The 70,762-nt window shown below is 48.9% G+C and overlaps 2 protein-coding genes and 1 pseudogene across 2 annotated transcripts; 2 read left to right on the top strand and 1 right to left on the bottom strand.

The window, feature by feature from the left end:
* The first annotated feature begins 37,438 nt into the window (after positions 1–37,438).
* On the top strand, positions 37,439–62,841 carry LOC114680980 (integral membrane protein DGCR2/IDD-like). The gene is given in 10 exon segments (XM_037202018.1): positions 37,439–37,463; positions 40,106–40,381; positions 40,384–40,408; positions 42,580–42,656; positions 43,000–43,152; positions 43,155–43,175; positions 50,824–51,027; positions 58,087–58,239; positions 59,088–59,324; positions 60,457–62,841. Coding segments are annotated over 10 exon segments (1,428 nt in total). The 3' UTR covers positions 60,714–62,841.
* Positions 62,842–64,895: 2,054 nt separating this feature from the next.
* On the top strand, positions 64,896–67,503 carry LOC114680979 (annotated as a pseudogene).
* A 905-nt stretch (positions 67,504–68,408) lies between these two features.
* On the bottom strand, positions 68,409–69,207 carry LOC119087279 (protein FAM246A-like). Its single transcript, XM_037202017.1, has 2 exons — positions 69,140–69,207; positions 68,409–69,081 (listed from the first exon to the last, which is right to left on the bottom strand). Exons 1-2 carry the CDS (start codon positions 69,205–69,207, stop codon positions 68,409–68,411), a joined length of 741 nt encoding a protein of 246 aa, XP_037057912.1.
* Positions 69,208–70,762: the final 1,555 nt, after the last annotated feature.

The raw sequence follows: 70,762 nt of genomic DNA, 5'->3' as shown, positions 1-70,762 counted from the left end.
TGGTTCATCTTTAGCAGTGGTTTTCAACCTGTGGGTCATGACCCATAGGGTCACATCAGAGATCCTGCATATCAGATATTTACATTGTGATTCACAACAGTAGCAAAATTGCAGTTATGAAGTAACAACAAAATAATTCTATGGTGGGGGTCGGCGCAACAGGAGACCTGTTAAAGGGTCGTGGCATGAGGAAGGCTGAGACCTACTATTCTTCAGGGTCCATGAACTCGCCTGCTGTGGGTAGTTGCCCTGGGTAGTAAGCTCAGTTTATAGAACTAGGCATCAATTCCTTCAGTCCAGCTAAACAGCCTTTGGTTACCTCCAGGATGCAAGTGCCACCACTATTGCACCCTTGGGACTCACTTGCCATGCTGGTCACTCCTGTGTCCCACAGGCTTCGCAGCTGGGTAGGTCTGTTGACTGCTTTTTCTCCTTGGCAGCTTGCCTAGCTCCTTTGAAATAGTGTGGTGCTAGTCCCAGGGAGGAGGCTGCCAGGTCAGTTCCAGCTCCGTCTCTCTACTGCATGGGTCCAGAATGTATGGTGTCTTCAGCAGTTGGGTCTTACCTTCAAGTTCGGGGGGGGGGGGGTAGCCAAGAGCAACAGCAGTAGCCTGAGTTGTTTAGAAGTCTCTTCAACTCCCCTGACCAACAGTACCATGCCTGGTACTAAGGTTTTTGCTAGTCTGTGGCTCTTGGGAGAAGCATTATCCTCTAAGTAGTATAAACTCATTTGATTTATAGAATATACACACACATATTATTTTAAGTAAGCACGATAGATAGATAGATAGATAGATAGATAGATAGATAGAGTCTCTCTATAGCCCTGGCTGTCTTGGAACTCATGTGTAGACCAGCCTGGCCTCAAACGTACAGAGATCTATTCCTTGCCTTTGCCTCCCAGTGCTGGATTAAAGGAGTTTGCCACTATATCTAGCTTATCCTTAGTGTTCTTTATTTCCCTCCCTCTCCTTCCCCAGATAAGGCCCCTCCCGTTTTTCCCATTTTCCCTTCATGGTACCTGGGTGTTACTATTCCTTTCCCACCCCACCCAATCCCATCCCTTTCTTCTTTCTGTAGTTACTCAGGTTATATACATCTACATTTAAAGATTCAAAGCTAGGATCCATAAATAAGAGGAAACAGAGCTGCTTAAACTCTACACAATGCCAGGATTGTTAGCAGTGACAGGCTTTACTAGTTGAAACATTCATGGTTTCTCTGTACCTGGAAGGCACAATGATTGCTCTTCCAGAGACCTGGGCCAGGTGTGTGCAGGATCTGTCTAACTTCAGTTCTAGGACATATGACACCCTCACACAGGCATACATACAGACTAAATACCAAGGAAATAAAAAAAAACAAATTATGTATTTTTAAGAAGAAGCCCATTTATTAAAAAAAAAAAAAAAGAAGGAAATCAGTTATGGAAAAATGCACAAATGAAAAAAAATTTAAAAAAATGCACAAATGGCTATTTATATTTTACATAGAGACAGTAGTTCCTTTAGCCAGATTGCCGTGTAGCTGCCTTGCGGGGGGGGGGGGGGGGAGGGGATGGGGTTCTTGTAGCCGCTGTATAGGAACATGAGGTGGGTGAGGAAGGGGCACAGCCGGCTGCCGGGCCTCATGTTTGGTGGAGCGTGCTCCCTGGGTATTAGCTGTGCTGAGAGGCAAGAAGTGAGGGCCTCTTGCCAATGTGGATCCTTCCTGGAGCTGGACTTGGGGACAGAGTTGACTCAACATGAGCTTTTCCTGGGCAGCTTGTTGTCTGTCGTCTTCAGCTATGGGGCTGCTTCCTGTTGGCAGGACAAGGTGGGTTAGCTGACTTGAGAGTGTGCCCAGGCAGATCCAGCTTGCTCTTGTTCCCTGGAGAACCTGCTTTAGGAGTTCATAGCTACTTTTTGTGTGTGGGGTGAACAGTGGGAAGGAATCGACCTTAGCTGTCATTCCTCAGGCCCCACCATCTGATGGTGGTGTGTGTGTGTGTGTGTGTGTGTGTGTGTGTGTGTGTGTGTGTTTTCCTATGTGTATCTGTGTTTATGGGCACACGTGCACGTGTGTGCATTGTAGACTAGAGATCAACTCTGAGTATTCCTCAATTCATTCTCCATCTTAGGTTTTGAGCAAGGTCTCTCGCTGTCTTTGGAGCTTGTGGATTTGGCTAGATTGGTTGGCTAGCAAGTCCCACAGATTTTCCTGTCTTCTCCTCTCTAGTGCTAGCACTAGGCACACGCTGCCACACCAGTCTTTAAATAGGTGTGGGACCAAGTCAGGCTTCAGGTTTGCACCAAAAGCTGTTTTTCCCCCAAACTGGTTTTCTGTTTTGTTTTTGTTCTTTTAACTGGCCTGGGATTTGATCCATTAGGCCAGCCAGGATTACCTGCTCTGCACTGAGGTTACCAGCCTGCACTACCAGAGCTGTTTTTATTGTGTGTGTGTCTGTACACAGGTATCCGTGGAGACTAGAAGAGGGTGTCACTTAGATTTTAATTAGAAGCAGAAACAGGACACTCAGGACCAGCATGTTGGGGACATGCTTTGCCTCCTGCTTCCAATTCCAAAATCCAGGGAGAGTTCTGGGTAGTTGAGGAACACGCGCAGAGTCTTGTTGAGACCCTTCAGTGTCTGTGGTTTCCAGGGTGCGGGCACTTTACAGCTCTTTGGCCTGGGTGGCCTGCTCAGGGCAGTCAGTGGCTTCTGCTGTGACCTCACCACACTGTCTTTGTCATCAAAGGGACGCCTGTGTTGCATGCATTTCCAGAAGCTTGGGAGGCTTGCCTACATTTTAACCTTGCTGTCACCTTTGGTGTGTTCTTTGTGGATTCTAAGCCATGTGGTTATATTAACTCTTAAGACATTTTCATGAAAGTAAAGGGTCATCTGGGCTGTGGTGGCGTTGGCCTTTAATCCCAGCATTTGGAGGCAGAAGCAGGTGGATCTCTGAGAGTTTCGAGGCTAGCCTGGCTACCAAGTGAGTTCCAGAACAGCTAGGGCTACACAGAGAAACCCTTTCTCAGCGGGGAGGTGGGTTGGGGGAGACAAACAGACAAAAAGGGTCAGAAAGAGGTACTTTACTCAACACCCAGAAGAGTCAGGCAGGCTCATGAGTTCCAGGCTAGCCTAGGCTACATAGTGAGTGAGACTGTCCTGAAAACAAGGTGAGGGCCTGAGTTGGCTCAATTGATGAGATGTTTGCTAAGCAAAGTTTGAGGACCTGCGTTTGATCCCTAGCAACCAGATGAAAGACAGGAGCAGCAGCATGGGCCTCTGAAAAGAGAAGAAAGGGGATCCTGAGTTCACTTGCCTGCTCATCTTTGCTGAATTGATGAGCTTCGGGTCCATAAGAGTCCCTGTCTCAAAGGGGAAAAAGGTGAGAACAGCGGAGCAAAACACCCAACAAACACTGGTTGTGACCTTTGCGTGAGTCTTTATGCACACACACACACACACACACACAACACACAGTGTTGGGGTGTGTCTAAAAAAATAGTATGTGAGTGTGTGGAGCTTAGCTTTTGGGAGTCAGTTCTCTCCCGTCTGCCTTGTTTTGTTTTTGAGACAGGGTCTCACTGTGCAGCCTAGGAGACCTGGAACTCACTATGTAGTGGGTCTTGTGCTGGATATGTGCTCTACCTTGTTTTTGAGGGAGGGCCTCTCTTCTAGAGTTCTTGTGTGATCCAGTTCTCCTGTCTCTGCCTCCCATCTTGCCCTAGCATGCTGGGGTTACATATGCAGGCCTCTCTATGCAGCTGTTTTCACATGTGTTCCAGGGGCCAAGCTCCTGATATCAGGCTTGTGTCCCAAGAGTTTTGTTGTTTTATTTTTTCCTTGCTGAACCATGCCTAAGAAAGGTATTTTAAAAGGAAATAGGTCTAGTAACTAAAGGTAAAACACTGTTAAAAACAAAAAGTAACTATAAAGATGATTAGAACACAAAAATGACATAAAATTGTAGCTGAATGCTGTTACATGTTTCTCCTTCCAGTGCAGTGTGAGGTGGGTTAGTCCTGTTTTACAGACAGACAGCCGGAGTCTAGGAGGTGGAGGACTTGTTCAAGGTTACAGAGCTCCACAGCTGCAGTTTATAAAGTCGAGCTTAGCACTGGGAGTCTGGGCAGCTTGACCGTAACACTGTGCAGTGTTAGTGGGTGTCTCAGAGTTCTGTTGCTGTGAAGAGACACTATGACCGCAGCAGCTCTTAAAAAGGAAAACATTGAGTTGGAGCTGGCTTACAGTTCAGAGGTTATAAATGCCACTCTCATGGTGGGAGCATGGCGGCATGCAGGCAGACATAGTGCTGGAGAAGGAGCTGAGGCTTGGCCTCTGGGTCCGAAGGCAGCAGGAAGTGACAGTGAGCCACTAGCCTGGCTTGAGCTTCTGAAATCTCAAAGCCCGCCCCAGTGACACTCTTCTACTCCAACAAGGAGTTCCTACTAATAATGTCACTCCTTATGGCCTATGGGGGCGATTTTATTCAGACCACCACAGTGGGTTTGTTTCCCTCTGTTTCTTGTCTTCTACCTTTTTACTTTGAGTCTCAGCTCCCATTTATTTTTTCCCCTAACTGTGGCCACCATCACCACAATCCTATCTTGCTGTCCTTACTGTTGTTCTTTTGCTACTGTGCCCAGCACTACCAGCAGGAACTGAGCACATCCTCTCACTTGTCTTGCAGCTGTCTTGGGCCTCACTGCTAGTGTCATTGTCTCTAAGCCTCCACACCATGTTTGAGCAGCCCACACTCTGCTAAGCACTTGGGGTGCACAGCCTGGATAACCGTAAATGATAACATTCCTTTTCAGATGGAGTTTCTGGTGTGTTGAATCTTGTGCTTGATTTAAGATTCCAAAGGAGTATATGAAATGATGCTTTTAGGCTGTATTACCTTTGAACCTCCCAGAGATATCGGAGCTCTGTGGTGATTGAAGTGCATGATAGTGTTCAGATGTGGGGCGGGGCGGGGTGTGGTGGGGAGATGGGGTAAAGCTGCCCATTGCTGCTTGGCCTTAGATCTTTTTGCATGCCTCAGAACTCTACTCCATCTTTGCTTCAGAATTGCCTTGTTTAATATTGCCTTAGGTGGGCTGGAGTGTAGCTCAGACATGTAGAGCACTACATGTATAGAGTCTAACATATATAAGACCCTGACTTCTACCTCTACTACCAGGGAGGAGGGAAAATTTCGTTGGAGGTTAGCCTGGCTACAAAGCCAGACACCTCAACAAAAATTTACCTATAGGACTTTAAAATCTTCCTATATTTTGCATGTGCAGGTAACTTCTCTGCCATTCCATTTGGAAAATTGATCCTCAAGAGGGATGTGGAAACCTCATCCTTTTTCTCTAAATACGGATAGTACTTAAGAAGTACTTTAGACAGTTGCTTTTTCTCTTGGACCACCAACCAGCTCCCAAATCATGATATAGAGACTTATTGTTAGTTATAAATGCTCGGTCTAGCTTAGGCTCATTTCTGGCTAGCTCTTTAACTTAAATTAACCTGTTTCTCTTTTATTTTTCTCTGTTTTTGCCTGGGGATTTTTTATCGTCTTTCTTCTGTATATCTTACTTTCCTGCTGTCTCTGTGTCTGTCTGTCTGGCAGCTGCCTGGCTTCTGGCCCCAATCATGTCCCTCTTTCTCCTCGTTCTCTTCTTCCCTTCTCTCTCATTCTTTTTTTTAAAGATTTATTTATTTATTATATATACAGTGTTCTGCTTGCATGTATGTCTGCAGGCCAGAAGAGGGCACCAGATCTCATTACAGATGGTTGTGAGCCACCATGTGGTTGCTGGGAATTGAACTCAGGACCTCTGGAAGAACAGCCAGTGCTCTTAACCACTGAACCATCTCTACAGCCTCTCTCTCATTCTTTTCAAGCCTAGATTCTCCTCCTATTCTCTCTTCCTGCCAGCCCCACCTTGTCCCCTCCTGCCTAGCTATTGACCCGATCAGCTCTTTATTAGACCAATCAGGTACCTTAGACAGGCAGGGTAAAACAAATGTAACACATCTTTACATAGTAAATATTCCACAGCATAAAACAAATGTAACACATCTTCACATAGTAAATATTCTGCCGCATAAACAAATGAAACACATCTTTACATAATTAAACAAATGCAGCATGAATAAATGTAACACACCTTCACATAGTTAAATATTCTGCAGCATGAATAAATGTAACACATCTTGTCCACAGCAGCAAATATATATTCCACAACAAATAATCCACAGAAATTCCACAGCAGCAAAGTTTAGTTTTCTTTTTAATTTTATTACATTATGTGTGTGTGTGCATGCATGCTTACAACTGTTTGGAGTGAAAGTTAGTTCTCACCTTCCACTATATGGGTCTTAGGAATTGAAGTCAGGTCCTCGGGCTTAGTATAAAGTACCTTTACCCACTGAGCCACTTTGCCAGTCCTAAGGTTAAGTTTTCTTGAGATAGTCTCATGTAGCCTCAAACTCAACTGTGTAGCTGTGGTGGTCTGAATGAGAGTGGCCCCCATAGGCTCATATGTTTGCATGCTTGGTCCCTAGTTGCTAGAACTGTTTTGGAAGGATTAGGAGGTGTGGCCTTGTTGAAGGAGGTGTGTTACTGGGCGTGGGCTTTGAGTTTCAAAAGCCTGTGCTACCGCCTCCTATGTGGTCTCAACATGTAAACTCTCAGCTACAGCTGCAGCACCATGCCTGCCTGCTGCCAATGCTCCCCGCCATGGTGGTCAAGAGCAACTCAAGCTGTAATCCCCCAATAAATGCTTGTGTAAGTTGCCTTGGTCGTGGTGTCTCTTCACTAAGACACCTGACCAGATGGCCGCCGAGTTGACGGAGCTTCGGGTTCAGTTAGGTGCTGGCAGCCCTAAACAGTGGAGACCCAGGGTGTGCTGTGCTCTGCGAATCCCTGGACTTAACTCCCTTCTGCTTATGGGACCTTCTCAGAGCATCTGCCTCTTCAGGGTCATTGCTAGCAACAGAACACTTGAAGTGTCAGTAACAAGCACTACTTGAGGGGTTCTTCTGGGGCTCATGACTGCCAGGAGCAGGACCTAATAGGTACGGTCATTGTCACATAGTCTGGAGCAGAGGCCTGTCTTTTGAGGGGTGTCTGGTGCCTCTCTCTGTACTGATCTCTGCATACACCGTTCCGAGAAGAGGAATCTTACTGTACACATTCTCAGTCCCGCTCGTTGCACAGTGTATTAGCAGTCATTCTCCAGATACCGAGGGTTGCCACAGTATCTGTGACCCTGTCAGGATCTGTAAGGGAAATTACGTGCTTCGTAATACTGCCATGTTTGTCTGCCCCTCTCATCTCACCACGTGGAAACACATTAGTGTTTCCAGAGCCTACATGAGATGATGCCATTCATTACTCTCGAAGCTGATGAGCTGAATGCTGGGTGTCTCTCTTCTCAGATACATCACATAAAATTTTACCGTCTTAATCATTTCACTTTTGGTGTGGTGAGGATTAAACTTGGGGAAAACATTCTGGGAAATACTCTGCTCTGAGCTATATTTCCAGTCCTTCACTATTTTTTTTTTTTTGCATGTGTATATGTGACAATGTGTGCAGTTTATGTGAGAATGGGCATTATGTGGAGGTCAGAGGACCACCTAGGTGTCATTCTGTCCTAGCCTTTCACCTTGTTTGAGACAGAGTCTCTTGGTTGTGTGTGCTTACATGAGGCGGGCCGGCCTGAGAACTCACAGGGATGCTCATGTCTCTGTCTGCCTCCCATTTTGCTGTAGGAGCACACGGATTACAGAAGCACGATACTACATGCAACTTTTATATGGGTTCTAGGGATTCAAACTCAGGTCCCCCCATGCTTTTAGGGCAAGTGGTTTACACACTAAGCCATATCTCTAGCCCCTTAACTGTTTTAAGCATGTGATTGAACGGCAGAAAGTACATTCATATTATTTTATAACTGTCACTACTACACATTCCTGGAACTTTCCACCATACCAGATAGAAACTATACCAGTTAAGTAATAATTTCTCCTTCTCTCTTAGCCCCTGGCAGCCACTAACCAGCTCTGTCTCTATGGATCTGTCTATTCTGGACATTTTATGTAATAGGAATTATACTGCATAGCCTTTTGTGGATTTTTTTTGACTTACCATATTTTCAGGTTCATCCACATTATAGCACATATAAGTTATTATCACCAAGTAATATTCTGCTGTATGAATATACCACATTTTTTAAAATCTATCCTTCAGCTAGTAAATGTGAGTTGCTTCTGTCTTCAGCTGTTATAAATAAGTGCTGATGTGGACGTTGGTGCCCAACTACCTGTTAGTCTCTGCTTCCAGTTTCTCTTGAGTATATGTCTGTGAGTGAAATTGCTAGTTGATAGGCTAATTCTATGTCTCTGCCGATGCTGAGTCGTCTCACACTACTCTGAGTAGTGCGCTAAGGCTCCGTTCCCTACACCCTCCCAGGACATTTCCACCTTAAGAAGCAGCAGTTCTCAGGACAGGAGGTGCTAGCTCATTGTGGTTTTGACTTGTGTGTCTCTTGATGACTGGTGTTGCTCATTTTTTCATGTGTTTGTTGATTGTATTTCTTTAGAGAAATATCTACGTTATTTTTTTTAGTTTTGAATTGAGCAGTTGTTTTTACATTGTTGTAGGAATTCTTTATATATTCTGACTATTAGCGCCTTATCAGATACTAAATTTAATATATTTTGTTCCATCCAGTGGGTTATTTTTCTAAGTCCTTGACAGTATCATGAGACTACAAACATTTTTCTCATGAAGTCACCGTTGTGTTTTTTCTTTTGCTGGTTTTGCTGTTGGTTTTGCATCCAGGAAAAGGTTTCCAAGACTGACATTAGGAAGTACCCCCTGTTTCCTAGGTGTTTTATAGTTTTAGCTCTTACAGTAGAAGTCTTTGATATACTTTGAGTTAATTTTTATATTTGTATTAAATGAGGGCCAGCTTCCTTTTCAGATAACTGTATAGTCATCCTTAAGTACCAGTTGCTGAAAAGACTGTCATTTCCTGGGTAATAATGTAGTAATCGACTTTGTGTTGTGGTGACAAAACACCCAAGAAAATCAACTTCAAGGAAAAAAGGTTTACTTTTTTAGTAAAAGGAGGTGTCGTGGTTTGAATGAGAATGGTCCCCATCATAAACTCATATTGGAATGCTTGGTCTCTAGTTGGTGGAACTGTTTGGAAAGGATTAGGGAGTGTGGCCTTGGAGGAGGTGTGTCACTGCGGGTAGCCTTTGAGGTTTCAAAAGCCCACACCATTCCCAATTAGCTGTCGGTGTTTCATGGTTATGGACAGGTTTGCAAGCTCTCAGCTGCTGCTCCAGTGCCGTGCCTGCTGCCTGCTGCCATGCTCCCCAGCATGCTGGGCGTGAACTCCAACCCTCCGGAACTGTAAGCCCCAACAGTGCTTTCTTCTGTACATTGCCTTGGTCGTGGTGTCTCTTCACACCAACAGAAAAGAGAACTAAGAAAGGGGAAAGCGCAGGTTTCCTCCAGAGGTCCAGTCTAAGATAGCGGCTCTGCCGCTTTGGATTAGGAGCAAGGCAAGATACCGTGCAAGAACTAGATGAGGTAGAGGAGGACATTCACACTGGGTGCAGGAAGCAGAGAGACAGGAAGGCCATGTGGAGAAGAGACATCCTTCCAGTCAATTATTTACTCTCACTAGTCCCGCCTAATAGCCCACTGAGCCATGAGCTCATCAGTGGATTAACCGGTCATGAGGTCAGAAACCTTATGATTTCATCCTCAGCTGTATCAACTGAGGACTCAACCTGTAACATGTGCTTTTTTGGGACACACTTCATAGCCACGTACAACAGATGTAAGTGGAATTGCTGGGTTATATTGAAAACCTGTTTAGTATTTTGAGCATGTGCTTGGGTTCTTTTTTTTTTTTTTTTTTTTTTTTTTTTTTTTTTTTTTTTTTTTTGAGCCATTGTATTTTATTTCCAATAACAAGAAAGCCAACTAGAATACCATCCCACTATGGGGGACGTGCCTAAATGACACTGAGTTGGGAGTCCATACATCTTCACTTGGCAACAACTGGTAAGATCATTCATGCTATAGAGAACCACCGGAGGGCCAAACTGCATGTCAGGGGTTATTTGACTTGCTGATGAAGTTCTGTGCTTTTCCCAAACTCTTTTCATGTCTCAAAAGTACCAATTATCCACCTGCAGTGTGCAAACCCAGCGTTCTAGGGTCATATTTCATTTCTTAAAACTGCCACCAAAAGGGCGACATCAAGCGCTGGCAAGAGTCTCTAAAGTGGGTAAACGCTGGTCCCAAATGGGAATCAGAGTTTTAAAAAGCACAGGACTTGACTGGAGACTTTTCTCCCTTCTCAAATCAGGGTGTTTATTTCAGCGCGAGTTTGTAGAAGGAATGGAAAACAATTGAGCATGTTCATTAGCAGGGAGATGTATTGTTTAACAGGGTAAGTTTCAAATATGTGGAAAGGTGTCTAAATGTTTCCAAGCTATATTTTTGGATAGAAATGTGACTTAATGGTACCAGAGCCCTGGCTCTTTGTGAAGCCCCTACCCCCCAACACACACAACAGGGCCAAACCTGTTAAGATTTTTTGCTTGAACACCTCAAGCAGGTTCAGGGGGTGAGGTCTCAGAGAATCAGGATAAACAGGGTCTAGACAGTCTCTGTGGAAGGTGGAGAGTCTCTGTCTTGGGAGCAGTTGATGAGAACGGCAGCCTTCGCCTTGAATTTTGATGTCTTCCCAAGAAAATACCTGCATTTATTTATTCCCGATGCAATGAAAATGTAATCAAGTGATCCCACAGTTTATATTTCACAAACCACAAGTAAGGGAGAGAAGAGCCACATAGCACTAAGGCCAAACACCCATATCAACTTTCTATGGGATGTTGAAACCATTTTCTATACAATAGGAACGGCGTAGGGACGCATCTTCATGCGTGAGTGGCCAGCAGGTCTCTGTAGATCACAGAGCAGCAGAGCATCCTGGATTCACACAGGAGCTGGCATGCGTCAGCCTCTTACCTGGCTCTTATCTAAAGGCCAGGTGTAGCAGGAATCTTAAAAGTTCTTATTAATAAAATCAAACCCGAGCCGAGTTATTGGGATCCATGCTGGTAGATCAGAGAGACAGGACAAGCCACAGCTATCTCACCTCACCAGATCCTCAACTGGTCTTGTCTCCTCAGACTGGAGGCTTCTGAGTCCTCATCCCAATGGCTTTCAGCTGAATTGCTGCTCAAAAGCCTGAATGCTTAACCAGCCAAAATCTTCTAGTTTCTGGTCACGCCTTATATATCTTCCTGCTTTCTACCACCACTCCCTGGGATTAAAGGCTGGCTTTCTGGGATTAAAGGCGTGTGTCACCATGCTTGGCTATTTCCAATGTGGCCTTGAACTCACAGAGATCCAGAGGGATTTCTATCTCTGGAATGCTAGGATTAAAGGTGTGAGTGCCACCATTTTCTAGCCTTTGTATCTAGTGGCTGTCTGTTCTCTGACCCCAGATAAATTTATTAGAATACACAATACCACCACATTTCCTCTCTTTTTGTCTAAAATTAAAGAAAGCTTATAACTAATACAAGAAAAACTATCTTCAATAAGTATATGCAATATACAGTCAAGATTACATTAACAATGTCTAGTCCATTAACATTTGACAGATCCAGACAAAAAAACTCCATTATATATATTAACAATGTCCAGTCCAGTAACATCTGATAAACTCAGACCAAAAAATTTTCATTACTTATCTTATTTAAAGAAAGTAGTTCCTTTTTAAAAGTAGATTCCATAATCTCCCTTTTTATCTTATCATATCCATATTTTCTCTTTTTATAATAGATTCATTAGTCTACCTTTTGTCATTTTTATATCTTCCCCTTTTTCTTCAGTGTAGATTCAGTGATCTACCTATTTATCCTATTATTTCTTTATCTTTTTTCTCAGAGTAGATTCAATGATCACTCATATCTATATTCTCTTTTTCTTTTTGCTTTCTAGGGGTGAAGATATCTTTAGGGAATCTTGAAAAGAAAATTTTTGGGTTAATCATCAAGTCCTTTTTCATTTGTCCAGTCTCTGCATAATAGGAAAGTTCAGGGCTTGTTTCAAGTCCTTGTTTGAGTAGTCTGTCAGGCTGGATCATCTCAACTAGTCTTCTCGAAATTGTTCTGACCAGTTTGTAGTCCAAAGTCGATTTTTCCATGGTGTTAATCGGCTTAATGGCTTTATCATAGTCCATGTGGAATCATCGTTGTAGGATCCTGTCATCTTTTTGAAGATTTCAAAGTCACTGTTAGGCATGGTCATGGTTTCCTGCAGACTTTTTTTTTTTTTTTTTTTTTTTTTTTTTTTTTTTTTTTTTTTGTGCCTCCTCTGTGGTTTGGAGCAATCACAGTCTGATAAATGTCTGTCTCTCGGAACCATGAACATTCTTCCCTATAACAGAAAATCTTCACAACAATTTCTCCTCACCATTTGTCTTGCCAAACTTTTCCAAACTGACCTTTGCCGATGCTTTCTTGTAACACGATGGTCCTGGCAATTCTTCTCTGAACCAGCAGCAGTAAACCCTTCGTACCAGGTAGCAGCATCACCGCAGTCACCAACACGATGAGAAGGAGCTGGCAACATGGAGCAACTGCTTCCATGGTCCCACCACTGTTTGTGGCTAAGTCCGGGCCAAAGCTTCTCCCAAGCCTCCTAGGCTCAAACTCGGGATCCTCCTGCCTCTGTCTCCTTCAGCAAATCCTATCGGCGTGCGCCACCACAACCGGCACTTTTTCGTGAATTCGTACCACAAACGTTGGGCGCCAGATGTTGCATGAATCTTAAAAGTTGTTATTAATAAAATCAAACCTGAGGCCAGTTATTGGGGTGAATACTGGAAGGTCAGAGAGACAGAATAAGCCACAGCTATCTCACCTTGCCAATTCCTTAGCTGGTCTTGTCTCCTCAGACTGGAGGCCTCTGAGTCCTCATCCCAATGGCTCTCAGCTGAACTGCTGCTCGAAAGCCTGAAGCTTAACTAGCCAAATGCCTAACCAGCCAAAATGCCCGTGCTTGGGTTCTTGTGGAGCTTTTTTCAGCTTTAATAAACCACATAGAAACTACTGATAGATATAACCCACATAGCAAAACCTGTTGAGCTCCCCAGTGATTTTAGCACATGAAGAGGCCTTGGGTTAAAATGTGGTAAGGGCGTGGGGTGGGGTCTGAGGACTGCTGGTGCACCGGAGCGTCTTGTTTTGGTGCTGTGGCCACACGTTTGTGTAAGGTGGTGATAGAGTGACAACAACATTGTCCTTGGCTAGGAAGAGCTGAGCTGCCTCCCTCATGCCCAGCAAGGAGGCTGCCAGGATGCTGGCAGACCCAGCTGCAAAGCAGCGTGGCTCTTTTAGTAACTTCTTGTATGGCAGGAATTCCTACTAGTTGCTTTTTGGAAGGGCCGAAAGGATCTTCAGAAAGAAGGCAAAGGAAATGTTGATGTGCCGCTAACATATAGCTAAGCCCGACAGAATCACCGTCCAGCACACTGCAGATGATACAGAACCTGTAAGTACCAGAGTTCACCTGCATGGTTCAGCGGCCCACCCTCCTGGCCAAGAACAGACACTTACATTGTTGGAAGGTAGGGTCCCAGTGTTAGTGAGGTACTCCCCTGTTGAAGTGCTCCCAGCACAACCCCTGCTCTGGGGGGAGGCCAGGCAGGCAAAGAACCTTCCTTCTTGACACTTGGTCCACGTACCTGCTCACTGAAATAAGGTTAGACTAAGCAATCCAGCAGCCTTGCTGGGGAGGTAAGGGAAGAGTTCCAAGAAGAGGGGTGTGTGTCTTGAAACCTGAGATCCCAGTACCCCAGAGTAGGGAGGTCAGGTGTATTCAGGATGAAGAAAGACAAAGAAAGCACTCTGCTGAAAGCCTTCTGCTCAGCACAGCCTTTTTTTAAAAAGAAAGTTTAAAGGTCAGTTTTAGCCAGCTCTGTCTGGTTACAAGGAATAACTGGGAGGAAGAAGCTCTCTTCTCTGAACTGAGGAAGGAAGCACAGGTGCTCATGGAGCTGGGGTGTTAAGGGTCCCTGCCTATCCTGGTTTTCACCCTGCCTCACGGACACACACAGCTTGAAGGATCATGCTTCAGCATCAGCCCCCAGTATCTTACAGTCTCTGATTACCCGTCCTGGGACAGACGGCTTGAACGGTCTACACAGGCACTTTTCAACTAGAGAGCCTGTTGGAGCCTCAGGACCCTTGGCTAGAAGGAGTTTACACACACCCCACCCCACAAATAAAGCCGGCGTGTGTGGAAATGAGGGGCTGTTTGCCAGAGCAGGCCTGCTGATCTCAAAATGTTTGCTTTTGAAGGAAGTAATAGGGCTGTTGGGAAAGAAAACCTCAGTGAATGACCATTTCCTAAAGGAATTTGAGGCAGTAGTACACTGAAACTTCTCCGTTGGTTGGTTGGTTGGTTGGTTGGTTGGTTGGTTGGTTGGTTGGTTGGTTGGTTGATTTTTGAGACAGAGTTTCTCTGTGTGGACATGACTGGCCTGGAACTCAAGAGATCCAGGCTGCCTCTGCCTCCCAAGTGCTTGGATTAAAGGTGTGCGCTACTACCGCCTGGCTGCATTGTGGCTTTTTTCTATAGAGTGAATAGTGTTAAAATACTCTTTGCTAATGTTTTTGTCTTTTCTCAGTATAGTTTATAAATTAGTTTTTAGCCAAACTGGAAGACCTAGAATGGCTTGGGAAGAATGGTATGTTTCAGGGACTTGACTTAATGCTTAGGGGTGGAGGCCAGAAGAGACTAATCCCCATCGTTAATTCCTCGTTAGATAAATAGTCTTCAGCAATGAGTCAGCCCTGGGACTGTAATTATGAAGCCTGGTTCTTGTTCTGGAGCTGCAGTAATAACTAAGCCAAGCCTCACTTGTCCAGGTGAGGAAGCAGGTCATGGAGGAAATGATTAATCTTGACTGACCTCACTTGAGAACATTAAGTGACTGATTATGTACACTGAAATCTGTTTCATGGCAGTTTTTAAAACAGCCTTATAATAAACTACACATATTTAAAATGTAAGAGTTGGGAGATCATCGTCCCATCCCCGTCCCCTGGGGTCTCATGATGTACTTGTTACTCTTTGGTTGTTTTCTGTTCCTCTAGACACTGGAACTCACTCTGTAGACCAAGCTGAGCTGTCCTATTTCAGATTTGCTTGCTGCAGCCTCCCAAGTGCTGGGATTAAAGGCTGCCCCACCACTGCTGACTTGCTACTCCTAAAGATTTCTCTCTCACTGGACTCAGACTTAGAAGTAGATACTCACCAGCTGAAGAGATGGCTCAGAGCTTAAGAACATGTACTGGTTTTTTTTTTTTTGTTGTTGTTGTTGTTGTTTTTCGAGACAGGGTTTGTTTGTGTAGCTTTGTGCCTGTCCTGGAACTCGCTTTGGAGACCAGGCTGGCCTCGAACTCACAGAGATCCGCCTGCCTCTGCCTCCCGAGTGCTGGGATTAAAGGTGTGCGCCACCACCGCCCTACTCACATGTACTGTTCTTGAAAAGGACCTGAGTTCAATTCCCAGCACCCACATCAGGCAACTCACAATTAACCTATAATGCTATTTCCAGGAGATCTGATGCCTCTGGCCTTCTGGGTTATTTAGATTATATTTACGCACCCACACACAGATGAACAGACATACGCAGAATTAGAAATAAAGTAAATCTTCAATGAAAGAATTCAAAGCTCTCAGGGAGGGCACCTTGTCTCTTGGCAGTCTGCGTTTTCTTTTGGCTTCCCTCATATTCTTCAGCCTCCTCCTCCTCCTCGTGTTTTTAGTGCATTGTTTCTTAGCGCAGCGTGTCCACCTTTGTGCAGCAGCACACATGTAAGAACAAGACGCTGAATATTGGGTGCTTTTGGTCCTGATCCTCACCATCTTTGCTGAAGGGCTTCCCAACAACATGGGAGGAGCCCGTGCTCTTTACAGAGGTGGAAAGGCTTTCAGAGTCTGCCAGCTCTGTCGGGCCCCAGTCACTGAGGCACAGTAGTATGACAGTTCAGTTCTCTCCTTTTTCTAAACAAGAACCAAATTGAGAACATCCAGATTGGCGTCCACAGTGCATCTGTGAACAGACTTGCGCTTACCCTCTCCAGTTCTCCTGGATCTAGAACAAGAATGCCTCTTACTCAGCAGCAGGCACACTTTGCTGTGGATCAAGACACCTTGCTTCATGGGAAAGGTGTTCTTCCCAGTGTTGATTGGGATTGGAACCATTATCCTTGCATTTTTTTGCTCAGAACATCAGCAGCTACTTCTGTGGCCACACGTGTTTCATGGAAAGCACGAAGCTTAAGTTTGTTGTCTACTTCAGTGAATTTCTGACTGTCAGTGACTGGAAAGGAGATAAGTCAGCTTCATCTTGGCATAGCCTACTACCTGAGACCCCCCCCCCCCACACACACACACACACAAAAGCTTTGATGTGTGTGGTATCTCCATTGTGTGCACATTGTATGGATACACCTGCCCATGTGGGTGCATGTGGAAGCATGTCTTCCTGAATCACTTTTCCATCTTACTTTTGCAGACAGGATATCTTGTTGAACCTGGCTGGAGCTTACCATTTCTACTGGACTGCCTGACCAGTAAGCTCCTGTGATCTTCCTCTCTCACCACAGCCAAGATAGCAAGCATACCAATTATCAGCACAGATGTTCTCCTGTGCCCTTCTGTAGTCTCCCATTGCCCTCTCATTTCTGACCTGCTCTCTGATGTTGCAGATTGAGGGTGCATTTTTAAGAAACTCAGGAACTCTCCTGAGTACACACTGGCTGCTTTCACTTGATGTAATCAAGACTCACCTGGCTTTTAAAAGCTTTATCATCATTAGTAGTTATGTCTATGTGTCTGTGTGAATTGTTGCCCCTGGAATTAAAGTTACAGGCAGTTGTGAACTCTCTGATAGAGCTACTGAGAACCAATATCAGGTCCTCTGAAAGAGCAGCAAGCACTCTTAACACTTAGCCGTCTTTCCAGCACCTATCCCCAACCCCAGCCTTTGCATCCTCTTAAGAACGGGTTCCAGCTGGGTGTGGTAGCACGTTCTTCTTCTTTAATAACAGTGGGTATGGCTGTGTCTGCACGGGGCCAGTGGGCCACATGCGGACCTGGTGCCTGTGGTGGCAAAGAGAGGGTGTCAGAATGGCCGGCCTGGGACCAGAGTTAGAGACAGTGGTGAGCCACCCTGTGGATGCTAGGTGTCAAGCCTAGGTCCTCTGGAAGAGCAGCCAATGCTCTTAACCTGGAGTTCTCTCTCCAGCCCCTAAAGATTTATTTTATTTGTATGTATATACATGGCTGTGAGTGCAGCTGTGGGTGTGTAAATGTGCCCCTGGAGGCCAGCAAGGGTCATGAGATCCTTGGCTGTGTGTGTGTGTGTGTGTGTGTGTGTGTGTGTGTGTGTGTCTGTCTGTCTGTGTGTAGATGTTCCCCTGGAGGCCAGCAAGGGTCATGAGATCCCTTGGCTGTGTGTGTGTGTCTGTCTGTCTGTCTGTCTGTCTGTCTGTGTAGCTGTGGGTGTGTGGATGTTCCCCTGGAGGCCAGCAAGGGTCGTGAGATGGCTTGGAGCTGGAATTTGGGTGTTTTTGAGTTTCCTAGTGTGAGTGCTGGGCACTGAACTCTATCTTCTGATAGAGTGGTAAGCTTTCTTAACTGCCAAGCCATAGCATCAGTTCCTGCATATGCTTTTAATCCCAGACAGAAGCAGAGGTAGACAGATCTTTGTGAGTTCAAGGCCAGACTGGTCTACATAGCAAGTTCCAGGACAGCCAAGGCTACAAAGTGAGACCCTATCACAAAGAAAGAAAAAGTTACAAAATTAAATGAAGTCCAGCTTATCTCCCTTTTATTTTGTAATTCAGCATACATCTTCACAATCTTTACCTGAACCAAAGTTACAAAAATTTTCCATGGTTTCTGCTCAAATTTTGATAGTTTGGAGCTTTACATTTCCATCTAGGCCTTTGATGTGTTTTGAGTTACTTTTTCTTTCTCGTACAGGAACAGCACAGTGCTTTCTTAGTAGATAGCAGTCATCCATGTCCACTTGTTGAAATGGCCTTGAACTGGGAGATCCACCTGCCTCTGCCTCCAAGAGACGGGGTTAAAGGTGTGTCCCCACCATGGGCTCTGTGACCCTCTTGGTACCTGCACTGCCCTATCTCGGTGTCTCTGCCATGCTGCATGGTTCGCTGTTCCTTCTGCTGGATCCTGGAATGCCTCACTGCTTTGAATTCTTTGCATTTCCATAAATTTTAGAGTCAGCTTGACAGATTCTACAATCAAGCCTGGTGGAATATTGTTGGTAGCATTGAATTTGGGTAAACTGAGATCTTAACCATTTGAATTTTCTAATCCATGAATACTGTACATACTTTAGGTTCGGGTCTTTTAAATATATCTTTCAAGAAAGCCATGTTTTTGTATTTTCACTAACAAGATTTAAACGTCTTTTGTTAGATTTATCACCTTTTTTCCTTTGGTCTTTTCATTTATTTATTTATTTATTGAAACAGAGTCTTACCATGTAGCTCAGGATAACTTTGAATTCAGTCCTGCCTCAGCCTCCAAAGTTCCAAAATTATAGGCATGTCCAACTTATAATTATTTTCTAATGCTGTTGTTTTTGCTAACTTCCTGAACTCTGAATTTCTGGAAGAGTTGACTTTTTTTTGGGGGGGGGGGGTTGTTTTTTTGTTTTTTGAGACAGGGTTTCTCTGAGTAGCTTTGACTTTTTTTTAATCCCAGCACTTGGGAGGCAGAGGCAGGCGGATCTCTGTGAGTTTGTTGCCAGCCTGGTCTACAAAGTGAGTTCCAGGACAGCCAGAGCTGTTACACAGAGAAGACCTGTCTCGAAAAATCAGAAAGAAAAATTTTTTTAGTTTTATGTTTACTTACATGTGATGTATGCCTCTTAGGTGTGAGTGCCTCAGAGGCCAGAACGGGGCACTATATTCCTGGCAGCTGGTGTCACAGAGTTGTGGGCCACTTCAGCGTGGATATTGTGAACCAAGTGTGAGTCCTGTAAAAGAGCAAAACATACTTTTAACAAGTGATCCATCTCTCCAGCCCTGATATTAGTTTTTCTTTAGTTTGTGGAATTTTTCTGAATGAAAAACATTTGAGCCTGGACTTGACTTTGTGTAAAACAGAAGTACTAATATTTTGACATTGAGACTTAACATTGTGGTCTGCAAATGTGTTGAGCTGTGTTCACAGTTGTCCTGGGATGAATGTGATCTGTGGGGCTCAGTTGGACACACCTGTAAAGGTTTTTTGCTTCTTGAGGTGCTGAGGCTCAAACCTAAGATCTCCTAAGTCCTCGGGAAATATTCAATACTAAGCCCAATGAGCTGTACTCTAGCCCTTGTAGAAAGGTTTTACTAGATGCGGAGTTTCCTTTTCAGTGTAGGTTATTGATTTCCTTCTGCACGAGACTGGGCTTCCCATTCTCCTCATGCTCTTTACCACGGGCTGCTTTTACTGAGTTGCGATGCACCAGGAAGGTGTTCACCAGGTGTAAGACCTGACCCTGGGCATTCCGGTCCCCAGAACCGTGTTAGTTCAACTGTGGGTTTTAATGTGAAAAGACACTTGAATTGCTCTCCTACACAGCGTATAGTAAATACACCAGGTTGCATTTCCTGAGTTGACAAACAAAGCACGGGGCAGCGCTTCCTCGACCTCCAGACTCTGATGCTGTCCGTGACACTGTCTGTGACACTGTCTGAGGGCCCAGCACTGCTGGGTAGTGCCGGACACTCTGAGTTGTTCTGTCGTGGGTCCATGCTCAAGGTGATCGCCTGTCTCTTCAGGTTTGGCTTTTGCCACTTGTTCTTGTGTTTGTTCATTTATTATGCAGAGGATCAGGTTGAGGATCGGCTTTGTGTGTCTGTGTGGAATGTCACAGGAGGGGGGTGGCACACCATTGTCCTGCTGTCAGATGTCACAGTCCACTCTACTCTGCGATTGTAGTCTTCTGGAAGAAAAGAATATGTAGACTTAGGACAAACAAAAGATAAAACCACACTTTGGATTAGAAATAGATGCTACCAAATAGTTCTGTTTGATATCGCCCTTTTTTTTACTGCTGCTGCCATGGTGGATCAAGATCCTTATCAAATGATATGGGGGAAAAGATAATGTGAAGAGAACCTGCCTTTAAAATAAGCACACGGATTTGTGTTCCTCTGTCCTGCATCTTGCCTCAGTCCCTGCACTGTTGTTTGTAATGACCCACTCTGTGGTAGGAGCAGGAAGTGCTGTGGAAAACACGCAACCTCTAGTCATTCCTCCATCCTGACTGTGTGTATCTGTGTTTAAGTTAGCTTATGACAGCATCGGCCCTCCTTGACTTCCGGTTGCTTATACACCAGTAAAGCTATGGTGACCCCAAATACCATAATTGGAAAGGACATTTAACATACCTAGCCTGCAGGCACGTGGTTCAGCAGCATGGTGTGCGAGAATGCCGTTCATCTGTTGTTACGTCACGACTGACTGGAAGTTGTACACACTGCTCTTGTTTAGTTTGAGGACCTGCCACATCCTGGTTGTCCAGGAATAGCTCAGGTCCAAGTCAAATGTGATTCCTGCTGAATGTGAACCACCTAGTCTACAGTCACATTGTAAACTGGGAAGCATTTGTGCTTAGTTGTTTTTTAAAATCATTTTTGTCATTTTATGTGGATGAATGTTTTGCCTGCATGCATGTCCTTGCACCACATGTGTGTCTGGTGCCCATGGATGCCAGAAGAGGGCGTTGTATCCTCTCGAACTGGGTTCTAGATAATTGTAAGTGCTGTGTGGGTGTTAGAAATCAAACTCAGGTCCCCTGCAAGAGTCCCAGCGCTCTTAAGTGCTGGGGAAATGGGAACAGCCAGCCTAGCCCTAGTCAGTCATCTCAGGCCCATGAGAAACGCTGTTTTAAAAAACAAAGTGGATAGTGCCTGAAGGAGGAACACACACACACACACACACACACACACACACACACACACACACACACAGAGAGAGAGAGCACTGTACATAAGCCCAAGGATGTAGTTCAGTGGTTCTGTATGTGCTATTTTGATTTAGTCCAAATAATAAATAAGCAGACAACATAACATGTATGGAAAGTAAATCAGGCTAGAGAGAAAACTAGCTCTGTAGCTAGCTCTCTGTAAAGAGGAGGGCAACAAGTTTAAAAGAAAAAAAAAAAAAAAAGGATGCCCAGGGGGCAGTAAAGGAAAAATCAAGAAGGGAGGGATTTGGCACTTGGCTGTAGTGTACAGGTTGTTGGCTTCTACAGAAGCCTGTGTTTTTGCTGCATTGGTTTAACATTTTTATCTTGTCAGAAGCCACTGCCAGCTTTACCTTCTTCAGACATATCTTCTCATTACTGCCTTAGTAACCTCTAGCTGCCTGAAGCATGCCAGATAAAGGTTAGAAATCCGTTAGCCCTGCAGCTCCAAAGTCTGGGTTTCCAGTTACTTGAGTGACTCCCAACCATTCACACAGTTGTCTTGACGTGCCTTCTTGTAAGGACTATTTCCTGGGGTGTGGTTACTGTTATATCACACAACATACCCGGTGTCGCCTTCCTAGGAAACCCTGCTCAAGTGCCATCTTCTTGGAAGAGTGTTCTGGAGTCCTTCATCTTGTGTTGGCATACCATTTACATGTTCCTGGGAGGGAGGTGGTGCTGTATGTTCTGATGCAGGATGACAACCATTCTCCACCCTTGACTTTGGGAACATGTGTTCAAATCCCCTGAGGAAGCAGGCTATGGGCAGCCACTCAGCTTCTGGACTGCTTTCGCCAGGACTCTCGTGGTGTGGAGAGAGTTCTGTCCGTCTAGGTTGCTGCTTCTGTCCTGCGTCCTCAACAGCCTCTTGCTCTTTTGTCCCAGAGCTCCGGTGCAACCCTGGGCAGTTTGCGTGTCACAGCGGTGCCATCCAGTGCATCCCCTCCCCTGGCAATGTGACGGCTGGCCAACGTGTGAGGATGAGAGTGACGAAGCTGACTGTCCAGGTGAGTGCAGACTGACCTGTCTCTGCCCTGGCCTCCTCAGGCAGGGAGTGGACCCACACAGTCATGTGGTCTGGACACATTGGAAGGGCAGTGTGAGCCGACCCCACTCTTGCCTTTTTAAAAAGTAGGTGTTGGACGTGGACCACCTCTAGAACTCATGGGTTAACAGCACTGGGGATGTGATAATGCACATGCCCTTGGGAGTGAGCCCTTCTGAAGCGTGTGTTCAACACTCTGGCTGCGGGTATAGGTGCCTGCTGACACTTGGCTAGTGTGCTGGAAGTGTAAACTGTGAACTACAATTGCCCTTCCTTCCCTTGCCCAATCATTCTCTAGTAATGTGGTACTCGGGGGTTTTCTTGTGGCCCATTATAAGCTCCTAAAGACATATGGAAAGGCCACAAGTTTTATAGGTTGTCAGTTACCCACTGGTTTCTACCTCCGCACCCTGACGGATATAAAGCAGCGTGGATAATAGCATTCATTCCATCCCCAGGTAGGTCGGTCTCAACGTGAGATAGGAGAGAAGGCAGCATCCCAAGCACGTGTCCATGCCTGTGTGGTGTTTTGAGACTCACTTACACATGCAACACTGACTCACGATCTTCGTGCCTGTCCGCAAAGGCTTGTCATGTAATAAGAAAGGCTATGCTTTTCTCAGTGAGAAATTCCTCCACGCACTGAGATGAAGGAAAAGCTCTTTACCTAAGCACCTGGTCAACTGGTATATAAGCCCAGATAGCAGTTCAGCTCCCAACAGAAGGTTTCCTTGGCTTATATGCACCTTAGGCTTATGCATCGCATGTACACTGCCATCCTTAATCTCTTTTGGGTCTTGGCCCCAGGTTACACTTTAAACAGTTGAAACAGAGACAGGAGGCTGCAAGTCTGCCTTGAGGAGATTTACCCAGCAAAGACATTACACATTACCCGCATTATTTAAGTGCACCAATGTTGTTCTTTCTCAAGTGGTTGTTACCCAGGACATCTTGCCTATCTGGCAGAGTTATGTTTTCCCTATGAGAGCACAGGGAACTTTATGGCAGACCTGGACTTAGTGATGGTCATGACCCTGTTGTGGGAGTCTTTCTTGAGTAAGCACTCTTGATACCAATGAGAGTGGAGAGAAGAGACGTCACTGGTAGAACAAAGCCGGGAATAGGTCCTGAAAGGCTTTAATATCGGATCCAGTTTGCATTCTCAGTTTATACTCTAAAACCCACAAGTTGGAGCAAAACAAGGAAGCAACCGTACACAGAGGTGTAAGCAGCAGTCGGCCGGTTGTTAAAGGCCACGCGCATTGTGTTAGCTATCCTTCCTAGGCCTTCTGTCCCCGGAACAGGGGAGTCATGCTTGGCAGATGGGCTACAAGCAGTTCTATCAGTAAATCCCTAAATGAATCAGTATGTACTTTGGTCTTTTCTACTTCAGGTCTGTGCTGTCCCCTCCCACAAAGCTGTGCATTAGAGGTATGTCCTTAGTAAGGGAATCCGGGCCTAATGGCTGTCATAAGGTAGAGCTGTCTGTCTCCTTGTCAAGGCAGTCAGAAGCTAATGGCTGGTCAGGCCTAGTGAGTAAACATTTACCTCCTAGCCTCCTAAGTTTACCTTGTCTCTAGCAGGCCTGGTTAGCACACTGCTTTTCTTGGGTTATTTTGGAGGTAGTGCTCCTTCAGATCAGTCCCACTGTGTGACTCAGTGTCTCCTAAGCAGCTGTGTTAGTAAGTCCCTTAGAACATCGGTTCTGTAATTTGATCAGTCATATTCCAACTCAAGAATCACAACCTTAAGCTGTGCAGGCAGAAGCAGGCAGGTCTCTACATCTGAGGCCAGCCTGGTCTAATAGTTCCAGGCCAGCTGGTGTACCTCCTGTGTCCACCTGTTAACTTCTCACTACATGTATCCTATGTTTCTTGTTGTGTTCTTGGAATTCCTTTGTTCTGTTCTTGCATGGATCAATGTGCCTTCCTTCCAGCCTTGGCTCAAATGCCAGCTGCCATGGTGAGAAGGTCCCTTTGTCCCTCTGGTTGAGTCACCTGACCTCTCAGTACATCTAGAACTGCTGGTTAGTGCTCACTGTGGAGGGGGCAGTGGCTGTTCTTGTTGTCAACTTTTCCATGTGTGGAATGAACTACAATCCAAAAATGGAGGGCACACTTGGGATCTGGATCTTGACGCAAGAAGACAACATGCCTTTGATCTGGATCTTGAGGCTGGATGATACACCATTAATCCAGATCTTGAGGCAGGAGGGCACACCTTAATCTGGGCCACACCTTCTGTTGGAAGCCGATAGAAGGACAGTGGAAGAAGGAAGGGTTTGTCCTTCTTCGACTGCTCGTCCTCACCTTGTCCGCCCATCTAGAAGACCAGTGGAGACGGCCAGTGTCGTGGGACTGAGCAGCTGCTGCATTCTTGACTTTTTCATCCACAGCTAGCCGTTGTTGGACTGCATGCCTGTGAGCCATTTCAATAAATTCCCTTTATATATATTCCCATCTATATATGTAACACACACACACACAGAGGAGAGAGAGAGATTCATTCCATAAGTTCTGTGACTCTAGAGAACCCTGACTAATACAAGGGCCCGTTCTTCATTTCTCCTTCCAGAACACAAGCCTCAGAGCAGGAAGCCTCTCCTCTCCCTACATGAGCCCTAGCCTGAGGTAGGAAAGATACAGCCTGGGCCATCAGGAAGGTGTCCAACAGGAAGTAACAGTTAAACTCTGCACAGTTCTGAGGGCTTCCACAATAAGATGCTGTGCACCTGTAATCTCAGCCCCTCCGGAGGATGAGGTGGAGGATTGCTTGAGTCTGGAGTTGAGTGGAGACTTGGCGGCAGAGCAGTGGGTCCTCTCTAACACACAGATGGGCCGATAAGTTCTGCAGTACACAGAGCAGAGGGTCCTCTCTAGCACAGAGATGGGCTGATGATAAGTTCTACAGTACACAGAGCAGAGGGTCCTCTCTAACACACAGATGGCTGATGATAAGTTCTGCAGTACACAGAGCAGAGGGTCCTTCTAGCACAGAGATGGGCCGATAAGTTCTCAGAACAGAGCAGAGGGTCCTCTCTAACACCAGATGGGCTAGTTTCTACAGTACACAGAGCAGAGGGTCCTCTCTAACACACAGATGGGCTGATGATAAGTTCTACCAGTACACAGAGCAGAGGGTCCTCTCTAACACACAGATGGGCTGATGATAAGTTCTGCAGTACACAGAGCAGAGGGTCCTCTCTAGCACAGAGATGGGCCGATAAGTTCTGCAGTACACAGAGCAGAGGGTCCTCTCTAGCACAGAGATGGGCCGATAAGTTCTAGCCAGCTTTACACACAGAGGCAGAGAAAAGAGGTCCTCTCTAGACACAGAGATGGCTGATGATAAGTTCTTCAGTACACAGAGCAGAGGGTCCTCTCTAGCACAGAGATGGGCATGATAAGTCTACAGTAACAGAGCAGAGGGTCCTCTCTAACACACAGATGGGCCGGTAAGTTCTGCAGTACACAGAGCAGAGGTCCTCTCTAACACACAGATGAGTCATCTTACAACGATGGCTGATGATAAGTTCTGCAGTACACAGAGCAGAGGGTCCTCTCTAGCACAGAGATGGGCTGATGATAAGTTCTGCAGTACACAGAGCAGAGGGTCTCTCTAGCACAGAGATGGGACTGATAAGTTCTGCAGTACACAGAGCAGAGGGTCCTCTCTAACACACAGATGGGCTGATGATAAGTTCTACAGTACACAGAGCAGAGGGTCCTCTCTAGCACAGAGATGGGCTGATGATAAGTTCTGCAGTACACAGAGCAGAGGTCCTCTCTAACACACAGATGGGCTGATGATAAGTTCTGCAGTACACAGAGCAGAGGGTCTCTCTAGCACACAGATGGCCGATAAGTTCTGCAGTACACAGAGCAGAGGTCCTCTCTAACACACAGATGGGCCGCGTAACAAGATTCGTGCAGTACACAGCAGAGCAGAGGGTCCTCTCTACACACAACAGATGGGCCGCGGTAAGTTCTGCAGTACACAGAGCAGAGGGTCCTCTCTAGCACAGAGATGGGCCGGTAAGTTCTACAGTACACAGAGCAGAGGGTCCTCTCTAACACACAGATGGGCTGATGATAAGTTCTACAGTACACAGAGCAGAGGTCCTCTCTAACACACAGATGGCCGGTAATTCTACAGTACATAGAGCAGAGGTCGTCTTCTGCCATCGTATCACACGTGTCTGCTGAGGCATTTTCCAAAGATAGGAATGATGGCGGCCTGCTCATGGCCTTCTAGGAACGTCCTATATCGATGACTTGTTCTTGGGTCATAGCTGAGAGAGTGGACTCCCAGCCCTTGGCACCAAAAGCTAGTGAGGACCCTGAGGCCATAAGGGAAGCCTCCCCAAGACCATAGAACAAAAGACCCCAGAGTGGCTTTTGAGAACTTTGTGAAAATCAAATGGTTTTTGTTTCCTTCAAATGAAACAAAGCTATTTGCTGCTCTGAAAGTGTCTTTTGCCTTTCCTTTTTTTTTTTTATTTTTGTTCTGAGACATAACGGTTTCTCTGTGTGGCAGCCCTGGCTGTTAAAGCAGTGCAGAGCTTCACAGACACTGCTGTGGACTAGGCCAGCAGAGGTAGCGCGCTGTGCTGCCTTCTCTGAGACAGTGGAGTGAAGAGGAGGGCTGACTCCCTTCAGACCACGTGGCCTGGCACAGAGAGAGGCTCAGCACAGCGTCCGTGGCTGTAAAGCTATGTGGGTTGCCATGCTCTTTGGAAGGCCAGTGCGGGCGGTGACTCCAGGCTCTTGGGTTGGGTGTGACAAGTAGGAATGGTGTGTGCAGACACTGGGCGTCTGGAGGTCGAGAACTGAGCCACAGCGGCCCTCACCTAACTTGTCCTCGTCTCTCTGTCTATACTTGTGGTGGCCTGCGAGGTCACAGTCTGCATGGAGCAGATTGATTCTTATTTCCGAGAAATTTAAGTTATAAAAACACACAGGAGTAATATGATACCTTATCTTACTTATTTAATAGCTGCTGAAATTTTGTTTCCCTTTTTCTAGTGTTTTTTTTTTTTTTAACTTTAAAATAAAAATAACTGGCCATGGTGGCTCATGCCTGTAATCCTAGCACTCCAAAGGCTGAAGCAAGGAAGATTCCCCCCAAGCTCAAGGCCAACCTGGGCTACATGGAGGCTGGGAGACCCTTCACAGGAGGGAGCAGAGAGTTAGTGGGTGGTCACTTGTGCTCTGAAAGCTGTGGTCTTCCTAGAGAGCATGTCAGTGAGTCATGGAAAGCAAGCCCCAGCCATTCTCAGTGAGGCCGCTTTGCATGTGGACTGAGAATTGGCCGAGATTATTCATTGCCCTCACCCTCCAAAAGCATCTCTAAACAGAGCAGGAAACAAAGAAGATGAGAACAGTCCTCCCAGTAACAGGAAAGGAGAGACTTCGGTTTGTTTTTGTTTTGAGACAAATTCTCACCATTTAGCCGGGGCTGGCCTAGAACTCAAAATTGTAGTTGAGTCCACTCTGCCTCCCAAGTGCTGGTGTGATGGGTAGATGTGTGCCGAGATTTCAGCGGGTCTTTGAAAGTGGGAAGGGGCGGCATGCTTGATGTGGTGTGTGTCCTTGATGGCTCTTCCTGTGTTTCCGAAGCTGGAAGGCTGGAGTCACAGTACTTAGAATGTCCTGCCAGCAGCCTTCAGTGTATCCTTGGCTCCAGGAGGTGCTGCGGCCCTGGGGGGGAGGGGTCCTCTCCCTGGCCTCCCGTGAGAACATCAGTTTGACTGGGACACATTTTTGCTGTGGCTGCCAGCTGTCCTAAGGGCTCCAGAGCACCTGGGACGTGGTTTGAGTCTGCGGGCAGAGGGGCACAGCAGCTGGTGTCCTCTTGACTCTGGCTTTCTACAGCTTTGCTGCCAACCTTGGCAGTCGGGTTCTCTACAGGAAACAACACTGTGTTCCTCCAGAAGGTTCAGTGGACTCTGACCTCAATTCTAAGATGGGAGGAGGTCTTGGAGTGTTTTGAAGAAGGCAGTGACTACAAGAAGCAAAATTTACTTCAGAGTTGGTTTAGGGAGACACCAAATGGCCTGCAAGACAGAATCTGCTGGATATAGACAGATCAAGACACAGGACATGGCAGAGGCAGAATCATATGACACAGGGCTGTGACACTGGGAAAAAAATGAAATTGGTTGCCTAACTCATAACACACAGAAAATGAAGGTGTAAGTAGAATATCAACTTTGATAAGGAGGTTAAAATCTCCGAAAAACAGCCGGTTTAGCAAATAGTGGTAGCGCAGGCCCTTAATCCTCGTACTCAGGAGACAGAAACAGGTGGATCTCTGAGTTCAAGCCAGCATAGTCTACAGAGTGAGTTCCAGGACAGTCAGGACTGCTGCACAGAGAAACCCTGTCTCAAAAAAAAAAAAAAAACCAAAAAATGACGGGCTGGAAGCCCGGAACGGGCTCAGCTGGTGAAGTGTCGGCAGTCCAACCTTGAGAGCCGGAGTGTGGTCCCCAGCACCACATCAAAAGCTGGGCATCACGGCTGCATTTGTAATCCCAGCACGAGTAGGAATCGGAGGCAGGCAGATCCCTCGGTCTCACTGCCAGCCTAGCCAAATCAGCAAGCCCCGGGTCCAGGGAGAGACAGTGCAAAGAAGACCACAGTGGGTGTTCCTAAGGCATAGCTATTCCTTAGAAAGGTTACTAGTACTAAGTAAATACAGAGCTATGCAAATTCCTTAGTACTCTAAAGACCAAGATGCTGTTTACACACCTAGGATGGCAGAAATTAAGATTTCCGCTAAACTAAACTAAGTGTTGGAGAGAATGTGATGTGTTGGACTCTTTACCATGTTTGGTGAGGTGGATGAATTGATCACCTACTTTAGGAAACAGGTATTTTTTACATATCAGACCATCCTCATATTCTGTGATCTAGGATTCTTATTTGGAAGAACTTTGGAGAAATTCTTTTAGCATTTCTATACTAACATCTTGGGGAACAACCCAAATGTATGTGATTACATGATAAAGTGTGTTGTGCCAGTGACAAAGCATGGATGTTAGGTGTAAGTGCTAACGTTTGTGTCGGTAGACAGAAGCAGTTGGCAGACAGCTACCATGAGGTAAGCTGAGTAAACACAGCATCGGGACACAAAGCCATGGCTCTGTGGCAGAGTACTTCTGCAGAATTAGAGCTCTTGGTTCCTCCTGGTGGAAAAAACAAGGACAGAGACTGGAAGGCTCAGGCAGTATGAGTTTAGCCCTGCAGGTGAGGTTTCTGTCATTACTGCATTTCATTGTGATGCTTGTAGCTTCTCCTCTTCAGAAAGCTGGCGTGGCTTTTGTTTGAGGAGACAAGTCTTGTTATGTGACCCAGACTGGTTTCACACCCCTAGACTCACAGATCTCCTGTCTTAGCTCCAAGTGTTGGAACTCCAGGCACGTAGGAGCAGAGCGGGAGCTGACGCAGCCTAACAGACCAGCCGCAGCATGGCCTGCTGAAGAGAGAGCAGGAGAGATGCCTCTGTCCGCGCATGCGCGCTCAAGTGAGCGAGCCCTGGTAATCGAGAGCTATCAGGTTCCGGCAGGGGGAATGAAGTGAGCTTCTCAGTACCACACACTTTGTTCTCCACTCCGCACAGTTGACTCCTCTCTCAAAAGATGATAGGCTTGTTTTGTGGTCCTGTGCTGTCCAGCGGTAGCAGTGAGTCCTTGTGACTTAGGCACCTGCAAGAAAGGGCTGTTTGGAGTGAAGATGTGAGGGAAATATAAAGTAAGCACCATGGAGCAGCCACAGTGTACACCGAGGGTGACAGGCATCTGTGGCTGCTCCTGTGCCGGGACTGCATGCTGAGCTCCATCTGCTCCGTTGACTTGTTGAAGAGAGGTTGCATCATCTCCGTTAGGTTGGAGCCACTGAGCACAGGGAAGTCAGGGAGGCTGAAAGGAAGAACTGGGAAAGATGACCTCAGGGGACAGGGTAGAGCTCTCCCCTCCCTCCTGCTCTGGATGCTCTCTGCCAGTCCTGCATCCCCGGACGAGATCAGCAGTCTTTTCTGAGATACGCAGGTGTATCTCACAATGCAGCAGGCTAGAGCAGCCCTAGGAGAAGGCTCCAGCATGGGACTCATTCAGAGTGCTCAGTTTAAGGCTTATCTAGACCATCTTCCCCTTAACCCTGAAATCAGTTGCTCTTTCCCAAATCTCTGGATGTGCAGCAGAGTTAACACAGCTCCCTAAGCCAGGAGAGCCAGAGCGGGTCACCTGAGGTGACTGGTGTGGGACAGTGGATCAGTCCCAGCGGAGCCAGACCTGTCTGCACTGCTCACGGCCGTGTCCCCTGGACTGAAGTTCTGCTCTGCTAGGCTTGTTGGCAAGGTTCCATAGCAGGATACATGGAACATGGGGTGCTTAGAAAGAAGCAGTGCACACAGCAGCCCCCGTGGAGATTACCAATTACTGTTGTCTGTTCATTGAAGGAGTAACAGAACTTTAAAAAAATACACTCTGACTTAACAAAATGGCAGTCTAGGAAATTCCAAGTCCTCGCTCTGCCACAGAAACATTCCAAAGCAACTAGAGGCTGGACAAAGGGACTCTGTAACAGCTCTGGGAAAAATTCAGAAGCCAGCTACATGCTGGCTCAGAGACACCTCTCTCTCTCTCTCTCTCTCTCTCTCTCTCTCTCTCTCTCTCTCTCATTTTGTTTGTTTTATTTTATGTACATTGGTATTCTGCCTGCATGTCTATGTGAGGGAGTCAGATTCCCTGGGACAGGAGTTACAGACAGTTGTGAGCTGCCATGTGGGTGCTGGGAATTGAACCTGGGTCCTCTTGAAGAGCAGCCAGTGCTCTTAACTGCTGAGCCATCCCTCCAGCCGAGACCTCTCTTTTTAAAGGCAGTGTTCATTTCTATCCTTGCCAGTCTCATCCACGTATACAGTAAATCTTAGTCCTTACCCACTGCCGTCTCCTCCCGACAGTCCCCGCCTGTTTTCATGTCATTTTTATGTAAGATACAGACGTAAACAGTATCTGAAGTGTGTTTGCGGAACTAAAGGAAATCTGGACAGAGACCTGAGACAGACGGAAGGTGGGCTTGAGGCTATTGCTTGGGTAGATGCTCTCCTAGCATGGGTTCTGCCTCCTGAGGAGCTGACAGAAGAGAAATCCCAGACCCAGTGTGGCTGCTCACACCTGTAATCTCAGTATTTAAGGGACGACATCCATACTCCAGAGTGAGACCATTGTCCCTAGCAGGATGGCAGGTGACCCTCAGGCACAGTCCTGTGATCTCCAGGGATAATCTGGGACAAGCTGAAGTCAGCTCCCAGAAGAGTCTCAGATAGGCACCGTACAAACACCGGAGAACACGCCACAGCCAGGTGGTCAGATGGAGAATCCCGCATCCTGAACGCCCTGCAGAGCAGAACAGCTGTGCTGTGATGGCAACCGAGAGCCAAGTGTCCTGGGACTACAGGATAAAACCTGTCTAATGGAGTCCGTGAGACTGAGAAAGCAAGCTTGAAAATCGGACCTGACAGTACTCAGTGGTGGGAACCACAATCTCCACGGGAGCTTTCATAGACGCAGGCGCACACAGGACACTGGCGAGAGCTGCTGGGGATGTGGGGCCAAAGGAAATCAGAGAGAGTCAGCCATTTGACTTCAACCATCCTGGGAGGGAAGACTGGAGGGGAGAGCACTGGCAGAGGAGTGGAGGAGCAGCCTCAGGAGGAGGGCAGGAGAGACTGGAGGTTCACAGTCAGGCGGACGGGGCCTGTGTCTGCCCAGTGCCCTCTCTGTACCCAGTCTCTCAGCAGACTGGCTCAGTCCCCGTCTCCCCCTCTCCCCCTCTCCCCATCTCCCCCCTCTCCTCTGTTCCCTTCCCCTCTCCCTCGCTCCTTGCTCTCACCAGAACATGGTCTGGCTGGATCCACGGGTCTCTGCGTCTGAGAGTGTGCTCTCCTCCCTCCATTCAGTCCGCCCTTGGCTGGAACACCTCGTCCCCTGCCCATTCCCTGGCCCTGTCGTCTCCCCTCTGTTTGTCCTCTGCTTCTGTCTTCCAGTAACTGATCACCAGTCTCGCTGTGTTCTTTTTTCTTTCTGCTCGTACCCATAGTGACATACTAGTGTATTCCTCATAACAGTGTCCCCAAAGGTGATTAGCATTTAACAAGTTATTGTTTTGGGAGGGGTTGTTGCTTGCATTTTAAAAATTACAATTTATTATTTGTTTGGCTGGTTTTTATTGTTTGATTTGGGGATATTGGAGGTGGGTTATTTTTTTCAGGGTGATTATTTTGTAGTTGACTATTTCCCAGAGCGTTTACTGGGTATTGACTGTTGTTGTGGACAGTATTCTACTAATGGGGAGGAATGTGGATGAAGTCTCGCACTTCAGACAGCAGGTTAACAAAACGCTTCAACTCCTACTAACCTAGTCTTTCCTGAAGAAAGGTGACCAGAATAAAATAAAATTCAACAGTGATCTAACTCACGAAATAGATTCCAGCCCCAGACACAAGTAGCGTTAAGGCTTACAAGATGGCCCAGCACAAGACATGCACAGGTCTAACAGACTGGGTCCTGAGGGCGTCCTACAAATGACGACAACACGCGACACTAAAACTTTAAAAGGAAAACACAAGAAACATGACATCCATGACATGTCTCATCTGAAATATACGATCCTGAATAAAGTTCCCAGTGATAGTAATTTAGATGAATTTCAGAAAGAATTCGAGGCCCGGCGGTGGTGGCGCATGCCTTTAATCCCAGCACTCGGGAGGCAGAGGCAGATGGGTCTCTGAGTTTGAGGCAGCCTGGGCTACAGATCGAGTTCCAGAAAAGCACCAAAACTACAGAGAGAAACCCTGTCTTGGAAAAACAAACAAAACAAACAAAAAGAATTCGAAAGTTTGATGAAAACTTTTCAAGAGAACAAGAGGAGTGAATTAAGGACAACACACACGTGAGGTAAGAAGTCAGTTCGGAATGAAAACAGAGTTAATAAAGAGCAGTGTTGAAAAAAGGAACAAACTGCCGGGGCGCGGTCGCACACACCTTTAATCCAGCACTCAGGAGGCAGAGGCAGGCGGATCTCTGTGAGTTCAAGACCAGCCTGGTCTACAGAGTGAGTTCCAGGACAGCCAGGGCTATTCAGAGAGATCATGTCTCAAAAAACAAACAAACAAAAGAGCAAAAAAAAAAAAAAAAAAAAAAAAAAAAAGGAAAGAAACTGAAATAATATCAGAAAAGAAAAGTTTAGTAGTCAGATGAAAGCACATTGGAAAGCCTGACTGGTAGAATGGGCCAACACAGGGGCAGAACATCGGGGTTTTGGAGACAAGGTAGTCGAATTGGTGCATGGTTCAAGAACATCAGTAAGATCTTAAACACATACAAATGGAATGTGCAGGAACATTGAGAAAGCTTTGTCTATAAATTGTAGGCATAAAAGGGCAAAAATGTTGTGCCAAAAGCATAGAAATTATTTTTAATACAACAGCAGAAAAATTTCCCAAGTCTAGGGAAGATGAGAACCATCTAAGGACAAAAGTCAGAATCAAAACAGAAACTCGGGTTGGGGATTTAGCTCAGTGGAAGAGGCCCTGGTTCGGTCCTCAGATCCAAGAGAGAGAGAGAGAGAGAGAGAGAGGGAGAGAGAGGAGAGAGAAGGGGGAGGGGAGGAGGGGGAGGGGAGGGGGGGGAGAGGAGAGGAGAGAGAGAAAACAAAAACAAAAAAACCCAGAATCCCTCATCTGTCCAGTTAAACACTAACTAGACGGAGCGAAGAAAGTGTGTCAAAAGCAGCAACAGAGAAGGCCTAAGTCCATGCAGAGGCAGCCCCTTAAAGCCCACCCTGACTAAACTACCCAAACGTGCAGGAGAGCATCAGGGTACAAGTGAGCTGTCCAAGCTGATGGGGCACTGTTGTTGTTGTTTTGTTTTGTTTTACTCTTTTGGCTCTTTGCTCTTTTGGGGGCCCAGCACACAGCTCCCAAATAAGTCATACATAGAGACTTATTCTTATAAATGCCCACTCTTAGCTTGGCTTGTTTCTTGCTAGCTTTTCTTAAATTATCTGTCTACCTCCGGGCTTTTACCTTTCTCTATTTCTGTATATCTTTTCTTTCCTCCTTATTCTGTGTCTGATTGTGTGGCTGGGTGGTGGCCCTTCTTTCTCACTCCTTGATCTTTCTGCTTCCATCTTTTTCTCCTTCTATTTATTCTCTCTTGCTTGCTATTGGCCATTCAGCTCTTCATTAGACCAATCAGGCGTTTTAGACAGGCAATATAACAAAGTGTCACAGAGTTAATCAAATGCAACATAAAAGACTGCAATACATAGTCAGGTAGTGGTGGCACATGCTTTAATCCCAGCACTCAGGAGGCAGAGGCAGGTGGACCTCTGAGTTCGAGGCCAGCCTGGCTACAGAGTGAGATCCAGGACAGGCACAAAACTACACAGAGAAACCCTGTCTCGGAAAAAAAAAAAAAGACTGCAATACATCTTGGCATCATTAAACAAATGTTCACAGTATAAGCAAATGTAACAATCCCAAACTAATATTCACAACAGGGCACACCAACATGAACCTGGAATCATAGTCGGCATCAGCAAGTTAAGTAATATTTGCTTACTAAAACTCCAAAGCCAGAAAATAGAGAGTTCCTAATGATACTGCTGTTACCCTGTGCCAGGTTCTTTAACTGGCTCTGCTGTGGCCCAGCCACACTCAGACTGTCTTCCTGAGCCTTGCTGGAGAGCACACCAGGGCCGCTATCGGTCTCTGGTCGGCCAGCATTTGGAGGCTGTGATGTTTTTAAAATGTCAACGAAAACTTGTCTTCTAGTTCTTACTCACAGGTATAATATAAAGCCCAATAGAAAATGACTGCACACACACGGTCCTACAAGGTCCAAGTTCAGAGTTGTCTCCTGCTGCTCCTGGGTTCACGACTTCAAACCTGTACGGTGGAGGCGCCTCTAAGGGGAAATGCTGCAGGTCAGCACAGGTGGCCGAGCTGCCCGAGTCTGACCACACAGTCAGACTGTCGCCTGGGGACTCGGCTGCCAGCAAAGCCATGACAGGATGACCCCCCTTTTCTCCTCTCCCTCTCTCCCTCTGCCTTCCTTCCTCTCTCTCCATCTCCCCTCTGTTGTGGTTTGAATGAGATGTCCCTCATAAGTTTCAGGCATTTGAATACTTGGTCCCAGATGGTGAGACTGTTTGGGAAGAATTAGGAGGTGTGATCTTGTTGGAGGAGGTGTGTCACTGGGGCAGGCTCTGAGGTTTCAGAAGCTAAACCCATTTCCAGTTAGCTTTTTATCTTTGTTTTTTACTTGTATCTCAAGGTATGAGCTCTTGGGCTGGAGAGATGGCTCAGAGGTTTAGAGCACTGACTATTCTTCCAAAGGTCCTGAGTTCAGTTCCCAGCACCACATGGTGGCTCACAGCCATCTTTAATGAGATCTGGTGCCCTCTTCTGGCCTGCAGGCAGAGTACTGTATACATAATAAATAAGTAAATCTTAAAAAAAAATACTGCTCCAGTGTCACGCCTGCCTGCTGCATGCTCCCCACTTAGGATGATCATGAACTCTGACTCTCTGGAACTATGAACCTAGATCAAATGCTTGCTTCTATAAGTTGTCTTGGTCATGGTGTCTTAATCACTGTTGCAGGCTATTTGGTCACACTGTGAACTTCGAGATTGCGTTATTTACTGGAAAAACCTGTTTCTAGCTGTGGTGTGGCTCAGCCCTAGCACACACCTTTAATCCAAGAGCTTTCTGCTTGACTACTGTGAACAGGATAAGTAAAATCAACCTTAGGTCAAGAAGTGGAGCAAGCAACCAGTTGACAGGAAATAACCATAGAAAGTAAGAGGAAATCAGGAGAGAGACGCACAGGAAGTAGAAGGAGGACATCCATTGGAGGAGTATTTAACTCCTCCAAACAAGAAGAGAAAGCTCTTTTCTGGGACAGTGGCAGAGGAGGAAGCAGCTGGGTGCTTTCTCTGCCTCTCGCAGGTTTTCACCCAACATCTGGCTCCTGAGTCTTATTGATGAGCTAGAATGATGGAGACTTAGTTACAAACAACATCTGACAGCGGTAGAGAAGTACCAGATGCCTGCCTCTCAGCTCTGCCGTCTTCATCCCTCCCTTCCCTCTTTCTCCTCTGTGAAAGTAGCCCTCAGGACTCCGTGCACACTGGGTGTCCTGCCAACTTAAACACTTTCAATATTTCACATTAAATAATCTTTCATGAGATGAGAGAATCCTGTTAGGTAAGAATAAGCTTAGAGCCCAGGATATTACAGAGTCAGGTGTCTAGAGAAACGTCAGTCAAGTGAGCTGACTGGAGCCAGGAAGTGTGTAGGAGGCCAGGCCTTGTCACAGCTCAGGGGCTCAGGCTAGCCTGGGAGCAGCCGAGCATACCAAGTGTAGCACTGTTTGCCTTCACCTTGTCCTCATCAAGGGGAGTTCGAGGTGGTGCCCGGAGGCATTTAGCTCTGGCGTCTCCTGCTCAGTGACCTTGGGTCAGTTACTCACCTCTTTCAGTCCACTCTGCGTGAGGTGGTAGGAAAAATGTTCTGATAAGGGCTTGAATGACTCCCAAAGACCTGTGTGGGAGGAGTGACCTGCAAGTTGTTAGCTCATTCTGCGGAAACTAGAATGTTCCTTCTATCTTCAGCTCTTATCCACACTCAGCCATGAGTGGAGACCATTGCACACCAGGACTGTGCCAGGTCTTTTCTATGCCGAGGCACTAGCCTGGTAACTTAACAGCCTCAGGGGCCTGCAGACAAGTGGACAGACAGTGTGGTAGAAGCCTGTATGCGGTGGTTTCCCTTGCACGCTAACAGAATGTGCCCAGGCCTGTGGGGCTGCAGAGGGCAACCCGGGCCTTAGGAAGAGCTCCCTCACCAGGCAGGCGTTCCTGTAGAGGGCTGGCACTGCTGACCTTTGTAAGCAGGAGTGCATGGTCATTGGCTGAGGAAGGAGTGCTTGCCGAAGGACAAGAGTCCATACAGCACTGAAGTCACAGTGTGCTTCTCCAGGAGCACGCTCGTCCCATTGATGTGAACATCTAAAGAAAATCAGAATGTGACTCCTGATGCACGCCTGGTCCACCAGGCCTTTCAGCCCTGAGCTGCCGTGGGACTGGTGCTGGCAAACCACAGGGTGCTGCTGATGGGCTCATGCCTACTTTTGCTTTCAGAGTGACTGAGAGGCCCGTCCTTATCATGGAAGGAGAACCTTGGACCTGCGGCAGGGGGAGCAGAGGAGGCGACCCCCCACAAGTTCCACATCGTGAACATGGCTCAGCCTGTCCGCTTCAGCAGTGAGTTGCAGCCTGCCCCAAGGCAATGCCCACCATGTCTGTCCGGCGTCTTAAGTTTGCAGCTCGCCCAGGCCTGGTTCCTTGAGGCCACACCGGGGAGATATGTTTGCTAAAGCAGCCTGGAAGTTGTCGGAGCCACAGCGTGGAAACAGTCTCCCTTTTAGTGATTAGTAATGGTGCATTAAACTTGCGAAGGAGATAGCAAGGCTGAAGGAAAGCAAAGCATAGTTTAAATGCTGCACCTAAGCAGCCATGCTGAGGGATGATACCCTCAATGTATAAGAACAGCTAGATTGGGCAGAAGAACTGGTGCTTTAACATGCTTGCTGTGGGCGTAGGTCTGTTTTCTGTGTAAGATTTATTATGTACACAGTATTCTGTCTGCATGCATGACTGCAGGCCAGAAGAGGGAGCCAGATCTCATTACAGATGGTTGTGAGCCACCATGTGGGTGCTGGAATTGAACTCAGGACCTCTGGAAGAGCAGCCAGTGCTCTTAACCTCTGAGCCATCTCTCCAGCCCCTGTGTTAACTCTTAGCCACAGCCTCAACATGAAGGTGACTCAGAGGCACTTTGCAGACTCAACCTCTGCCTGCTCCCTCCTATGCAACTAGCACAGTCCTAGGCTTGGCCACAAGCTACAGTGACTGCGTGAGCCAGCACGGTCAGTGCGTGAGGAGCTCCCAGCCCACCTCACAGCCCCCACCTTGCATGGAGCCGTAGTTCTTGGTCTGAGTAAATGGAAATGGTAACCAGGCATCTGAGCTCAGGTAAGAAACTTGAAATAAACGCTGTCTCCTCCTTACCTCAGGGAGTATGTCCTGTGTAACTGAGCCACACTGTCCTCCAGGAGGCTCCACATGGCTGTGCACTCAGCTGTGCTTATCTTAGGCCTGAGCAGTGAGGCAGATATACCATAGCAAGCTTGCTCTCCTTGCACACAGCAATTGTGGACATGCCTCAGCTGTGGTCCAGCTTGCATTTTCTTCCTTGTCTCCCTTAATAAGTCAGTCAGTCACACATCTTTACATCTAAACACGAGGATTCGGCTGGTGAGATGGCTCAGCAGTTCAGAGCACCGGTGTTCAGGGGCCATGGGTTTGATCACCAGTACTCACATGGTGGTTCACAATCTGACTCCAGTCCCAGGAGATCAGATGTCCTCTTCCGGCCTGTGCAGGCACTGAGTGCACATGGTGCCAGCACATGTAGCAGCCCGCACACGAGAGGAAAATACAAACATGAGTATACTCCTAATAAGTTTTACCAGTTCTGTGGCATTTTTAAATAATATCTTTAGAGTGTAAGAGGTACTCTAGCCAGGTCTACTTAGAAGTTAGAGGCAGGCAGATCTCTATGAATTCAAGGCCACCAGAGCTGCATAGTGAAACCTGTCTGGGGTGAGGTGGGGGCACGAGGAACGGGACTTCTGATAGTGAGTGTTCTCTAGACGATCAGAACTGATGGAATCCGTCTAGAGAGAGAGGAAAGGGACTTAGGAGAATGGCTTACAGGCCGTGTCCAACTAGTCCAGCAATGGCTTGCCAACAGAAGTTCCGAGAAATCAGTAGTTGTTCATCACGAGCTGGGTGTGAAGGAATGGACTTGTCAGCAAGAGCAAGCGAAGCAGCAGAGAGTGCATTAAAGGTGGATTCCCACCTCAAATTAATTACAAAAAAAACCCCCCCAAAACCTCACAGTACACTAGCACTGAGGTGTTAGTTAATTCTGGGTGTAGTCAGTAGACAACAAGAATAGCATCGCAGTACTCCAATATTTGAATGCTCTAGATCTGTGGAGCACACCCCAATACTGTCTTCATCAGGTGTAAACCTTGCCTGCGGGGCACAGGAACCATCCAGTAGAGTGAAAAGAGCTGGAGATGGCCTCAGCCTCGACAGCTGTGGCAAAGCTGTGCCTCCTTTCTCTCACCCGTGAGGGAGGGGCAGGTTTAGACCCTCTGAAGTTAGATTTATGGAACTGTTTTAGGGGGTGCTAATTGGCAGGCACCCTGCTGAACCCTGTGTGCACAGAAAGAGGAAGCAGTGGGCTTGGCTTGCTGGCACAGCGTGAACGGGTCACTCGCCACTTTCTCTACTGACAGCCAGTCCTGGTAATGTGCTTACCCCCGGCGCCTGAGACCGAGTCATGACTCTGCGTTGTTCACTGCAGAGTGAACGTGTTAGAGGATTCTCGCAGCACCTGTTGCTGTTACTTAGGACCCTGAGTACAAATACACCGGAGCTTGCGCTTCTTCGAAGAACTTGAGCCTCTGAGCCAGCGTGAGCTCAGCTGAGAGCTCATCGCTGTAAGTGAAACCACAGGGGAACTGCCAACCTAGACCGCCCTGTGGTAGAAAGATTATTGGGGATCAAACTGCCACGACACATGCACTTGGCTCGCATGCGCTCCCCCCCCCCCCAGGAGAGGCAGAGAGATGAAGAAAATGGAGGAGAAGCAAGCAGATTTTCTGACTGTCGGGATGGGGATCCTTGAGCTGATACCGGCTGTGTGAATTAACTAGGTGCCCTTGCCTGGGGTGGTCAGCCTTTGGGAGTGGATTAAGGGTGGTTCTGGTAAACAGAGACCCAGCCAGTGCTGTTTTTGGGAACTGTGCTCTGGACCTGTTACTCCTCTGCAGCTCTGGCTCTCCAGGTGGTTCTGAGGTGTGCTGTGGCTGATGCGGCACATGTCCTAATGTGGGGACAACTCCCTCCGTTCTTCATGCTTCCTAGGGAAGTGCCAACCGGGTGGCACCATTATGAAGGCACGGCCAGCTGCTACCGGGTCTACCTCAGCGGAGAGAACTACTGGGATGCCGCGCAGACCTGCCAGCGCGTGAACGGGTCACTCGCCACTTTCTCTACTGACCAGGAGCTGCGCTTCGTCCTGGCCCAGGAATGGGACCAGCCAGAGCGAGCTTCGGCTGGAAAGACCAGCGCAAGTGAGTCCCGGGTTCAGAGTCTGTGACTGCTGAGCACTCACTGGCAGCCCCACAGTAGACGCAGGTGAGATCCAGGGGCTCGTTTGGCATTGAGATGAAATTGGGGGCTTTTGAATGAACGAGGAGTACAGCGCCCGCTGCTGCTGGTTGGGACCGTGGAGCAGCCCTTTTCACTGTTCCTGTGGATCCAGCTGCACTGGTGACTGTGGCCAGGCATGCTAGCCTGAATCCCAAGGGATCGCTCCGTGTGGGGCTCTGGGCATGATAAGAAGGGTGTGCAGCGGTGGGATGCAGACGATAAGATGCGCCTGCAGCTCCTGGGTACTGCCTGTGCCCTGCTCAGTCTTTCCCAGACACCTTAGGCTTCCGAGTGCTTGCACGTGGACCCTTGATGGGCTCCGGGGCATGTGCCAGGCCTAGCTCAGGCAGTCTGCCCAGAACCTGGTCTGAACTCCGGAAGATGAACTCATCTAGAGAAGCAGAAAAGTAACAGCCAAACTAAAGGCTCAGTATTTGTGGGGCTTTTGTTTAGGGACCAGGAATGTGCCGAACTTCAGTGTGCCACCTCTGGAAGCCACATCATGTGCCCTGTCCATGCTGTAGGGTAGAAGGTGAAAAGGGCAGCTATCGTCTCCTCTGCTCCAGAAGGAAGGACAGAGGATGGCCAGTGTTTACTGCCAGCCACCTGCTGCTCCTAACAAGGGCACAGCTGCCAATCGACTGGAGAGCGCCATGACCTAAGGCAGGTGGCCAGAGGGCCACTTCAAGATAAGCCAGCCCTGCCATGTGTGGCAAGCCAGAGCACCACGCTGTTTCTTGTCTGCATCGGCCGGGTTAGAGAAATGGCTCTTCTCCCCGGAAATGCCCGGAAGGGCAAGGGCTTGCTGGGGCCCTGTCTTCCATGGCGGCCGGTGTGGGCACAGCCCACGCTGCTCACAGCAGCTGTTGCTCTCAGCATGGCTGGAGCGGCTTGGTACTCTGAGTGGGGCCACATCAGCAGGCGGGTTCTCTAGGGCTGGGGCTGGAGAGCTAAGGCAGCATGGGCAGGCAGGCACAGAACTGTGAGGTTCCTGGAGCGTTCAGTCCAGCCCGTGTGCAGGTGTCTCAGTGTTGGCGTCTCAGACTGGGGACATGCTGCAGGCTGAAACAGGCTGGCTGAGCAGAAAGCAGTAAAGGGGCAGGGTTATGATCACAGGGCTTGTTTGTTCAGAGTTCCTGTGCGGTGATTTTACCATACGCAGAATTGTGTTTCTATGACATTACATCTGCGGTCATCCTGCTCTGAATGTCAAGTTTTCTAGAATTAGCTAAAGAGAACAGGCTTGGCACAGGTTCCAGATATAAAACTCTCTGACCTGTGAATTTGTTTAGAAAATGGATTTTATTAAAGTTGAGAGAAAAACTTTAATGAATCATGTAAATGGATTTCTTCTCGGCTGCCAGCTCATAAAAAAATGACACAGAGTCTTATTATTAATTATGAAAGCTCTGTTCATCTACGTGTTGCCATGTGACTCGTGCTTTTACCTCTCCTACGTGTCTGTTCCTCTGGCGACTCCTCCTTTCTTCTTCCCAGAGCTCTCTGTCCTCAGAAGTCTCTGCTATGCCTCCTGCCTAGCTATTAGCCATTCAGCTCTTTATTAAACCAACCACAGTGACATATCTTCACACAGTGTAAAGGAATATTCCACAACAAACTCATTTTAGAGGTCAGTATAACATGAAAACACATACACAGGACTGAGGTGTGACTCAGTGTGGAGAACTCCCCAGCACACATGGATGAAACACTGGGTGGTGTGACTCAGTGGTGGAGAACTCCCCAGCACACATGGATGAAACACTGGGTGGTGTGATCAGTGGTGGAGAACTCCCCAGCACACATGGATGAAACACTGGAGTTGTGACTCAGTGGTGGAGAACTTCCCTCACACATGGATGAAACATTGGAGGTGTGACTCAGGCTGTAATTGCAGCTGTGTAGGAGGCTGAACTCAGTGCCAGTCTATCCAAAATAGAGGAGTAAAGTAGTCAGTGGTGCAGGAGTAGAGTGCTTGCCTTGCAAACTTGAGCTCTTGGGACCAAGAAAAGAGTAAATGTTTTCATTCTCCTAAATATATACATGTGTGCTAGGTAGTCACGGTACTGAGGTTTCTCTCTCTGTCCTGCAGGCTGTGGGTTGGTTATCAGTATGTCATCACTGGGCGGAACCACTCCTTAGAAGGTCGCTGGGAGGTAGCGTTCAAAAGTAAAGTATTCTTGTTTGGTAAGTGTGAAATGGAGCCGTCTTGACTCAGATGATACTCTGGAGTCTCGCTTTCCGCTTCCTTCCACCCAGTGGTTACTTGATTTGCAGGGCCCCGGGGATGAGGCACATGGAAATGGGGAGGTTGCAGAGAGGGCCCTGAGGCAGCACATTGCCTACCAGCCAGCCCTGTGAGTTTCTGGGGCCTTCTCTGGAGCTGCAGCAGCCTTTAGCTCTTGCAGTCCTCCAGGCTGTGGTTGCTCCAGTGGACGCCAGCTTGAGGACTGTATGTGACGATCTGCTGATGGTTGGACGCGTTTATCCTCACGTCCATTCTCCTCCACAGGCTCCTCAGAAGTGTTCCTGCCTCCAGACCCATCTTTGCCTCCGCCTTGTCTGAGAGCGACCATGTGTTTCTGTGCCCAGCTCCAGTGCTTCCACTTCCCTACCCTGAGGCACCATGACCTCCACAGCTGGCATGCTGAGACCTGCTCCGAGAAGTCTCGTTCCTGTGTAAAAGAAGTGAGTCCCGGCGTCAGCCTCCGTGGGCTCTGACCTCATGGTGCTCGGCAGCGGCTCCGTCCAGCTGGCCTGCGCTCTGTGGCCTGGGCAGCCTTAGGTTGTTCTGGACCCTGGCCACACTTCTGCTTTACTGGCTTCAGTGTCCTTCAGAGACTGGTGAGAGCAGTGAGCTCAGGATTTGCCAGTCCTGTGGCGGCTCTGCGGCGTCGAGGGCTTGGTAGCTTTTCAGCTGGATGTCCTCTGGCTGTCTGAGGTGTGAATTCTCTTCCTAGTATGTGGGTCAGGAGTCTCCTCAGCCCTCCGCTAACATATCACCCAAATTTTACATCACTTGTAGTGTAGACACACAAAGATGGGAGCCCTCCCCAGCTCTGGGAGGGGTGGGGAGGAAGACTGTCTTGATAACTTCTGACAGTCGCTGAGGCCGTGGTTGGAGTGAGGAGTGCTCAGCTCTGACCTTGGGAACGCCCTTCTCCTTGCTGAGACCCTTGCTGTCTGTCAGTCTGTGCCAGCACCATGCTAATAACAGGTTAGCCGGACCTCAGGCTGGCCTGGGTTTTCCTCTCTGCCTGTTGCTCTTCTGGGCCTTTTTCTCTTCTACACCGATTTTAGTGTTTTATTTTCTTGTTAGTTCTTTTTAGTGTGGGATCTTCTTAGATATATCTGTGACAGTTTTGTGACTTTGAAGCCTTCTCCTAGATTGCTTGAGCTCTTGCGGAAGTCTCCACTATGGCGTTGGTTAGAAAAACGGAGCATGCATTTAGTCTATCAGCATCAAGCTTTAATGCTTTCGACCGAATTTTAAAACTATCCTTGGGAGTAAAGAAAGTGTGTTTCAGCACCTCTCTTTTCCAGAACATTCATGCCATAAAAAAAATACTGAGTTTTACCAGAGGGTTTTTTCTGATTTTCAGAGTTAATAGGTTTTTCTTCTTGAATCTTATCTCTTTGTTCATTTTGTGTTAGAAACCGTTTTTGATGTAGGTTTTTACTGTGTGCCCATGCTGAGCCTGAAGCTGGCTCCAGTGACTGTCTCAGCCTCCTGAGGGGCTGGACTCAGGCACTCTCTGTTGTGTTGGACGTCCAGCCACCCCTGTGGGTTTGTGTGTCTTAACATTGCTGAATTTCATTTGCTAATACTTAGGTTCACTTCTTTTCTGTACTTTCCTTGGCTCATATTTCTGCTTTTAAATGTAATTCAATTTTAAGTTTATTGTTGCAACTTTTTCTTCATAATTCAGATATCATAAAATGCAAAGAAAATTAGCTTTCCACAGCATGGGTGGTTGGAGCTAAGAAATATCCAAGGCCTGTGAGATGATCGGCAGGTAAAGGTACTTGTTCTGAGCTGACACTGGGTTCAGTGCCCAGGACGTGGCTGGTGTGAAGAGAGAACCTCTCAAGTTGTCTTTTGACCTGCACACATGTACCGTGGCACATACGTACCGACCACACACCTACCTACACAAGGAAAAAAAAGTAATTTAAATTTGTAAAAGTTTTTCAGATACAGTGACAATCAAGGATCCAGTTATCAAAATGAAAAGTAACTCAACATATTAATGTTAACAATAGTTTGTGTAGAGCAAGGTGAAAATGTCACCTTCTGCTGGACCTGCGGGCACCCACATTAATCCCAGTATGGGAGGCAGAGGCATGGTGGGTCTCTTTTGAGTTGTAGGCTAACAGGGCTACGTAGTGAGACCCTGCCTCAAAAATCAATCAATCAGTCAATAAGTAAATCACAAACATTTTGCCTACGTAGTGAGATCCTGTCTCAAAAATAAATAAATAAACATTTTTACTTCATTAAGAAAGATATTAGATTTTGATTATATTGATTTTGGGCCAACCAAGTTGTTTGTTTTTAAAAGAAATGGCATTATAGTGCTAGTTCAACAGTATTTTCTTCCTTTTTTTTAAAATATAATTTATTTCACTTTATTTTATGTGCAATTGATTGGTGTGAAGGTGTCGGATCCCCAGAACTGGAGTTACCGACAGTTGTAAGCTGCCATGTGGGTGCTGGAATTGAACCCGGTCCTCTTGAAGAACAGTCAGTGCTCTTAACCACTGAGCCATCTCTCCAGCCCCCCCCTTTTTTAAAGATTTATTTATTTATTACAGTATACAGTGTTCTGCCTGCGTGCACACCTACACACCAGAAGAGGGCACAGATCTCACTATAGGTGGTTGTGAGCCACCATGTGGTTGCTAGGAATTGAACTCGGACCTCTGGAAGAGCAGCGGGTGTTCTTAACCTCTGAGCCATCTCTCCAGTCCCCAGTCTTTTCTTTTAAAGCAAGAAACAGTGCACATAATCAAGAGACATCCAAGAGACTAGCTTCCTAGCTCCTAAAGCACTTGCAAGTAACCTTGGTGGGCTGGGGTGCAGCTGGGGTGTGGGTGGGCAGCTGGAGATAACTGAAATGGACAGTGCTTGCTGCCAGGTGTGTCTGTTGAATTCCTTTCCTTGGCCATTTTTTAATCTTTCTGCTACAGTTTGTCTTTGCCTTTTATTTTATTTATTTTTTCATCAAAACATGAAAAGTATGGAATATAGACCAGCCCTGTACTGCTCAGCAGTGTCCAACTCAAGCGTAATCCTGGAAATTCACTAATCTACAAAATACAGGACACAGAAAAGGAAAACACACTCTTGACTTGGTGCACAGTAAGATTCAGATAGTCAGTCTGAGGTTAACATAGCATTTGTGTGTCTTCTACATCAACGTGTTGGTGTTCTCGTTAAACATTCCTGTGTGATCATATTTGTTTCTACTACTTCATGGCAGGTTTAAAATGTCAACCGAAACCATCCAGACATAGCCGCCATCAGAAAGATTGTCTCCTATTTCCCTAACCTTTGTAACTGAAGTCAGCTCTGTGACATGACTCCAGACACTAGGCTGTGAGGAATCTAGGTCCATATTCATTGTAAACCCTCGTGGGGCGGCATAGTTGGTAGAACCGCAGTGTGGAAGCCTGCATCAGTCCACCAAAGCAGATTGCACAGCACTCGTGTGTGTGACAACTTGCACATCAGTTGTTTCAGGTCCACGCTGTTGCTGCTCAGTTCCTCAACCTCTGCCTGCATCTACAGTTCCCTCAAATCCCTGTGTAGGCAACTTTAAAGTCCCGAACATGGCTCGGGGCAATAGTCTAATAGAGAGGACATCTACCCAGCGGGCAGTTCTAAATCATTTCATCTATGACATCCAAGATAGGCTGTGTAAAATAAAACTCGGGATGAAAAAAGATCTCACAGGGCTGGAGACTTGACTCAGTGGTCAAGAACCATGTCCAATTTACAGTAGCCATGTTGGATAACTCACAGCCACCTGTAACTCCAGCTCCAGGGAACCTAATGCCTGTTCTGACTTCCATGGGCATGCACAGACACCACACACACACACACACACACACACACACACACACACACACACACACACACAAACATACCTACACACACATACACACGTATACATAAAGATACTTTTTTTTTTAAGTTTCAGGTCCCAAGAATCTCTTTGAATGAATGTTAGTGGAAAGATTCTTTTTATTATTTTTAAACATGTGTCTGTGTGTGAACACATGTGTAGCTCAGAGGACAACCCTCAGGAGTGAGCTGGTTTTCTTCTGCCCTGTGGTTTCTAGAGATTGAACACAGGTCATGAGGCTTAGAAGATGGATGGATGCCTTTCCCAAGATTTTCTTTTCTTTTTCTTTTCTTTTTTTTTGTTTGTTTTTTGTTTTTTGGGTTTGTTTGTTTGTTTGTTTGTTTGTTTGTTTGTTTTTGAGACAGGGTTTCTCTGTGTAGTTTTGGTGCCTATCCTGGATCTCACTCTGTAGACCAGGCTGGCCTCAAACTCACAGAGATCCGCCTGCCTCTGCCTCCTGAGTGCTGGGATTAAAATCGTTTGCCACCACCGGCTGGCTCTTTTCTTTTCTTTTTTTCTTCTAAATAAGGTTGACTCCAGTGTGCCTCACACTAGTTCAGTTCTTTCACCAGGTCTGGGCAGTAGGTGGAGACTGTCTGACTGCCTTTGGCATTCAGTTTTCTACAGGGCTCCTACTTGTCCATCTCTCAGCGGTTGTTGAATAGAATATGGAATCTTGTCCTGTGGTTAGAATGTGCTTCTCTGGAGTGATGTGGATGGCTCCTTCTCCGCACTCTAGTACAGTTCCATCCAAGGCCATTCTTGGTACTTGTCTTGAGATCTAGAATGCAGCTAAAATAAGAACATCCTTGTAAGCTTGGAACATGAAGGGACTCAGCTGTTAGTTCAGCACTATATTCTTTTTCCTGGAGTCATCAGAGGAGCTTTAACAAACAAAGAAATGGTTAAACATAGCCGTCAGTTTCTGCCTGAGTGTTTAGGGATCACATACCCCTCTCCATCAGACCGGAATCTTGAGCTATAGCATGGCAGAATGGCCACTTCATTGCATGTAGGTTTTTAAATCGCTTCACCATCCTCCTTTGAGTTTTGATCACCAGCTCTTGTTGCCGCCTCAGCAGCAACACAGAAGAGACTGGATTGTGGCTGTCCCCTGCTCCCTGGTGTGTGTCCTGGGCCTGCTGCCACCATCTGCTGTGCTGGTTGAGGCCACAGCGTGGGAGCTCTGTGACCATCTACAGCCAGGCCGCCCTCTGGGTGGGGAACTGGGAAGCTGAATCACCAGCAGGAGGGCAGGCAGCAGGCCGGGTCAGCAGCTGCCACCCCCTACCCAGGAGGCAGACCGGCTGGCTCTGTGTCAGCATTTACATCCATGTGTACAGTGTACAGGGAAGCAGTCCATACCGTTCTTTAAATCTGTACGTGTTGAAGATAGCCTTGTCTTTTGAGTGTCTGAGAGACAAGACCTTAAAGGATCATCTGCACTGGGAGGGGAAAGTAGGGGTAACCTTGGGTAACTTATTAGATATAATTTCAAACTTAGGGAAAAACTGCAAGGACATACCTGTGTTTATCTTACCAATTCAACATCTGTCCACAATCAGAGATGCTATGAACTCAGAGAAATAGTGTCTTTTACTAAGAACAAATACACACTCTTGAATAAAACATAGTATATTTTTCAGCTTCAGAATATTTCGTCTGACAGTAATACCATCAGCAGTCCACTGCTCCAGTCTTGTTAGTGGCTCCAATAATGTCCTGTCCTTTTATAGCTCCTTTTCTCCAGTCTGGATCCAGACAGAACACGCCGTGCCTCTGACTTCCGTGTCCCCTGGCCTCATTTGTGCCCTTGAGTTTGAGTCTGTTCCTGTCCTCATTAGGTCAGGTGTGAGCGCCTGCAGGGCTGTTTGCTTTACTTTTGTCTGTGCCTCGCACTTCTCGGATCCCTGCTTGGTCTTCTATTTCTTGAACAGATTCTCCTTCTGTGGTGGTTTGAATAAGAATGGCCCCATAAGCTCATATATTTGAATGCTTAGTACCCGGGAGGGGCACCGTTTGAAAGGATTAGAAGAAGTAGGAGGTATGGCCTTGTTGGAGGAGGAAGTGTGTCTCTAGCAATTTGAGGTTTAGGCTTTGAGGTTTCAGAAGCCTAAGCCAGGCCCTCTCTCTGTTTCTCTGTCACCCTGTGTCTCTCTCTCTCTGCCTGTGGATCAGGATGTAGCTCTCAGCTACTGCTCCAGCTCCGTCTGGGCACCAGCAATGCTCTCTGCCATGATCACGGACTAACCTCTGAAACTGTAAACAAGCCCCAATTAGAAGCTGTCTTTGAGAAGAGCTGCCTTGGCCATGGAGTCTCTTCCCAGCAGTAGTGGGTACCACCTGACCTTGTGTGTCGTCTGACTTTGTCATCAGAGCCTTTACGGTATGGGCCATTGACAGTCACGGTCTCTACGGGGAGGTTCTTTGATCTGGGTCATATCTGGTCCTCTTTTGCTGATCACGAGCTTGAGGGCATCGTGCTTTTTCTTTATTTTTCATTAAAAAACATTTTCGTGTATGACGGTAGACATAGGTGCTTGCAGCTTGGTCTGTTGTGCGGGGATCCTCCATCTTAATACGCCAGTCTTCCTGTTCTAACGATCTGCTCCATCCTCTGTATGTGGTCTACCTTTGAGCTGCCTCAGAGACTGCCTGACCGGATTTCCCAGTAGTTGTCAACTGTGACCGGCTCAGGGCTGGTGACAGGGCTGGTATTCTGATTCTGCATCTGCCCTCGGCCCTGAGTCTCTACCCTTCCACTCTCCAGGGGGTTAGTTCCAGCATGGCATCTCTAGGGTGCTCTGAAGGCTCTGAGAACATGATTGACAAGGGCAGGCTATTTAGCTAGTTGGGTGGGGAGCACTTGGTCTGTTTATTTGTTTGTTTGTTTTTGAGCCTAAGTTGGAAATACAGTTAGAATGTATAGTTGGCTGTGGTAGTCAGGGTTCCGTAAAGGAACAGAACTGCAGAATGAACACATACATGAAAGGGCATTCATTAGACTGGCTTACAGGGCACTGGTGAACAGTACACCAGTGGCTGTCCAACACTGGGAAGGCCAAGGATCCCCTAGTTGTTGAGTCCACAGGGCTGGACTCTCAGCAGTCCCAACCTGGCGCTGGAGTCCTGGAAGGTGCCTGCAGAGCTGCTGTGTTGGAATCCTGAAGGAGTAGATTGAAATAATGGCAGAGGAATACCTCCGCAGCAGGGTGGATGAACTCACTGGAGAGTAAGGACGAGCAGGGAAGCATTCCCTTCTTCCATGTCCTTTATGTGGGCGGCCACTACAAGGGGTGGCCCAGGTTAGGGTGGTCTTCCTGCTTCAAATAATGGAGAGTCAGATTGACAAACAAAATTAGCCATCACATTGGCAATCGTTGACTAGTTCCCAGTTACCCTGTCTGGTTACTGCAGAGGTGGCCAAGCCTATGGCCTGTGTTGATGCTTAACCATTTTGGGATGCTTCATGGTATCCTGTAGTTCTCTCGGGATTCTCTTTCTTTTCCTTGTTCTTTCCTTATTGTTATAGCAAAGAATGTTCTCCGTCTTTCTCCCCTGAACATTGGTGGCCATGTGGGTGATCCCAGTCCTAACTGAGGAGAGCTGTAAGATTTCTAGTCTCTTTCTAGATACCCCCATGCCATTTGGAGAGTGGAACAAGCTTCCTTTTCCAGTTCTCTTACCTCGTACGCCTCCCCTCCCCATGTATCTGTCACATGTGCTCACTAGCCTAAGGGGCTGGTTGTAGCTTTTTCCTACTCGAGTCTCTCAGGTCACTTCTGTGGGCCTGGCTTACCACAGACGCTCTCAGTTTCAGGGAACCAGCTTGCCAAGCAGTACCTAGAGACTTATTATAAACACATTACAGCTTCTACGTGTATCCATAACATCTGCATTTTAGCTTTTAGAAAATCTCATAAATGAAGTAGGCACCTTAAAAGAAAATACATCTACAGGGACCTTTGTCCTAAAATCTGCCCTTCCTGCTCTGAGTTAAGGGGCTCCATTTGTCTGGGCCAGCTGTGCTTTGCCCAGCTGGGGTGTGCTGACTGCTTCAGATCCAGAGCATGCCATACAGGAGGACTTGCAGAAAAGATCTGACCAGCTCCTCGGTTGTCCTGTGCTCTCCAGATGTACGAGTAGTGGTGGGAAATCAGGTCTTAGTGCTGCCAGTAACACAGAGATCTGTGCACATGCCCTCCCAGGTCAGACGTGTGTTGATATCAAAGACAATGTCGTGGATGAAGGGTTCTACTTCACTCCCAAGGGAGATGACCCGTGCTTGAGCTGTACCTGCCATCGAGGGGAGCCTGAGATGTGCGTCGCTGCCCTGTGTGAGCGGCCCCAGGGATGTCACCAGTACCGCAAGGACCCTAAGGAGTGCTGCAAGTTCATGTGTCTGGACCCAGGTAAGACAGCCACCCCTTAGGCAAAAGCACTGGTGAGGACTCTCAAGAGCTCGTACGTGACACAGCAGGGGTGGCAACGTGTGCTCACCAACGTGGAGCTGGCTGGGACTCCAGTGGGCATCTCTGAAAGCCCCTGCTAATCAGCCCCATCACATTGCCTGCTTCTCACTCGAGAGTCATGTTTACCAATCAGCTTGAATCTCAGCGTTGCTGATTGTTTACAAATCAACTGGGCAGCTTCAGACCTGTCTTCCCCTTCTTAAGAGTAAGACCTAAACTTGAAATTTACATGTGCATTTGAGCTCTTCCTCCTTGTATTAGGTGGGATGTGGAAGGTAGTGGAATCAGTAGTTCTTGCTTATAATCATGGGTGTTTTAAGGAGAATGCCCTTAGTGTTAGGATAAACTCTTCACCACTGGGTGGTGCTCTAAAGTACACACTGTGTAGTCAGGTTTCAGGATAACTGTCCTCCTTCCAGTTGCAGCAAAAGCACATCCATGGGGCCTGGATAGTCTCAGTGATAGAGCCCTTATCTAGAACATCCATGGGGCCTGGATAGTCTCAGTGATAGAGCCCTTATCTAGAACATCCGTGATACTTGGATAGTCTCAATGATAGAGCACTTATCTGGAGCATCCATGGAGCTTGGATAGTCTCAATGATAGAGCCCTTATCTAGAGCATCCGTGATACTTGGATAGTTTCAATGATAGAGCCCTTATCTAGAACATCCGTGATACTTGGGTAGTCTCAGTGATAGAGCCCTTATCTAGAACATCTGTGATACTTGGATAGTCTCAATGATAGAGCCCTTATCTAGAACATCCGTGATACTTGGGTAGTCTCAATGATAGAGCCCTTATCTAGAACATCTGTGATACTTGGATAGTCTCAATGATAGAGCCCTTATCTAGAACATCTGTGATACTTGGATAGTCTCAATGATAGAGCCCTTATCTAGAACATCTGTGATACTTGGGTAGTCTCAATGATAGAGCCCTTATCTAGAACATCCGTAATACTTGGGTAGTCTCAATGATAGAGCCCTTATCCAGCATGTGCAAAGCCCTGAGTTCTAAATCCACTCCTGGGGGAAAACTCAGCAGGTTTGAGTCCTGCTCAGGCACATTAGCACCCATGGATACCCTGCATGGCGTCCTCTGTTGTACATCAGAGCCACTGACATCTCAGCATGAACTTGGGCCCCAGGAGGAGTATGAATTAAAAGTATGAATTTCTGTTCTTGGGTGCCTCAGTGTGAAAGTGATATAGGTCGGCCCTGCAGAATAGCAGTGTGGGCAGGCACAAAGATTGTGCCTCATTGTCCAGGAGCTTTGTGGAAGGGAGGCTAGAGCTGGAACATGAGGCCACAACTGTGAGTAATGTCCCCTCAGCAGAGCGCCGTCATCATCCTTCCATAAGGGCTGCTAAGTGGGAGCGTGGCGCTGTCCTTTAGAGGCTGTGTCTGAGGCGTTCTGCACATGTACCTTCAGACATGCAGTTGACTGCAGCAGGTAAGGGCAGAGGCTGTGCTTTTGGTGAAACCCACTGTATGCAGAGAACTTGGCATCAGGGAGGTTGACACTTGGACCTCTTCCCTCCCACAGAATAGACCGTTTTCTCATTGTGTGGATGCATCCGTCCAGGGTCAGTGGAGACACAAATACCGATAAGGTATTTGCAGCGTTTCCTGTGTCCCTGGCCACATTGCTGTAAGCAGCGTAGTTAACTAGTTATTTATGGGAGTCAGACTTGGAACTTTCACAAGCTGTATCATCTGAGTTCATGGTTCCACTTGCTAGGAATCTTCCCTGCTACTCTGTCTGGGCTCTGTAGAAATGACCAGATTGTACAAGATGGCCCATCTGTGATATAGTTGGCCTGTTAGACTTGCTCGGCCACTGAGGACTTCTCAGCAGAGCAGGGCCCTTAGTGTGCCAGGCGGGCCCGGGGCTTGTGCGGCCACTTGTGCTGCACAGCGGGAGGAGCTCTCCAGGACTCGCTCTGCTGGGCCTGTTCTGTCCAGGCCTTGGCTGGGGACCACTCACTCACACAAGGACCAGCGCTGCTCCAGAAGCAGGGGCAGCAGGGGCAGAGAGTCTCCGTCCGCAGTTGCCTTCAGTTTCCCTTCAGCAGTGCCACGCTGGCCACTCTCTGATGAGCGTTTACTCAAGGCCAGACTCACCGCTGGGAGGAGGGGAAACCATGAGAACATCGCTCTTCGCAAATGATGTCATTACAAAGAAAGTCCTGGAAGATCTGTAGGAAAGTTACCAGAACTACTAAGTTTAGCAAGGTCTTCAGATAGAAGAGCAATGTGCAGAAATCTGTTGTATTTATGTATGCTATCTGTAACAGTTAAAAACTGAAAATTCAAAGAAAGTGCCACCTAGAAAAGCACCTGAAAATGAGAACTACCTGACGGTCACTGAGCATCATATGTGCTGCCAGCATACAAGACTGCGGTGAGAACGAGATCAAAGACGGCAGTACAAAGACAGAGGCATGGTCGTGGTTAGAAGGCTCGCTCGGTGTCACTAGCAGCTGATTCTCCCCAGATGAACTGTAGATGTTGGTATAAGCCCAGCCAAACATCCAGCTGATGTTCCTAAGCTGATTTGAACGCTTACTTGGAATGGCAAAAGAGCTAGAATATTCCAAACAGTTTTTACAAAGTAAGAGTGTGTGTGGTACCTGACTTACAACTTAGACTGCAGCAGGCGTATTCATCAAAACTAAGAAATCAAAGTTGGTAAGACACTCGACAAGCAAGGAAGAGGAACTCAATAAAGACAGCGCAATCTTTGAACAAATGCACAGGAATAGCCAGCTACCATAAAAACCACACTGCTACTGCACGCAAGAGTAAGTCAAGAATCTTACAAACTAGACTCAGAATGTTAAACTGAAATTTCTGTAAGAAAATATAAGGGTAAATCATCATGGGATAGGCAAAAATTTAAATACAAGCATGATCTTAAAAAAGATTGGTAAAACTTTCAACCTGCTCCTTGAAAAACAGAAGTGAAAGACAAACAGGCCACTTACCAAGAAAGAGTATTTCTAAAACATGTCAGACAATTCTTTTTTTTTTTTTTCCATCACAGGCAATTTATTTTGTTCTATTCATTCACAGTTAATACAGAAAATACTTGGAAACATTTCCATATAATGTTTGACACAGAAATCATCAAATGGAAGTATACAATGTTGACAGGAGGCAGTACATTTATAATTTATAACCCCAAATGTATTTATAAATTAGAAATGGAAAGATCTACAAATGAAATTATGAAGGTTCACCAAAGTCATTTAATCTGTCAGTTTCTCATTCATTTTTATGTCTTAATAATATTCTATTGTATGAATAAGCCACATTTTATTTCTCTCCAGTATTTGATAGCTATTTGAGTTGTTTTAACTTTTTTACTATTAGCAACACACTGCTGTAAACCTTCATGTACATGTTTCATAGGTGCACATTTTCAGTAGTTTGAGGATATATTCCTAAAAGTAGAATTGTTGAGTAACAGAGTAACAATGTTTTGCATTTTGACCAACCACCAAACTGTTTTTCCAAAGTGGCACACCATTTTACAATCTCACCAAATCCTTGTTTTTAAGGCTCTGATTTTTGTACAAAAGCATTCAACCATTCTGTCAGACCAAACCAGGAAAAGTAAGCTATAGTTCAGAGCTGTTCTATTCCATTTACTATGCAAAGCCATTCTTGGCGTTTGCAACTCTCAGCCCTTTTGAGTATTCTTGCAGTGTTCACCTTTTCCTCCACCACTTTTTTTTTTTTCTTCTTTTTTTTTCTGGTTTATTTCTATCTATTACAAATGTATAAAAAATCCTCCATCAACGCTGCTGATAGCAGCAGAACTTTGAGAAATATACCTTTGGTTTGCCTCAGAAAAGGAACACATATTGCACTGTAAAGTTTATAAAATTGGCGCAAAACATTGTGATAATGTTACAATACCAGTTTTAAGAGTTCAGTGACTAATGGGGAGCCAATGGGATACATGCAGAACTGTGAAAGCGATCTCACTTAGCCAGCTGTACGCGTAGACTGTAAATCTACATTCAGATCATTTCTGAACTAAGACTATCATCTCAGTTTATCTGTTGAGGTCAACCAGGAAACCCTAGAATATACCTTGATTTTTGCAAAAAACAAAATAGGGGGAGGGGTTTCTTCAGCATTTCAGTTTACGAGTAACAGTATCCTAACAGGCAAAGTGTTCTCTCACTGTCAACATAGAATGAACTGCTGCTGGAGGTCAACTTGGGCTTTAATTTGCATTAGCACTTACATGCATAGTAGTCCAAGTTGTTGATCTCATGACTTTAAAAAGTAACTCTAAAAAAGTAAAATGGCCCTTCTTGGAAGACTAAAGAAAGACATCCAGCCACAGTTGTAAAAAGTCTCATCAAAACAATATACCCTTTTATGAATTACACCTCAATAAAAAAAAAAAGTAGCCCCAAATAAGAAGCAGCTCTGAAAAAGAAAATATAACTTAAGATATTTGAAAAAAGCAAGGTGAATACAGGTTCAAAAATAATTAAGATACATTTTCTTAAGGCTACCTAGAATTATGCTTTAAAGAATTCTACCATTTCAAGTTTACCACTAGTTACTAGATACCTATTTACAAACAAGATGTTCACTTTTTTTGTTCCTTTATCAAGAGAAAAATCTACCTTCAGACTATGAGGGTGGTGATGGGGAGGGACTAGAAAACAAGATTCAAACAATCCCATGCAAATATCACCTTTTTCAAATGGAAGAACTCCAAACTGCACTAGAAGTTCCAATCACTAAGACACTTTCCATTGCAATGATTTAAGTACAACTACATGGCACCAAGGTTTAGGCCTAATATAGGCCTGACAACCAAGTCCTTGTTTTCTGGAAGAAAGGCCTCAAAAGTCCCACTCAATTCCACCAGACAATTCTTATATTCAGAATATTTATACATTCTTTATAGAACTCGGGGGCTGGGAACATAACAGTTCATACCGTGTTTGCCTAATGTGCGTGAGCCCCACCCAGGACCGCGGGGTAGAGCGTGGCAGTCAGAGCGGTCACCCAGGACCGCGGGGTAGAGCGTGGCAGTCGGGAGCAGTCACCCAGGACCTCGGGGTAGAGCGTGGCAGTCAGAGCAGTCACCCAGGACTGCGGGGTAGAGCATGGTGCACTGACTGGCATGGAATGGCCAGCATTCCTCATGTGCCCTGCAGGGTCTTTACCTACCGTCTGGTTCTCGTACAGCTCTGCTCTGCGCCTGACTGTAGGTGGCTTGGTCCTCGATGTCCTCCTGGTCCCCACAGTGGAGGGACAGTCCTTGAGCTTAATTTTAGAACTGATTAGGAATTAGTCATTTGAAAGGGGCTGCTTCCCAGGCACTCACCTGGGAACTTAGTGCTGGCCTCCAGGGAACAGACCTGTCACCATCCCACAGACAGGATCCCAGAAGGTCATCAGAGGCATCCAAACAAGCAGCTAGTTGACTGGGTGGATCTTACCCATGTATCCACGCCACAGTTGAAAGCATCCCTCCCTGGTCATAGGAGAAGAGGGTAGAACAGCCAGGCCCTTTGCCCTGTCTAGATCAGCCTTTCTCAATCTGTGGGACCATCCGAAAACACTATTTCCAGTGCTCTCTGGAACTTAGACACCACGCGGTAGCAAAATTACAGTTAGGAAGTAGCGACGAAAACAATTTTATGGTAGGTGTCAGCACAAGAGAAACCGTAGTAAAAGGTCATGGCATTAGGAAGGGTGAGAACCACTGGTCTAGACCAAGCTGGCTGGCAGGATTTGTTAGGGCTCTGTAGCCTGGCTGTTCATGTGTGGGTTGTGGAGTATTTTTCTAGGCTAGTCTTTGGGGACCTGCCTTCCAAAATGTTGTAGAGGTGGGGAATGGGCAATTCTAGATCCAGTAAGTCACTGCATCTGCAGGACCCCCCTGCTTCCAGGAGGGACCACATCCTAACCCATCGGCCCAACACTTGTGTCTAAGTTGAGAGCACATTAGAAGCACCAGTCACACGGTGTAGGCACCTGGCGATAGAAGCCACCTACCTGGTACACCTGGTAGAATACATACAGGTGCCTGCCATGTCCACTGGGTGTATTGGCGTACTGGACCAAGGCTGAGTGGTGAGGGCTTCCTGGATGCCTGGTAATCAGTGCCTTTGGCCTACACTCACTAACTGCCACTATCCCTCCCTATAGAATGGAAGGACTGAGGAGGGCTCTGTAGGTTGGACCAGTTGTTTCTTGGTCTCCAGTGGGGGGGGGCAGTTTAGCATCCTCTTCCCCAGAATTCATGCAGAAAGAGGGAGCCTGTGCTGCTCGGCCCTCCTGCGCCTGCTGAGTGTGTACAGTGTAGCTGGGACTTCTTAAAGAAAGCCTGCTTCGGGCGTGTGCAGTCAAGGCTGCCGAGATCCAGAGTGCCGCACTGCATGGTGTGCGGTGAGATTCCCCTGCCGTGGCTCGAGGACGCCCCGCTGCAGTGGAAAGCAGTTTGTGGCCGTGGCCCTGGCAGTTGGTGGAAGGTGCGCTCCTCCAGTGAGCTCAGGCTTTCTGACCTGTGTTGTCGCTCTGTCACTGGTACACACCACCTTGGGGATGTCACACCGTCCGGCTCTCCAGGGCCCACGTCCTAGAACAGAAGTCTCTGCTCCCTTGCTTAGTGGCAGCTGCAGCACCGTTTCACACGGTGGCCAGTGCGAAAGGGTCAGGGTCAGGCCCGACAGCCACGGTGTCTCGGAGCAGAGGTGGCGCCGTTGGTGCCGCGCCTTTGGGACTCGTGAGCTGTGTTCTCTCTTGCTCTTTCAATGTTGTCACAGTATAGTCTCAATCTTGAGCGGTTTTCTTTGACTCTGTTCTAAAAAATTGCACAGACAGTGTGAGCAGCTGTTGGGGTGGACTCAGCCAGCCCCAGGCCTCGGCCATGCCTGCCTGTGCTCCGCCCCCACTCCTAGCCCTGTAAGCGCCTCTTCTCAGAGCGGCTGCCTTCCTCCTCCTCCTCCTCCTCCTCACAGATGGCAGCAGCCTGTTTGACTCCATGGCTAGTGGGATGCGCCTGGTCGTCAGCTGCATCTCCTCCTTCCTCATCCTCTCGCTGCTGCTTTTCATGGTCCATCGGCTGCGCCAGCGGCGCCGGGAGCGCATCGAGTCCCTGATTGGAGCGAACTGTGAGTGCTCTCCAAGGGCCACGATAGTGACCCGTGCCCGTCCCCAGCCCTCAGTCTCCCGTCCTGAGTTGTATCCCTCCAAGGTAGACTCTGGTAAGGGAGGCGAGAAGGGTGTCCCTCTGCAGCTACATGCCTGCTAGCTTTGGGGCTGAACAGTCTGGGGAGCCAGAGAGACGGGGCGCCTGAGGAGGTGTTCAAGGAGGCCTTCTGTCCTCTCTGCTCTCGGTCAGGAGCAGCATTCCTAGACACTCAGCACTTCCTCATGATGCGCCGTGAGTATGGGCCACCTGCAGCAGGCTCAGCTATCTGGAGCCGCAGCAGGCACTGACGTCATGTCTTGCCAGAGTTGCCCATCTTCTGGCCGCAAGGGCCCTCCTTAACAACAGAAGGCTTAGGAGCAAGTTGCCAATAGCTACAAGGGATCCCACCTGCTGTGGAGGGACCCCGAGTACTTCCTAGGGCAGGGTTGAAGCTCGCTGCCTAGGACCCTGATTTTTCAGCACTTGGCAACAGTGTCCTCCTAATCTGCCTTCATGCTCCTTTCAGTTTCTCCAGTAGACAGATAGCCAGAAGTGAACTGGAACTGGAGCCACAGTAATGCCAGTGGGTTGCTCCTGTAGCCACGTGACAGGGTAGGAATAGGTTGCACATAGGTGCCGTGGGAACACCTTGATTGGAGAAACCCAGGGATGGGAGGTTCTGGCCAATCTGAGTCTCATGTGACCTATCGGATGTGACTGGCAAGTGGTTGATGGTTACAGGAATGTGACTCTGGGTGGCAGGGTCAGCCAGCAGCCTACCTCCAAATCACATGGCTTCCCTCCTGTTTCTCTGTTTTGATGGCTCAGTGCACCATTTCAACCTCGGCCGGAGGATCCCTGGCTTTGACTATGGTCCAGATGGGTTTGGCACAGGCCTCACCCCGCTGCATCTTTCTGACGACGGGGAAGGTGGGACGTTCCACTTCCACGACCCTCCACCTCCTTATACAGCTTACAAGTACCCAGACATGGACCAGCCGGATGACCCACCGCCGCCCTATGAGGCTTCCATCAACCCGGACAGTGTGTTCTACGACCCTGCAGGTGCCTGCTCACCCTAGGGAGAGGGGCTGTGGAGTTGGCTAGCAATAAGGAATGCCCAGGCCGGACCACAGGGTGGCCTGGGATCTGGGGACCTCCCTTCCTTCTGGCTGCTTCCCAGTCTGTATTTTAGGGCCGTTCTCAAGATTGCCCCTGCAGAAGGCACTTGGTCCTGGCTCCTTCAGGTTGTTTGAGAGTTCCAGGGACCTCGGGCAGCGTCCTTCTCTTCTCCTATGAGCACCTACTAGTGGCTGGGCAGCCCTCGGCCTCTCAGTCCATCTCTGAGAAGCAGTGGGAATGGTAAGGACAGATCTGGTCCTCACCCAGCTCCGGAGCTGGTTCTGAACAAGCTTGTTGAGTCGCTTGTTTCCCACCTGGCCCTGAGGTGTCTTCCTAGACTACATAGCCCAGTGTGCCGTTTCCATCCCTGCCCCGTGCCTGCCCGGAGTCCTGTCCTGTTTGCCGTGCGGCCTGCACACTGCAGTGGAGTCTCTTTAACACTGCTGTGGTCTAGGGCTATGAGAATTTGGTCCCTACCTTCAGAGACTGTCATCAGAGACAGGCCACAGTCAGAGCTAGGGCCGTAGCTCAGTTGGTAGAACATCTGCCTAGCATGCTAGAGGCCCTTGATTGGACCTCCAGCCCTGCAGAAGGGTGGAGACAAGATGCTTTCCGCCAAGACTGCACTAGACAAATGCAGATCTCCACTCTCCAGCCTCCAGGCTGCCGGGCAGGGGGTGGGCTGGAGACAGCCCCTCGCCAAGGCTCTGGTCACCAGCATTCCGAAACAGCCCAGAGCAGGGCTAAGCAGGCTGGTAGATTTAGGGAAGGCCTTTGTGCTGACAGCGATGGTTCTCCAGGCAGCCTGCTCCGCTCAGCCTCTTGACTTAGCTGCCAGAGTGCTGCTGCAGCCCGGAGGTTTGTCCAGAAGCTCCCGGTGGGTCCCTGCAGAGTCCGGGCTTCCCTCTGGTCACTGCATCTCACCCACCACAAACAGTGGTGGCAAGATAAACTTGTGCCTGCCAGAGCACTAGGCTAGGAGCTCCCGAGGTCCGGTCTACCACCAGGCAGTCAGGAAGGGAATCCTCAGTCGGACCAGGCCCTCTCTGATTTCTGACGTCCTTCTCTTCTGTAGATGACGATGCCTTTGAACCCGCGGAGGCCAGCCTGCCAACCCCAAGGGACAGTGGCATTGAAGGTGCATTGCCCAGGCACTTGGATCATCCGATGCCTCCTGCAGAGACCTCCTTAGCAGATCTGGAAGATTCCACAGACAGTAGCAGTGCCCTGCTGGTGCCTTCTGATCCTGCCCAGAGCGGAAGCACCCCAGCTCCCGAAGCACCACAAGGTGGTGGGCGCCACCCCCGTGGCTCCCTCAATACTGTGGTTTAGGTGGCTCAGCTCCTGGCCCCAGTGGGCTAGGAGTATCTGTTTCCTGTTCAGAAGACACCTATCCCAGTGGGAGACGTCCAGGCGGCCTGTCGTAGCCTGGACCTACTCCACTGCCACATCCCACCAGCAGCGGGTGTGTACATAGCAACTGAAGCCAGGCACCCTACAGGAGCAAGTGCCTGTGCCGTCTTTACTGGAGGGCTTCTCAGTCGTGAGAAGCTTTGGGTCAGTCTCATTTGTAAAGGGCAGAATGGCACAGGTGTTCAAACCACACATTTCCAAGAGAGCAGAGGCGGTGGGCTGTACTCACACCAGATACATCTTTGGATGGGCTTGCTTACTGCACTCGCCTACAGAAGCCACTCGTCACCAGTGACCAACCACACCAGTGTAGACAGCAGGGCATCTAGGAGCGGCTTCCGGGGAAGGCATGTGCGGCTGTGCACTGGCTCTCTGGGGCGTCCTGTCCGGCCCAAATGCACATATCGAGGTGCCAGTCCCGGGGAGAGAATTGAACTTGCCGCCCCATTTCTAGCTTTGCTTTGAGGCCAGCACCGTGGCAGCGCTCTCCATGGCATAGCTCTGCATGGCTCCCCCAGGAGTAGACTCTAGACCCCTTGGAGGGTTGGGCATACTGGCTTTTCTCTGCCACACTCTGGATCCCTGTGCTCTGCCTGCTGGTGAACGACCTTTGGGTCTGGCCAGCCCCTTCACCCTGTCTGTGCCATAAAGGGTTGGTGGTTTGGGAAGGGAATTGACTCCAGTAGACATCCTGTGTTGAGTCCTCTGAGTCCATGTCACCTGTGGCCACTGCTGGAGCCCAGCATCTGCTGCCACACACATGCCTCCCAGCCGCTCCACAGCACTGGGCACCTGGGACCCTGTGGCCAACTCCATGCAGTGGTCTTGTTTCCTGACACAGGCCTTCAGCATTTCTAAGGTTTGGAGATTAAGCAAGGTTCTGTGCAGTTTTTAGCACACATGTCTCTTTTCTATGTTGGATGTCAGGATCTTTCTGTATCTATGTGTGTCTCACATGGCCAAATGTTTGCAGGTGACGATGGTTCTCGGGAGCTCAGGACGCCCCGTTACCCACATGAGCCATTTGCCCTGGGGCTACTCTTAGACCTACGTGTCCGAGCTGCTTCCTAGGCCGTGGTCCAGCTAAGAACATGAGCGGGAGAAGTGACTAAGACTCCAGCTCTTTGGTGCTTGATCAGACCTGCACAGTTCTAGGCACATTTTTACACTGCTTGGAAACCTATGTTTCCCTTCCCATAGGGAGCATCTTTAGGCTGGATCCCAGGGCTGACTGGAGGTGTGAGACTTGTCCCTAGATAGTCTGTCTCAAGCTGAGCCCGCAGGCTAGCTGCTGCAGACATCTCTCTGCCAAAGGGCTTTCTCCTCCTCCACCCATGACGAGGGGAGCAGGAAGTTCGTCATACCTCCAGCAAGTACTGAGTGCTGGGCACAGGCAGCCACGCTCCAGAGCAACAGTGGGATTGCCTTGGTGCCAGACCATCCGCAAGACTCCTAAGGACCACACAGCAGTGCCTCAGAAGGCCATATGTACAGACCGAAATTCTCTGGGGACCAAGTGACTGTTGGGGTTGGCCAGGGCCTGAGTCTAGGAGGCAGAGGTGAAGAGGGTGGCCTGAGGGGGACCATGGTGCTGCTGAGGTGGACCTGACAGGCTGCCAGGGACTGTCCAGCAGGCACTTGGGGTACATGTGGCCTGTATTTGGGACTGTTCATACTATTGCTGTTGTAGTTCCAAGTAATAGGGTCTGCCACCCTCTCCAGATCTTAGGTGAGTAATCGCAGGTCCAGGATTTGCTAAGGTTTGTGTTTCCTTGCCCATCCCACAAGGCCCCAGAGGGACAGGCCAAGCTGCCGGGAGTCCCCTTTCCCAGGACTGCCTTGCCACTCTTCTGAGAGGCTGGGTGCCCTCTGACCTGCCTTGAAGTGGAATTTGATACTGTACATTGTCTCAATGCCTGTTTTTACATACTCCTTTCACTAAAGGTTTTAGTTTGGGTGTATTTTTGGTCGGGTTGGCATTAATCCTTTCTTAAGATGCTGTGAGAACCATTTCATCCAATGCCAAATAAACTTGTGTTATAGAAAAGGCATGGTCAGTCCTTGCTGCGAGCCAGCCCCATAGCCAGGGCTCTCCTAAGGTTTCAGCCCTTGCAGGCATCCAGCTGGCTTCTGACACCCTTTAGTTGAGGACCAGACAGCTAGGCTTGGAGTCTCTGTGCAGGGTACATGGCAGGCCACCCTGTGCTCCCTCTGAAGTGTTGCTAGAGTGACAGGCAGGCTGCTGTATCCTCTAGTTACTGGTGACCAGTGTGAGAAAGGCCGAGCAGGGAAGGGCATGCAGTTTAGTTAGTCTCTAGCCATTCAGGTCGAATAAGCGTCCCTTCCAGCAGAGCTCTAGGTTCTGAGAGGGTGGGTGGGGCTGGCTACCTACACCCAGGGTGGGCTGGACCATGCCTCCCTACAGAGGCTGGAGAAAGTTGGCGTCCTCTGGGGAGATTCTCATCTATAAAATTATTGGGGGAGCCGGGCAGTAGTGGCACACGCCTCTAATCCCAGTACTCGGGAGGCAGAGACAGGTGGATCTCTGTGAGTTCAAGGCCAGCCTGGTCTATAGAGTGAGTTCCAGGACAGGCACCAAAACAACACAGAGAAACCCTGTCTCAACCAAAAACAACAACAACAAAATATTGGGTGGTCTTGCCTTTCCAGAAGTCCCAAGGTGCTACAGACTAGCAGGGCCTGTTGACTTGGGCTGGGCTCCCTCCTGAAAAGGGGGTGGGGTGCACTGGGGTGAGGAGCAGAGGAAACGTGGCGGCCTCCAGATACTGTGTTTACTGCGTTGCTTCTGTGGGACAACGGGGTTCTTGATAGTAATTTCTGGAAGGAATCCTTAAGCTTACCTTCCTTTTAAACATTTTATTAATTTTGTTGGTTTTTTAGACTATGCATAGCCTTGGCTGTCCTGGAACTCACTGTTGTAGACCAGGCTGACCTCAGACTCACAGAGATCCACCTTCCTCTGCATCCTGAGTGCTTGGATTAAAGGTGTGCACTACCATGCCTAGCACAGTATTTTAGTTTTTATAGTTGTGTGCGCGCACCACATGCATGCAGGAGCCCTGGGTGGTCAAAACTCGGAACGAGGGTAAAGCTAGGATCAAGGTCGTCGTCGAGCTAGCTGTGTTCTGTGACAGCAGGCTGACAGGTCAGGGTCAGGAAAGAACTGCCGAGGCCTTTGAGAGGGATTGGGAGCTCGGATCCCCCAACACGTCTGAAGCAGGGCTCTCTGGGTCACCATTTCCTCCTGGGAAGAACGTTCCTCTAGCAATTGCTGAGGGTAAATCCAGGGACACATGCTAAGCTAGTGCTTTTCCACTGTGTTCCCTTGGCTGTGGCAAAGAGATACCGAGCACTGGAGTGCCCGGGGACAGGCTTCCAGCCCACTCCCGGTAGTCATGGTTAGGCCAAATCTACTCACACCTGCAGACACGTGGTGGCCAAGTGCAGAACTGTCAAGTGATCAATGACACACAGGGAAGCCAAAGAGTTAGAGACACTTCATTCTGACTGCCTGGGACTTGGGTAAAGGGGCTTGAGCTAATGCAATGTCCCCACCACAGAAGGGCTGCAGCTTCTTCCAAGACCTGTTAGTAGGGTAGTCCTCACCCAGGTGCATCAGTAGGAAGGCAGCTGTGGACCTGGACTTGGGATGGGTCGGAGTCTCAAGTTTGTAGCAAGGCAAGAAACATCCACACCTCCCCTCCTCAGCTCCTAAGTCTTGGTGACTAGGATCCCAAGTGCCCTCACCATTTGAACTAATTTCTTTGGTGGTGCTTTGGCATGTCCCCCCAGGTCCCTGTCCCCCATGTCCTGCTGTGAGAATAATCGGGCACCCTTCAGAATTAATGCTAACCATTACTCTGGCTGCAGCAGCCTGGCCAGCTCCAGCCCACCTCTTCCTAGTGGCCCTACCTGAGCCCCACCCTCTGTGGCCCTGCCTCTCTGGCCCTCTGTGGCTCCGCCCCAGCATGTCCACGGGATACTTATCCACACCTCTTGTCACCAGCCAGTGAGTGAGTAGCCCTCCGAGTAGCCTGGCCACACGTTTCTTATCCAGTTTGCAGCTCTCCAGAGTCATAACCACTGCTGCATCATGTGGGCCTGGGCTTTCTGCTCCGCTTCCTCGCCATGCAGCCAGTGGCCCAGGTGGACTCCACGGGTAAGCACCAAGGCTCTGCCTGTGTGATCTTAGATCTGCCCGACACCGCTCACCCACTAGTGGTGGGGCGAGTTTGGGAGGAGATGCGGGGACAGGAACAACCTCTCCTGGCTAGCCTGGCCCGGTCCTGGACTGAGGCCAGGATGAAACTTTAAAGGGCATGTGGTTCTCAGCTCAGTCCTGCCTCCTGTCTGTAGGTACCTGGTGCTACGACTCCCAAGACCCAGAGTGCGGTGAGGACAGTTGTAACAGGCTATGTGGATCTGTCTGGTCTCTGCCAGCCTCTGTGCTCCAAAGGACTGGCACCAGGCAGCAGGCATGCTGTGACCACATGTGTCCGCTGTCATCCATGGTCAGGGTCTGTGAGCCTGTGGGTGTGGCCAGGGGTGGTCCCCAGCATGAGTATGCAGCCATGTCTCAGATCCATCTAACCTGTCTATGGGGCAGTCTGCCTGCAGACTTGGTGGCTAAGTCAGATGGGTCTAGAGAGCAGTTGTGACCAGGCGTGGTGGGAGGATGGAGGTGAGCCAGTCCTCAGCCAGCAATGTTGGGGTTATGGATCTACCCTCAGTGCACTCCCAGACAGCCCTCGACCCTGCTGCAGACTCCAGCCTTGTTTCCTCAGGCCCTACCCACTGGAAGGAGCTAGCACCTGCTTGTGGGGCCCAGCCCAGTCCCCCATCAACATCGACCTTCGTTTGGTCCAACGGGAACTACACTCTTGAGCCCTTCATCTTTCAAGGCTATGATAAAGCACCTCTAGACCCTTGGACCCTGGAGAACAATGGTCATACAGGTCAGCATCATAAGGTCAAGACCAATACACAGAGGCAAGAAGTCCACACAGCTTACAGGAAGCTCATCATACACAGGGATCAGGACACACAAAGCTGAGGAAGCAACTTCCCCAAAGAGCTCACTGCTCCCATCCCCACCCACACATACACAAATGGACTAAGAAACTATGAGAACGGGACACACACAGGAATCCAATCCTCGGGAAACAAGCGGAGGAGGCTCTACAACACTCTGTAGTGAGTTGACAGGATCCTCCCTGCAAATGAAGTTAGCCATGCCCGAGGCAATCAGTTCACAGCTAGATGTCAAGATGCTGGAGAGAAATCAAGCCCCCAGCGGCACTGCTGGGGCAGTTTGATTCCACAGCAGGGGGATGTGCTGGGGGCGGGGGGGGGGGAGGCAATGGGCTCTCATATGCTCCCCATCTCCAGTGTTACTGCAAGTAAGTTCAGGTCAGCAGAACTGCCAGGGATCCGAGGGCTGGGCTGCATCACCAGGGTACCGCCTCCTGCAGCTGCACTTCACTGGGTAGCCAGGGCACAAAGGCTCGGAGCACAGCCTGGACCAGAAGCATGGCTCTATGGAGGTGGGTTCAGGGTGGACCAAAGAAGACGGGCAGAGGGAGCAGGGGGCAGCTGGACACCATCTGTGTGCTCTGTTCCTAGATGCACATGGTCCACATGAACACAAGTACCGGGACCTGAGGGAGGCACAAAGGCACCCGGATGGGCTTGCGGTGCTGGCCGTACTGTTGGTGGTGAGGAAGGGGCTGTGTGACTCCATGCATGCTTCCCGATGAGGGTCGTGGAGTTTGTGTGGAGAACAGGGGTCTGTGTGGAGTCTGGGGGGATCATGGGCTTAGGGGATTTTCAAGAGGTGGGGGAGCAATGGAAAGGAGTGTTGGTGGACATCGTGGAGGGTGACCCTCCTCACTCCACCCCAGATCTCCCAGACCTTCCACCTGGGCCCTTCCCACCTTTGGAAACAAACACACACAGAACCTCAAAGCCTCTCTCACTGGAATTCTCTCCAGGAGGAGGACAGGGACAATACCAATTTCTCTGCCATTGTGTCTGCCCTAAAAAACTTATCTTTACCTGGTAAGGAGCTGTGGGGTCCCATCTAGGCTGGAAGGATGTGTGGGTAGGAGCAAGAGCAGGGGAGGTGAGTTCCAGCTTCTCTCCACCGTCCAGGGGTCTCTGTGAACCTGACGTCCACCTTTCCACTGGCCTCACTGCTGCCAAGTGCTGTGGGGCTCTTACGCTACTACCGATACTCGGGTCTCTAACCACGCCGGGCTGCGAGCCGGCCGTGCTCTGGACAGTCTTTGAAAACACCGTACCCATTGGGCGCGCGCAGGTGGGAGCCACCATCCCTACCCAATGCCTGGCTCCTTCCACAGCCTCGGTTGCCACCCCTGCCCTCTCTGCCTGCCCCGTCCCGTCTTGACCCATCTTTGCCCGTCCTCAGGTAGCACAGTTCCAGACCATACCCCAGACTGGGCCACCGGGCTTGCACCCCAGACCGCTCGTGGATAATCTCCGCCCCCAGCAACCTCTTGGAGGGCGCAGGGTATTAGCCTCTCCTGGAGCATCCCTCCGGTCATCAGTTTCTACCCTGCCCTGTTTGCACCTGGCTCTTTTGGGCTTGGGAGTCGGCCTGAGGCTCTGGCAGGGCCCCTAGACCCACGGGTGGGTGACTCCTGCTTCCACAATAAATGATGCAGACTGACCTTGGCCTAATGTAGCTGAGAAGAGGTGTGTGCCTAGTGCTCAAGGGGATGGTGGGGAGAGAAGCCTGCCCCAACCTCAGTTCGGCCTCAGTGTTCCCGTCCACACAACCGAGAGGCTCCTGAGTGACTGCCTTCTTGTCCATCTCAATCGTAGAAAACTTCTTTCAAAACTGAGACCCACTTAGCTACCCAACTCCGACACCCACCCACATGTTATTTTGAACCTCCGGTCAAAGGGAAGGGAGAAATCAGTGCATCTCAGAAATGCCACCCATACCAGAAATTACATTTTATTTTAAACACAAGCTGGGTGACCAATGAAGAGGGTTACTGTACCACATTAAAACGATGACCCTGGTGGTGATCCCAAGCCAGTCCGTAAGAAAAAGCAGCTCCAGCAGAAGGCACTGAGTCGGTTGGTTTGGGTGACAGACAGCAAGTGTGCTATGCCTGGTGGCACTCTGGGGAATTATTACCCTGAGGAACATTTTCTAGAGAGAAGCCGGTCTTGACGACTGTCGGGAGGGCTAAGTGAAGGGCTGTGTCCTTCTTATAACTGTCCGGGGCTGAGTCCAAGGGATACTGGCAACATGACACTACCGTGGAGGTGGCTAGCAGACTGATGTCTGTTCATGGCGCTGTCTCAGCTCCCTATGTCCCTAAAGTCTGTTACACAGTGCAGAGTTGACACTATTCTAGTGCATGGAGGTCCTGCCTGCCCCCTAGGACTTTAAAGAAAAAAAGAGCAACCATTTGCCTCCGGGCTGCAGATCCCTCGGTTATGCCAGCTCCTCCACAGCAGTAACACTCTGGTCCAGATTCTCCCCCAGCTTCAAGGCCAAAAGCGGCTCTACAGCGAGCGCAGCCTCAGTCCCGGGTGGCGATCACCATAGCGCAAAGCCATCTACGCAGCCTCTGCCGCCCACCCTTTAAATAATGGAGCATCATTGGCATCTGGGGGGTCTGTAGGAGGACCGTACATCAGCCAATTTGCCCCCTTCTGGGGACACCGGAGCCCCTCAATCTCCTCCGCCTTGCGCAGCCGCTGAAGGCACTGGGGTTTTCTTGTAGTTTTTCCGGGCAGCGGCTCGGTTCGCCAGGCCGTCCGCGGGAGCGTCGGGACCGTTCTCCGCGGCCCTGGAGCCGAAACCAACGCGTTCACGGTGCCGAGCGCCCGCAGCAGGGCGGGACCGCGGGGCTCACGGCGGGCGGGTGGCGCCGGCGCCGGCGGTGGCAGCAAGGCGCGCAGGGCGTCCAGCTCGGTCCGCAGCTCGCGCGCGCAGGCCTCGAGCCCCGCGCCCAGCTCGGCGCGCACGGCCGCCAGCCCCTCCTGCAGCCGCCGCTCGCTCACTCCAAGACGCCGCGGGGTAGGTGGCGCCGCCGCGCGGCTCCCCGCACACCGAGCACACCGAGCCGCCGCCGCTGCGAGCGTCGCTCCTCTCGCTGGGCCCCGCCGCCCCGGCTCGCGCGCCCGCGCGCGCTCCACCACCCGCATCAGCCGCGGTGCCTCGGCCCGCCCCCCCGCCTCGGCCCGCAGCTGGCCGCGCAGGCGAGCAGGCGGCCCGGGGCGCGGACATCTTCGGGGACCGGCCCGTTGGGCTGCGAGCCGGGGTCCAGCCGGCGGCCACGCCTCGCCTCAGCGCCTCTCTAACGCCGTAGGCAGTGCGCGCCTGAGTCCACGAACGCCCGGGCTCTGCCGCCATGCGCTGCCGCCTGCACCACTCTGCCAACCCAGCCGAGAGGGCCTGGGCCCCAGCCTGCAGCCTAGCGACCGCTGGACCCGCGGGGACGCGCTCCTGGGACGTCTGTGGGAACGACCGGGCCTGGGGGAACCCCGGCGGAGCCGGTTCCTACGTGGCTGGGGCTCCCGGGAGGCCGCGGGTTGCGGAGGGCCTGTGCCAGTAGGCAGGGATTCGCCTGGCCCAGGGACCACGTTGTCGGCTGGGGCCCCCAGATGGGACTTAGGTTGGCCTCTAGGCAGCGGCCAAGCACATGGCGCAATGGCTGCTAAAGCACAGACACCTTAAGGCCAGAATCAAAATCCACCTCATATCCTCTCATGCCCTGGCCACAGCAGGGGAAGGCTGGCCTGGACAAGAATCAGCCTTCCTCAGCTCACAACCCAGGTGCGTGTGCGTGCCGTGCGTGCGTGTGCGTGCGTCTTGTAAGCTAGCCAACCACTCTGCCTGCGCTACATCCCCAGCCCAAGCCGCTCTTTTCTCTTGTGTCTCCGCGCAGTCCAGTCAGCCACAAGACTCCATCCTTGTGGCTGGCATCGCCAACCCCAAGCTCTTGCCCCTCTCCCCAACCTCCTGACCCTAGCATGTGCCCATCCCTCGGAGACCCCTGGGCCCCAGCCCATCTCCTACCCTGTCCTGCCTTATCCTGTTTAACCTAACCCAGGCAGCCCTGTGGCCTTGACTCTGCGTCCCTCCCCCTGCGGACGGTTTCCGGCGAATCCCACCCGACAGGGAGCCTTCCTTGCCCACCCAGCCTCCCAACTAGAAACAGAAGCCTCGACCCCAAGCAAGTCACTTTCACAACATTTGAGGGGGTAGGGGTCGAAACAGGGGTTCTCTGTGTAGCTCTGGCTGTCCTGGAACTCGCCCTGTAGACCAGGCTGGCCTCCAACTCACAGAGATCCTCCTGCCTCTGCTTCCAAGTGCTGAGACTAAAGGCGCTCACCATCATCGCCTGCAGAGATTTTGGGTTTTTTAAAGGGGGTCTCCTGTAGCTAACGCTGGTCTCCTACTCCCTAGGTAGCCAAGAATGACTTCGGATTCCGGATCCGCCGACCTCTTGAGTGCTAGGATTACACGTGTGTGTCACTATGCCCAGTTTTATTCGGTCAGTACTGGGACAAACCCAGGACTTCGTTCCTGCCCAGGAACCACTGAACTGAGATCCGCCTCCAGCTGCTCTCGGTTTTTGTTTAGTTTGTTTTTTTAAGATTTATTTTTATTATTTCGTCTGTGCATGTGTATCACCTGAGGAGGTGGTGAGCATCCACGTGGATGCTGGGAATCGGATGGAACCCCAGTCCTTCGCAGCAGGTGCTTTAACCACTGAGCCAACTCTCCAGCGCGTTTTGTTTGGTTTTGAGACAAGGACTTGCTGTGTTGCCCGGACTGGTCTTGAACTCCTGCCTCAGCCTCTGGAGCAGTCGGGACTGCGGGCACACGCCGTTGCATCTGGCGGACAGTGATTTTAGGTGACTCCCTGCCCTCCACGGTGAGGTGTCTGAGCCCAGGGCTGGCT

Source organism: Peromyscus leucopus, unplaced genomic scaffold (assembly GCF_004664715.2).
Source record: "Peromyscus leucopus breed LL Stock unplaced genomic scaffold, UCI_PerLeu_2.1 scaffold_886, whole genome shotgun sequence".
Lineage (NCBI taxonomy): Eukaryota > Metazoa > Chordata > Mammalia > Rodentia > Cricetidae > Peromyscus > Peromyscus leucopus.
Note: the sequence above shows the minus strand (reverse complement) of the source record. Positions and strands in the feature narration are given on the sequence as shown.

Bases quoted from the DNA above. Each gene is read 5' to 3' on its own strand.
- LOC119087279 (XM_037202017.1), bottom strand. From the start codon at position 69,207: ATGGCGGCAGAGCCCGGGCGTTCGTGGACTCAGGCGCGCACTGCCTAC. The intron at 69,082-69,139 runs GCGAGGCGTGGC...CGGTCCCCGAAG, and splicing joins GGCGTTAGAGAGGCGCTGAG to ATGTCCGCGCCCCGGGCCGC.